The 67,578-nt window shown below is 34.6% G+C and overlaps 1 protein-coding gene across 1 annotated transcript; it reads left to right on the top strand.

Annotated features, from left to right (window-relative positions):
• The first annotated feature begins 13,505 nt into the window (after positions 1-13,505).
• On the top strand, positions 13,506-22,226 carry LOC123523910 (uncharacterized). Its single transcript, XM_053542884.1, has 4 exons — positions 13,506-13,743; positions 14,236-14,904; positions 16,825-17,015; positions 19,192-22,226. The coding sequence occupies exons 2-4, from the start codon at positions 14,268-14,270 to the stop codon at positions 19,321-19,323; spliced, it is 960 nt and encodes a 319-aa protein (XP_053398859.1). The 5' UTR covers positions 13,506-13,743; positions 14,236-14,267; the 3' UTR covers positions 19,324-22,226.
• Positions 22,227-67,578: the final 45,352 nt, after the last annotated feature.

Below are 67,578 nucleotides of genomic sequence, written 5' to 3'. Positions count from 1 at the left end.
ACAACTGTGTCGTTCTATCAATATATCTGTAACGAAATTTGAATTATAGCCAAGAGTTTTCACCCCAGGGCGCTTGCTGGTGCCTTGACCGAAGCAGTTCCAAGAGAGGGAGAGTTGACGCAACTCGTAGCCATAGTGTAGCCAAGGAAATGGCATATTTTGTTGCATTCGGGTAAGTTTTTGTAAACGCTAATCCACTTTTTGTATAGAGTTAGTATGTTTTTGTAAAGACTAATGATATTTTTGCGCGAATAGTCACAAAAAATGTTAAATCCCGTTAAGTTATATAGTGTAAAAAATCGAGTTTTTGTTGCATTCGGGTAAGTTTTTGTCAATGTCGATCGATTTTTTGTATTAATCGAGTCAGTTTTTGTAAACTCTCAGGAAGTTTTCGTTAAAGTTTATGGCATATTTTGTTGCATTTGGGTAAGTTTTTGTAAACGCTAATCAACTTTTTGTATAACCTAAGTAAGTTTTTGTAAAGACTAATGATGTTTTTGCGAGAACAGACTCAAAAAATGTTAAATCCCGTTAAATTATATAGTGTAAAAAATCAAGTTTTTGTTGCATTCGGGTAAGTTTTTGTCAATGTCGATCGATTTTTTGTATTAACCGAGTCAGTTTTTGTAAACTCTCAGGAAGTTTTTGTTAAAGGTAATGGCATATTTTGTTTCATTCGGGTAAGTTTTTGTAAACGCTAATCAACTTTTTGTATAACCTAAGTAAGTTTTTGTAAGTACTAATGATGTTTTTGCGCGAACAGCTTCAAAAAATGTTAAATCCCGTTAAATTATATAGTGTAAAAGATCGAGTTTTTGTTGCATTCGGGTAAGTTTTTGTCAATGTCAATCGATTTTTTGTATTAATCGAGTCAGTTTTTGTAAACTCTCAGGAAGTTTTTGTTAAAGGTAATGGCATATTTTGTTTCATTCGGGTAAGTTTTTGTAAACGCTAATCAACTTTTTGTTTATTCTAAGTAAGTTTTTGTAAGTACTAATGATGTTTTTGCGCGAACAGCTTCAAAAAATGTTAAATCCCGTTAAATTATATAGTGTAAAAAATCGAGTTTTTGTTGCATTCGGGTAAGTTTTTGTCAATGTCGATCGATTTTTTGTATTAATCGAGTCAGTTTTTGTAAACTCTCAGGAAGTTTTTGTTAAAGGTAATGGCATATTTTGTTGCATTCGGGTAAGTTTTTGTAAATGCTAATCAACTTTTTGTATAACCTAAGTAAGTTTTTGTAAAGACTAATGATATTTTTGCGTGAACAGCCTCAAAAAATGTTAAATCCCGTTAAATTATATAGTGTAAAAAATCGAGTTTTTGTTGCATTCTGGTAAGTGTTTGTCAATGTCGATCGATTTTTTGTATTAATCGAGTCAGTTTTTGTAAACTCTCAGGAAGTTTTTGTTAAAGGTAATGGCCTATTTTGTTGCATTCGGGTAAGTTTTTGTAAGCGCTAATCAACTTTTTGTATAGAGTTAGTAAGTTTTTGTAAAGACTAATGCCATTTTTGCGTGAACAGCCTCAAAAAATGTTAAATCCCGTTAAATTATATAGTGTAAAAAATCGAGTTTTTGTTGCATTCGGGTAAGTTTTTGTCAATGTCGATCGATTTTTTGTATTAATCGAGTCAGTTTTTGTAAACTCTCAGGAAGTTTTTGTTAAAGGTAATGGCATATTTTGATGCATCCGGGTAAGTTTTTGTGAACGCGAATCAACTTTTTTTTTTTTATAGAGTTAGTAAGTTTTTGTAACGACTAATGATGTTTTTGCGCGAATAGTCACAAAAATGTTAAATCCCGTTAAATTATATAGTGTAAAAAATCGAGTTTTTGTTGCATTCTGGTAAGTTTTTGTCAATGTCGATCGATTTTTTGTATTAATCGAGTCAGTTTTTGTAAACTCTCAGGAAGTTTTTGTTAAAGGTAATGGCATATTTTGATGCATCCGGGTAAGTTTTTGTAAACGCTAATCAACTTTTTGTATAACCTAAGTAAGTTTTTGTAAAGACTAATGATATTAATGATACTAATGATAGAGCCACAAAAAGAAGTTTTTTGTTAAAGGTAATGGCATATTTTGTTGCACTCAGCTAAGTTTTTTTTTTCTTTTTTGCTAAACGCCTTCCAGATTTTGAAAGATAGCCACGGCGCCAATGATAATCTATTCAAGCGAAAACGAAAGTGGTAGAGGGTTTTCAGCTATAGCAATACTAATATCCAAATAAAAATGTATAAAGACATGGGGATAGAAAATGAAGTGTTGGCTTATTTAAGGCATTTAAATATTTCTTTTAGCGTCGAATGTTTCTCAACAGCTCATTGTTTTATACACTCATGTTTTTGTTTCATGAAAAGACGAGACAAACTTAAATCAAACATCGTACAACTTGTCATAGAATTCGGAGACCAGACTAGCAAGTACGGATTCTCATGAAAATACGCAGGAAAAAACTAGGGATCACCAGTGAATGTTTTATTGTTTGTCTTTCTACTTATTTTTCTATCTCGTATGCGGTAATTGCTATGCCATACGTGATCACCCGTTTGTTTAATTCGCGAAATCGGAAATTGTAAAGAACTATTTATCTCTGACATGTTAAATGTAACTATGAAACAACACTGATATATTCAATATTCATGTATTTTTAAAGATGATTACGCTCATCTGGATTCGTGTTTCAAGTGACCACACAGTCATTGCACAGCAATCCTCAGACTGGAAAGGACCAGATTAACCGCGTTTTGATAATAGAAATAAGCTAACAATAAGATATCTAACATTATTAAAGTTATAAATTTGAATTTTGTACTTAACTTACTTCTTAGAAATATTGGAAAACATGTCCACGTTGCCCGTTAAGCTAACAATACAGTCCTTCCGATGCTATGTACGATTTTATTAATGTATTTATTAACTGATTATTTGAAGCGCACTGTGTAATGTAAATGCATTGAGCCATTCACTACCTACTATTGTGTTATTCTAGGTTTCGTTTAAAGGAAGTATCTTAATTTCATTTAAACAGAAATAGCTTTTTGCTGATTTGTGTTCATCAAATACACGCAATTTGTATGAAAACAGGCCGAAGAGGCAGTTTTATAAATGATGGATGTGTTAGCATTGGATCTATGTGGAAAAATATTTTCTGACTGTGTTGAAAGACCATACATACCGTTATATTACGTGTTGGACTACGAGCCGTATAAACTGGCTCTTGGCAAAATAACGCCACAAACATTTTCCCACGGAAGCATAAAACAGTGGCTTAAGAAAAAGAGCACTTTTATATCTTTTAAAGACACTTTGATCGATATGATTCGTTTTCATAAGATGAATTTGAATATTGAGGCAATCAGTGAAAGTGACTGGATGACTTATATTCCTGAGAATGAGGAAATAGCGCTTTATGTCAAAGATGTGATACGAGGTGGTGGCCAAGAACTTCAATATAATTGGTTTCCAGTCTTAGAGAAGGATAATAAACAAAATCTTATTCTGCTTACGAAAACTGTAGATATCGTTGATGCAATTCTTCATTTAGAACTGTTAGAGACGCTTATTGAAAAGCATGATATCAATTTGTAAAACGATGCTGAAGAAATAAAATACGATAAAGGAATACGATTATTTTATTTGTGTACACCAATACGTCAACCAAAGATTCATCGTTCTCTGTCAAAACAAATTCAAATTTATGGGTTTTATAACACAAAGGTATATTAATGTTCTTTAAATAACAAGAAAGATCTTCTCCGACTGAAATAAATAAAAAAAAAAGTAATTTCAACGCTTTTGATTAAAACCATTCAAACTTTTACAGATATGTATCAATATAGAATTAGCTTGCGCATTTTGTCAACCATGAATGTCCAGTTAAAGAAATACGGTTCATTAAAATATTACAGAAAGCTGTTTAGCGATCCTAAATTCAAACTATTTACTTGTTTCTTATATAAATTTTGCATGAAAAGAAAATAAGTTGAAAATACTTTTAACATTAACGACCCAAAATATATCGCTACATTAGAACGAACAGGTTCTATATAGATCTATCTGATATTTAGACCGACGCTATTTTTTACTACACATGCATATGTAACTCTATAAAACTCTTGGCTATAATTCAAATTTCGTTACAGATATATTGATAGAACGACACAGTTGTATCTTCATGTTTAAGTAAATGCGTTTATATGGAAACTGTAAATGATGTATATGAACGAAGGTAAAAGACCATATTGGATAAAAAGTTCCTTGTTGGAGGAATCTGCCCTGAATTGTTAGGTAAAAGGTTCTACTTGATAGATCTCTTCTTCCTCCGTGTGGTGATCACTCTTTCTACTTTTAAACTGAAGTTTCTCCGTCATTTTTGCCAGTGAGAAAAAAAATGTCTACGTGTTAGTTTATTTACGTATTCGTCTATTTTAAGCCTGCGTGCTGCGTTAGAACGCTTCTGGCTACCCTCAAAACGCTTCTCCTCCAGGCGGGATTGATTGTTTTTCATGCGAGATTCTCGATAGTCTTTACATTTCACTTGTAACATGAACATGTCTATAATGCTCGTGCATACATGTCCAAAACCTTTCATTTCCGTATCCCAGGCAAACAACAGCTTTTCAGTTTCCAAGTACAATTACATGGTTCTATAAATGACAATCTTCGTTTTTAAACTTCGTAGATGGGTTGATCAATTTTTCTACTTTTAAACTGAAGTTCCTCCGTCATTTTCGCCAGTGAGGAAAGAAAATTGTCAACGTGTTAGTTAATTTACGTGTTCGTTTATTTTTAGCATGCGTGCTGCGTTAGAATGCTTCTGGCTGCCCTCAAAACGTTTCTCCTCCAGGCGGGATTGTTTTTCATGCGAGATTCTCGATAGTCTTTACATTTCACTTGTAAACAACAGCTTTTCGTCGTCAATACCGTCTATGATATCGCCATAATAAGTAAACAGCTTACTTACTCTCTTCTGAGTACAAATTTTGTTATCGATATAAGCGTCTTTGGCTTGCACGCTCGGTTTATTATTCAAACAAGTATGATCCCTTTGTGACAGCCAACCTTTGCTACACCCGAGACAAGTGTGATGAAATGCGACAGATTCTAGCGTATCTACGACGTACCTAGCATACTTTAATTGTAAAGAGAACTCGAGTATACACACACTTTGGTGTTGTCGAGACAAAACATTTGCTTCGTCCATTATAATATACGTTCGTATTTTAAATTAAGAGATAAATAGTTATTTATATACTACAATTGATAGAGTACGATAACGCATTTATTGATTGGTACACTCATACGTATTCACCTTTGAATTGGTTCAGTACGTTTAGCGCTTTGATTTTTTAACGCATAACATTTCTAGCCTTTAGTGTGACTATCGCAAACCACGCTTTCACCGTATTTTTTACCTAAAATATTGAATAGACAGACAGCGGAGTATTTTACATATCCTTTTTAGAGCCTATATTTGACTAGTCTTTCTTCAGACCAAATGTCTTTTTGTTTGTTTGTTGTTTTATTTTTATAGGAGATCACTCCTGAGGCAATTTATATTTTTGTATTCTTATGACCCTTCTCAAAACATAATAAAACCAAAGACGGATGTGGTCAGAATAATATGAGAAACTATTTTCAAAAAAACGACTAACAAATTGACTTTTCATCAAGGTTTCTTCCCTTAGTGAATAATTTCCATCACTTTTCGACTTTATTTTGACTATTTTCATTACCTGTTTTATACGCGTTAGAAGGGCACCGAGTTGCTAATAATGATCTTCCCTTAAATAACGAGGAATGTGTTCTCCGACTGAAATATAAAGTACTTTTCAACGCTTTTATACTAAACTTTTCCACTTTATAAATGATTAATTAAATTAACCTGTTTCACCTTTAAATTACTTCAGTACGTTTAGCGCTTTGATTTTTTAACGTATAACAAGTCAGTCTTTAGTGACTATTGCAAACCACGCTTTTACCGTATTCTTTACCTAAATTATTAAATTTGAATGGATAGACAGCGGAGTATTTTACATATCCTTTTTACAGCCTATATTTGACAAGTCTTTCTTTAGACTCAATGTTTTTATTCCTTTTTTTATAGGAGATCACTCCTTGGGTTATTTATATTTTTGTATACTTATGACCCTTTTCAAAACAAATAAAAAAACTGTTAAAAATAATTGAAATACGTACATATATGTAAATAATTTTCAGTATCGTTGTAATTACTTGTGATGAATATAACTAATCGGATAATAACTACTCCCCTGACTCACCCAAAAATACCGGATTAACACTATTAAAAATTGGTACTTTAGTGATAGAAAACAATTGAAAGATATTGGTCTCGATATGTATTCTTATATTGACAGGCCTATGTCTAAAGTGTTACTTGTTAAGTCAGTTGAACAGTGTTTGTTAGACCAATTTAAAAATGAATGGTTGTTGAAAATCATTTCTGTTCTGGTCACTCGCGTAGGGGAGGTAATAAGCTTAGAACATATTGTACCTTTAAAGAAGAGTATGGTGTGAGAAAATATTGTACTATGCTTTTGCCATTAAAACATCGTTCAACCTTTTGTAAATTTAGATGTGGTGTGGCACCAATCAGGCTTGAGACCGGAAGATATGAAGATCTACATGTAGATCAGCGCTTGTGTCCATTTTGTCAGATTTTAGATGATGAAAGACATGTTATTCTAGAATGTTCACTATATGAAGACGCATAACATTTCTAGCCTTTAGTGTGACTATCGCAAACCACGCTTTCACCGTATTTTTTACCTAAAATATTGAATAGACAGACAGCGGAGTATTTTACATATCCTTTTTAGAGCCTATATTTGACTAGTCTTTCTTCAGACCCAATGTCTTTTTGTTTGTTTGTTGTTTTATTTTTTATAGGAGATCACTCCTGAGGCAATTTATATTTTTGTATTCTTATGACCCTTCTCAAAACATAATAAAACCAAAGACGGATGTGGTCAGAATAATATGAGAAACTATTTTCAAAAAAACGACTAACAAATTGACTTTTCATCAAGGTTTCTTCCCTTAGTGAATAATTTCCATCACTTTTCGACTTTATTTTGACTATTTTCATTACCTGTTTTATACGCGTTAGAAGGGCACCGAGTTGCTAATAATGATCTTCCCTTAAATAACGAGGAATGTGTTCTCCGACTGAAATAATAAAGTACTTTCAACGCTTTTATACTAAACTTTCCACTTTATAAATGATTAATTAAATTAATCTGTTTCACCTTTAAATTACTTAAGTACGTTTAGCGCTTTGAGTTTTTAACGTATAACATTTTCAGTCTTTAGTGACTATTGCAAACCACGCTTTTACCGTATTCTTTACCTAAATTATTAAATTGAATGGATAGAAAAGCGGAGTATTTACATATCCTTTTTACAGCCTATATTTGACAAGTCTTTCTTTAGACCAATGTTTTTATTCCTGTTTTTTATAGGAGATCACTCCTTGGGTTATTTATATTTTTGTTACTTATGACCCTTTTCAAACATAATAAAAACTGTTAGAAAATAATTGAAATACGTACATAATATGAAAAAAATTTTCAGTATCGTTGTAATTACTTGTGATGAATATTAACTAATCGGATAATAACTACTCCCCTGACTCACCCAAAAATACCGGATTAACACTATTAAAAATTGGTACTTTAGTGATAGAAAACAATTGAAAGATATTGGTCTCGATATGTATTCTTATATTGACAGGCCTATGTCTAAAGTGTTACTTGTTAAGTCAGTTGAACAGTGTTTGTTAGACCAATTTAAAAATGAATGGTTGTTGAAAATCATTTCTGTTACTGGTCACTCGCGTAGGGGAGGTAATAAGCTTAGAACATATTGTACCTTTAAAGAAGAGTATGGTGTAGAGAAATATTGTACTATGCTTTTGCCATTAAAACATCGTTCAACCTTTTGTAAATTTAGATGTGGTGTGGCACCAATCAGGCTTGAGACCGGAAGATATGAAGATCTACCTGTAGATCAGCGCTTGTGTCCATTTTGTCAGATTTTAGATGATGAAAGACATGTTATTCTAGAATGTTCACTATATGAAGACTTAAGATTGATTATGTTTGAAAAAGCAAATGAAGTAGTCCTAGGTTTTCAAGCTATGCAGTTTGAAGAAAAACTAGTTGCTTTCAACGCTTTGATTACAACCAGCCAACGTTTTAGTTTTACAATTTTAAGAACATTAATTTTAACGTACCTTTAAATTACTTCAGTACGTTTAACGCTTTAGTTTTTTAGCGTATAACATTTTCAGTTAATTTAGTACCCTTCAACGCTTTTATTATTAAAAATTTTCGCTTTGTTTTATTATAATACTAATACATAATTTCGTTTTGTTTTTCTACAATAGAGATTAGTTTTCGTTACTACGTTGGCACTTTTTACTTTAATCCCAATTGTCAACGAGTGCGCATTGAAGCGGATTAAGTATCTTAGAATAAAAGCAAATAAAACAAAAATCTGTGTATAAGTAAAATTGAATATAAAAACAAAACATTAATTGTTTGACTCTCTATTTGTTTCCGTACTATTGTACGGATCTGAGATATTAGGTATCTTTAATCATAAAGATGTTGTTAAACTACATTTAAGATTTTGTAAATATGTATAAGGGGACCGGAAATATATAGATATTTGTAAAACCGGCTGAGGGTGTTATGTTTTAGGTAAGCTTTCTAAACACTGAAAATATCGTACGTAATTACCTTGAACAACGTAATATAAAATGTTTTCGTCTTCTAATGTTACAGATTGTTGTTAATTATTTCATTTTGACTGCTATTGTTTGTACTATATTATGCAGTAAATGACTTTGTAATTTTGTGTTAGATTTTATAAGTTCTTAGACAGGAAAACCAAAAAGAAAAGAAATCGCAGACGGCCCGTCGGAGGTAAGTTCTTTTCAGTCACTTAAAATAATGGGAAATAAATAAGATAATGATAAACGTGTAAATAATAATCAAACTTGTCATAGAATTCGGGGACCAGACTAGCAAGTACGGATTCTCATGACAGTTGTTAAGATGTAGTAAAACTCAGAAGTTTGACATAAAACATTTAACCATATATTGCACTTATTCGCCCATATATGTTGGTGTTATTCTTTACGATTAATGTTACAATAGAGGTAGTGTATCATCCTATAATAGAATGCCACTTACTGTTTTTCTACAATAGAGATTAGTTTTCGGTACTAATTCGGTGGCGTTTTTTAATCTAAGATTTTGCAAATATGCATGAGGGGACCGGAAACAAACGCCGACTTGTGCAGTTTATGGTGAATTAGGAAGATTTCCGTTGTCTACTATAGCCATAGAAAGATCAATAAAGTGTCGGTTGAAAATAATGAAAAATATGTACATGGAAAGTCAAATGTTTACTTTTCTGATGAAGCAGCCAAAGACTTGAATGTTATTTACAAAGTGGAAAATATTAGTGAATTTATTGTTTGTGATTACCGCCCTTTATCGCTATAACTAAAAAGCTCATGTGTGATATTGAAGGTAAAGATTTTCTGTTTGTGTAATTATGTATAACATCTAAACAGACATTTGCTTTATCTGATTTTTAAACATTTAACTTTCAAATTAATTTTTTTAAATGCTCCGGTTGACTGGATATTGTTGAAGACTAAGCGCATATGTTTGTGCTCTGTATCATAGTCATAAAATGAAAAGAAAAAGATATAATCGTTGCATTTGTAAAACCGGCTGCGGGTGTTATTTTCAGTCACTTAAAATAATGGGAAATAAATAAGATAATGATAAACGTGCAAATAATAATAAAGTAAAATGCGCTTATCGCTTTCGTTTATATTATACAGAATATTCCGTTTTGTATTTTTTTTTTCTAATTTTTAAACAATTTTTAAGACCGCGCTTGTCTTCACACAAATCAGAACTGAAAATGAAATTAAGAACGGTCGTAGATAATTTTAATATCCCTAAAATGAATCATAGTGGATAACATTACTTTGTTAGCATTATATAAGGTGACGTATAACTTTATTATAATGGAACAAAGGGTCGCAGCACCTTAGGTTGTAGTTTAGACAATTTTGCCAGAATTAAACATATCCTATATCATTGCTATATAGATCTTGAATTCGGACCACACTCCACAACGATAACGCATTGAAGGGGATTAAGCCGGATTAGGGATTATGTCGGTTTAGGGATTAAGTCGGATTAAAATGCCCCGCTGCCCCGCTGCCCCGCTGCACCGCTGCCCCAACTCTCCGAAACGCCTCGTTATATACTACTCCAGACGCAGACTGGTTTGAAACTTAGTTTGGAAACAACGTCTTAAAGGTTGGTCTCCCTTTGTAACATTGAGTAATTGATCACGATTAGAACTGTGTGCTTACTGTTACAAATGAACATGCATTTGTCCTGACTGAGTGTCCTTTCTATTTCTGTTGTTCTAATGATTAATTAATTATTAATCAGTGAATACTTTTTTCATGTCGGCTATTGATAAAAAATACTGAACACTTTATAGGAATTGTAAATTCTGATTCATAATGGATTATTAAAAAAGGTACCAGCTGATACATCTTAAATGTTTTAGATTTAAAAAGAACTTTACAAAGAAAAAAAGTCACTGCTGGAAAATTTACAATTAAATATTATCGTTAAGTTTCCTTAATTGAAAAAAAATGGTAACAATTCAGAAGTCTAACCTCATATGTAAGACATGACAACACTGGAATCAATAAAATGGTAAATTAATGAAAAAATACTTAATCAATCCATCTAAAATAAATTTCAAAAGTCGAACGATGGAAATGAATGTATTTGCATCCCGAAATGTTTTCTGCATGCGAGCCAAAGCTTGATACGAATTTGCGCTTATTTATGCAAATATTGCGGAGGCGCAAATTTTACACTAGGTTTTAAAAATATTTCCTGACGTGAAAGCGACACTAGTTTTTAAATGTTTTCTGTATGCAAAACATCATAGTGAACAAAATTAATGCTAAGAACCAGTGAACAGCTCCCAACACTGTTAATTTGTTTACAAGTATGCAATTGCGGCGTAAGTTTACTTACATTATTTCCGTAATACAGTTATGAAACTCTTCAATTATTTTTGTTGTTATTATTGACAAGCGTAATTATTGCCATATGTCACCAGTGATGTCATTTTGCGTGGCGCCACCATGCGGTTCCGTAAACAAATAGAAACCATTATATCCAACTATCTCCCATTCGACTACTTTGATACCGAGTTAATCCCCTCTACCACCTATCGGGTATATTTGTCTCCCCTGCGTTACAGAAGCTGTGAAAGTCACACAGACTTCGGGCAATTAAAACACCTCGGACAATGGACGATCCCTTTATATCCGCGCAAATACCCTTACAAGCACGCAATGGAATATATATTTTGATCTTGAAATACTTGACTTACAAGTGTATTATTTGTCAGGAGTTTCTTATTCAGATATATAGAGGCAGTATAAAACTGCAGCAAAGTCAAAATGAATCTTCTTTTCAAAAACAATATATGAATAAATGAATAAGAAACTGTCTTAAAACAGATATCCGAATCACTATTTCCAAACAAACAAAAAATAGTCTTATTTTATAGACATTGTTCCAAACTTTTAAATAAGGATTGATATACATGTAAAGGTGACCCTTAATTTTGAATATTAATTTATATGAATTGTTTTTGAATATGCAAAACGGGAAACCCAGCTGGGAAGCACGTCGTTTTCAAAGTTGAACTCGAACCCAAAGCATCCAATAAAACTAATTGTAGTGTGTGAGGTCGAAGTCCGCTTGAACCCACACTTCCCGAGTAAGAAGTCACGCGGCCCGTTCCATTACTGCGATACTAGTGCGCCTTGAACTGTTTAGCATATCAAAGGTACACTTCTAGTTGTCGCGTGCCGATAACAGTTAATTAATATACTAATTCATATACCAGGTATATTGATCTCTATCACTTACGTACATATGCAATTAAACCTCAATAAAATCTTAATAAACACTTCTAATTAGTACCGTGTTTAGATTATAACGTTAATAATTGAAGAATTTACGGCGATCACGTTACTAGCCGAGCTGCTATCAAGATATGGCGAGATACCGTTAGGCCATGTGGTCAGTAACGCTTAACTTTTAATTTCTGTTAATGTATTTATGAGAGGGATCAAAGTGACCGCCCGGCAGCGTCACCATGTTTTAATTGGTCTTTGACTGATACTGGAATAAAGATGAAAGAGCATTTGGAATTAATTGTAGACTAAACTGCATGTCCGACAAATTGAGCCGCATCTGTTATGTATCTAACATTTACGGTTTACATTCACGTACATATTCTATTTATTATTAATTAAAAATACCTGCTCCTTGAAATTATAGGGATCACATAATCAGCCTGCTATCATCATAATAAGTCAGTTTATCTTTAATTTATGTGCAGTGTCATGATGGAATATATCAATTGGTTTTCAGATAAGAATCGAATTCTGAACAAGTCCACCATTTGGGCAAGTATAAAAATAATGTCATTCAACTTTCATTCCACCCAGTTGCCCTGCCGAGAGTGCGTAGTGTCGAAACATGGACAACCTTGACTTTTTATGACCCGCGACACCACACATGGAAATAAATCTGAAATAAACAATAAACATGGTGTAATACGATCACCACATCTTTACACTTACGGGTAAAATGTTACAACTGCACCACACATGTTTCACAGACAATATTCCATAATTGAATTCATATAATATTTTAACATGATGTTCTATCCAGGCGCCATCGGTAAATGAAAATATGATTATAATAAACAAGTATGAAGAACTCTGATCATGTCTAAATTACAAAATAAATAAAGCAGCCTGTTTTTATAATCATATTGTATTTTGACTCATTAATTAAAGTACACACAGAAGCTCCATATTTATAGTTATTCTAATAATATTATTTAAAAAAATATTTTTCTCATTCATTTTTCGTGTAAAAATGAATCAATTGTTTCCTTTTAATCTTTCAGTTACAATAAAAATAGTTCCGTTGGCCAAGTTTTTGTATCGGTTATAAATTTTATGACTTCAATGTGTACTATGACTGGTTGAGAACTAGTCATAAATATATACTATACGAGAAAGGAGGACTTGATTAAATACAAAGAAACGTAACGGTTAACGTAACCACTGTTACGTCTTGGCTGCATCTGCAACCCAAGTTTATTTCAGCAAATCTAAGATTCACGACATCATTTGTTCTACTGAGTCACCGCCGTGGGAATCGAACCAGTAAGCTCCGCCTCTTCAATGCTCATGAATATTAATGCACTGTCAATACAAATCTGCGACATCAATCACTAGCGTGTTTACAAACATTGCACGCGCTAAAGTTCCAGCGGCGGTTATTGGCAGAAGTGTTAGCCCCGCCTCACTGTTTAAATAAGTAAATGTTTTCACGGATAATCATTTCTTACGCACAACTGTGATAGTAAACTGTCTAGACTTGATAACAAATACACTTAAACAGGAGAGTAAAACAGATAGCAATCTTTAAATACTTTATTTAAGATTGTAACATGATCTGTGAACTATTGGGAGATTATTAACAGTGAAAATACTGGATTATAGGTGTAAGTTGCGAAATACTGGGAATATATTGAAAAGAATTGGCGAAACGGACTAGTTTTACTGATAAATAAAATGTAAGTATTGGTGTATTTTATTTAGCACTAATTTATTATTAAACGCTACAAATGATGAGGATAAAACAGTTGTTGTATTTATACAGAGAGGCAGTTAAAAGGATATTTTCTACACATTTTGTCATACAAATTAATAGTAAAAATTTGTGATTTTATTTAACATCCAAAGAAAATGTTCTGATGAAAGTCGCACTGTTAATTAACGTTCTAAATTTTAAGGGGTTTGAACTATGTTTTCATTTAAATATTGAGTGGAAACGACTATATCTTCTTCAGAATCACTTACGTTTTACAAGTGTTTCCTCACCGTGTTCGTACTATATTGTCAACGTCGACATTTTGCACGTTCATTAGAATACTTAAGCATATCATACAAGCTAGTGTACCCGTAGGTGAGCGATCTTAAGACATTTGAATAATGTTTGTCTATTGTACGATTGATTTTACAGAAGTATTGAAAGAATTACAAATGTTTCATACGTTTTCTTACAGCTAACCTTCCTGAATGGACAGTTAATAAAACTATGCAACAAATGTTGACGTCAAAAGATCACAAAGACGCTCGCACATATCCGTCAGCGTTCCAGCCCGTCGGCGTCCTGGCAAAATCGTCGGCGGATGCTGGGAAAAAGAGAGATAGTGGGTATGGCTCAGATGTTTCTCCGGCAGGTCTCAAAACTCAGTCTCGAAGATTTACATTTGATGAGGATGACGTGGATTCGGAGTTATGTCAAGCGCTGGATGAAATAGATATAAGCGCTGATGAAGATGTGTTTGTCGATCATTTTGAACCTCTGATTCAAGTGATAAACGAATGTGATGAAAGTGATGAAACAGACAAAGAAGTTGAGGAATTGTTTGATGAATATCATTCGGAAAATACAGTGTCGGAAAATGTACAAATACGTCGGCCACCGGCGCCGTTACCGACACCGGATGTAAATAACGGAAGTGATATCACACATTCTGCCGACGGCTCCAGGGATCTTTGTTTGATAGCCTCACCTTTCTATCATACAAATTGGAATACAAATGACAGACATATATGCAAAAATCCATTCCGTCCTATTGTAAGCCGCAGTGTGGGGACTCAGACCCCAAACCCACATTGCCAACTCGTCCAGGATGCTCTGCGCTCAAAAAAGGTCACACTGAGAAGGGGTAAGTTTGATGCTGAGTTTTTAAAATCTGTAGATGTAAAATAAAACTTTAAAATGTAAAATAAAGGTGTGTCCAGTTATCTTCGTTTCCGACATCTGTTGAGACTACAAATGTAATGTATATTAACCACATCACTGCAGGCATTTCTATAAAACATAAAAAATCTTTCTAATTGTGCTTCCTTTATTGTGATTTCATTTCTTCTTACTTAAACGCACTTTGGTATAGATCCGTTTGTATTAAACACAGTTCAGAACGCCTTAATAGAGCACATGACGTATTCATTTACATACATAATTATTAGCTCATGTCGGTCACATTTTCATACCGGTGTAGTATATTTCTGGCATTCTATGAAAATCAGTATCCGTAGGTTCTGATGAATACCTAGCCTTACTTATTTCGCTTATCGGGATGACTTATTTTATAATGTGTTATTTCATAGTTATCATCCCTCTGTGTCGGGATAGCGACAGTCAAAAGTTATCACGCTGTCCCAAAACGTCCTATTATTTGGACTAATTAATACCCTTTTCTACACATATATTTGAGATATGTTCTTATGCTAATCACATTTTTGCTACCATGCCGCTATTCTGTACCAGTGGCAGAGTGGATTGTAACCTTAGTCCGAAGACAGCGAATACTTTTAGAAGGGGTAAAATACCCACTCTGATGCAATCTTCACCTCGTTGCTTTTTCTTAAAAACAACAATTCCAAACACACAATTTTTTTTCTGTAGTAAATTGCTCTTTTCATTAAAAAAATCTACACAGGGAGTTTCTAATATAGATTATGTATATTGCTCATTTGAATATCAAAATGACAAATAGTATACTGTTAGATTCCACATCAAAGCCACTCAAACGATAGGTCGTAAAACCTGGTTTTATAATTCATTAATACAGGCGTGTCGAGTGGTTTATGCACTAAAAGACCTGCAGTTTTTTTGAGAACAGTACAGTGGTTTTTAAGTACGTTACTTAAGCGGATAGAGGCAATATTTTCATTAGATAATTTGCAGGAGAAAATTAATACGTCTTCTCAAAACTGTGATCATTATTATGCTTAATCAAGACATTCTCCTTCACGTAAACTTTGAAATTGCATCCAGTCTATTAAATTTAATATGTCGGTGAATTATTATCTCGAAATAAAACGAAATTATATGCAACGGTTTGTAGCAGTCGAGATCCGAAGCCTGTTACGAGTTTTTCTCTCTTTATCCCCTCCCTCCTTTCTCTCTCCGCCCCCCCCCCCCCCCCCCCCCACACACATACACAAACAAGTCTTATTACGTCACATCATCGCAATTGTAGGTCATATGACGACTTTCCAGCTTTTGGTAAGGGAGGAAGGTACGTGCGGGCACCTGGGTAAAACCACCGGTAAAACCACCGGCCGCGGCGTAAACCATAGGCATTCGGCGCATTTGTTTGGTCAATAATGATGTACTATGTAGGATATAAAACATCAATAGACAGTCCAGGGGTGTGTTTCATAAAGAATCTTAAAAATCTATCCTATATAGTATCATCATTGACCAAACAAATGCGCCGAATGCCTATGGCGTAAACCAGCTGTATTGTTTGAGAAAGACATCAGGAAATAAATAAATTTGTTTAAACATAACATTCAGACGCATTGAAGAATGTTGAGAGTAAATAGTATCACTGCCAAATATAACAGAAATCGTATCTGTTTCGAAAAGCTTAATTTTCTTCGCGGTACACACACGTGCTTCAAATTACGCCATTTATTCCAGACGAGATTTCAAAATGTCAAATTATCGAACTAATCGTATAAATATTTACATTTTATCGCTGATATGTTTACGCAACATAAAAATCAAGTCGTGTGTCAGTTGTCAAAAGATGACATTTAAATTTCTACAAACGTTTTTTTTTTTTATTCAACAGGTCGTCTGCGTCTGCAATCAGACAGTGAACAAGTCTTCTATCCTTTACCGGATGTAGTGCCAATATCACGTGATCGTTCCATCTCCCTACCGGATGTGCCGTCATTCCACGAGCATGAGCAGCACGTAGGCCGGGAGCTCAGAAGAATTAGTGATGACTTTCATTCCGTCTACCTCCGACGACATAGAAGGGTAAGAAAAACTAAAGAAATCAAAATTCCGACCCAATTTTATATTCAAAAATAGATCTATGTTTACGAATTCTGATTCTTTGAAATATGTATTATGAGTTCGAGTTATCTAGTTTATTCTTTTATGTGGTCCATATCTGCACTAGAACTAATATATGCGAGTTTCCGCCATTGTACAAGAGGGCTGTCGTTTCAGCCGAATTCTAACCCAAACCTTGAACCGTTAAAGGCAATGTTAGCACTGCTTTAAGAATCCAGACTGGTGACGGAAGCCTGTTAAATTCTCTGTAAATCCTAATACGCTTATCAAAACACATATAAAAGTAATTGCGTATGCCTCCCATTTGGCAATCGGCCATCTGCTTTTCAGCTTATTTTCTTGTTTATTTTTATCAAATTCATGGAAACATTTAATTAAGAGATACTATGATAGTTTGAATTCTATATTTTAGAACAGTAAAATATATATGTGACCACACTGTTAAACATATTTAAAGGTCCATTACTAAGGGAAAGTGAGTTGGCAATTTTTTTCATAGCCAGTGCATACACTTCTGCAAGACACTAAATAATGAAGATTGGCAGGTCAAAATTTACAGAAGGTCTTTGGAACTCAAAGAAATGTATGTGTATTATGTTGAAATTTCAATGAATCGACAGAATGACCCCCCCCCCCCCCCCCCCAGGTCTTTTTAACTTTCTTCATACTTCATAGAAAAATAATTGTACATATACTGCGATTTATTTCGAATTTCTACATACCAACTTTCATTTTCCAATAAAATGAAATAGTTTCTGTGCTTTTTAAAAGAAATTAAAATGTTCACTTTCCTTAGTATTGTACCTTTAAAGAGCGAACCCGATATATTGTAATCTATTTGTTACTGCAAACATCAATTGTTTTGATTTTGTTTCCGATACCACCACAAACCCATGTGTCTGCTGATAGGTTGCCAACTGTTTATGGGCGTTTCTGATGCCATTTAAAGACCCACTAAATAGACAGCCACGAGGGGCTTCTATCAGATACACCCGTTAGAAGTACAATCTATCGATCGTGACAGATAATAGAAGTACTGAACCCTTTAATGACAATAAACAGATCTTCACTTAATGAGGCGAAAACCGTGACGACATCACAAATCCCGCACAGATGTAATCTGTGGGAAGTTATTACATTAATTTCTCTAAATGGGCCATAATTTTCTCCTAATAGAACTAGCATGGCACTATTCCAAAGTGTTTTCTGACCTTTTGTTAACGCTTGTTTTGATGACTAAATAAGAGAGAAAATCCAATCTCCCAGGTCGACTTTCTAACGCAGTTCTCATTGTATTTAATGTTAACTGCGTACTAATGTCATGTATCGGTTATTGCAAAACAAAATCAAGTAGTTAAATGAAGTAATGTTCTTTTAATAAACCTCAATAGTTTTTATTTGATTTTATCAGATTTATTAAGGTTATCGGATAATCACGTCATGTGGCCGGAATAATGTAGAATTTTGCTGGACTTGTTTGCAATGTATAGCAACCAGTATTCAGAATAATGTCAGTATAAACAAATACCTCAGTGAATTGCAAAATGAAGAAACACTTTATATTTTACACATTTTAAAGATAGCTATTCTTAAAGAATCATGAAAACGAAATACGAAATAAGGCAAAACCTCAAAATGAGCTGGAGAAAATCAGACGGTACATTTTCTTTTGTCAAAAATCGTTACATCGAAACTATTCACAGCGCAAAAGAAAGCGAAAACCGCGCGAAACATACAAGTGTTTAAAAAAAATGTTGAATTAAGTGGCATCATACTTTTTACATCGAACATGATGCTATGCAAATCTACCGGTACACCGATGTCTACTGGGGATTTTTTAATTGCCATAATTTTGAGTAATCGATTCCGTTCTTTCTTCACTGCGGAGAAACGAATTCCTAAACCGCTAGATGGACTTGGTGATGTCAAATCCAGCATGTTATTATACACCTTACGCTTGCTTACACAACTTGGAGAAACGTGTCCCAAGTGCATTCATATCTGTTGAATATATACATATTCGCACTAAAATATATCTAACTACATGGACTGTGTTAAATACGTAACAATTCCGCCTCCTTGAGCACACTAGATATAAACTGGTGTTAGATATTCACACTCTTCTATTTGATTTCAGCAAAGGACAAGGTCGGAAGAGCCTTCAACGTCGTCCAGATTTTCTGTCGATCTTCCAGGCTACTGGAACAGTCTGCGCAGGTTCGTGTCTAGTAGTCCAATCTTCCAGGCATGGTCCAGAGAGAACCACTGACCAGTGGTCCAATCTTCCAGGCATGGTCCAGAGAGAACCACTGACCAGTGGTCCAATCTTTAGGGACTTAAACCATGCTCCATATTAATCATCAGGGGTCCTAAATAACGCCCTAACCAAGTCTTTTAGGTCATTTCAAGAGGTGGGGTTGAGACTTGGTCTGGGAAACATGACACCGTCCTGTGCATTGAAAGAAAGAAACGTTCGGGTGCATGAATGTGTCATTGGTCGCTCTAATCAGCTGACTAGAGAAAACACTGGTATGGAAGATTCAGGGAACACATAGGAAAGTGCAACCAAAGCCTCTTGTGACTTTGAGTCTGGAAAAATGTTCAGACTTGGCTCAGACTTGTTTACGGAGAACTCATGGAAATATTGTCGGACTTTTACCAGAGTTAAACAGGCGAACAGTTTTCGTACTGGTGTTTATTAGAATTGGCCAAACTTTTGGACAGTATCATTAACTAGTGTTTTGAATATATATATCTTTGTTTCTGTAGTAACAGTCTAAATTGCAAATTGGAGGCTCAGCAGACATGAAAACTGCGACTTAAGTTGTGCAATTAATACTGAAAAATATACTGTGCTTATTTCATCAGTCACTTAAATAAATGTAATATCTACTGCGGAAAACAATTGTACAACACATTTTATAGATGTATACTCTATTATTTTCTTACACCTGTTACATCAGTCTGTTCACATGTCCTAGTCATGACACGAGCATAACGCCTCACATTTTACGTTTTACAAGGTGACTGTTCGCAATTTTCAAATTATTTCTTTTTTTTTTCTTTTTGTAAATATGTGTTAGGAACTATTGTTCACAAATGTAGAGGTTTTCAAATGATCTCAGCGGCTGTTGATTCCTTTTTTAGAATGTAAAAGGAAAAGGATGTATAATATTGTTTGTATAAAAAGGCGATATATTAGTATTGTATTTTAATTTATTATTCCCTTATTTTCCACTAACTGTCTCGCGTACAAACTTTGAATTTTTAAAACGTCATGAACTCGCTTAATTAATGGGGATTATATAAGCACATTATGTTATTTTATTTCTAGCATGCTTTTCGTACATATTTGTTTCCCAAATTTCGTATTTTATTTTATTATATTTCCAACTTTAATTCAGTGCAATTCCAGATTTTATTGCTTCCACGTTTTTTTGCCATTTTTTGATGGTTATTACACTTATTTGTGTAAATACATTTACCAAACGACGTCTGCTTTGACTAATGCTCAAGTTTGCTTAAGAATATAAGAATTTTTAATTGGTTGAAGGTACGGATGGAAATATCTGGCTCGAGGATAACTGTAGAGGCGATAACGAGGCTCTGCCGATTTACAGCAGAACAGTTACCCAAGAGCCAGATATTTCCATCCGCACCTTCAACTAGTGATAGATTCTTTTTCTTACCGTATTCTTCAGTTAATAGAAGAAATAAACTAAAACGAATGCTTTTCTTTTAAGCCTTTTTTTAGTAGCATATGAATTTATGCATTCATTCATAAATTAAAGCATGTGATTTATCTTACACCCCGGTGTGTATGACCAATTTTTCTAGCATCGGCAAAAGCACGAGAATATCCGGTTTGGCTTGCAAGAAAGCGCTGCCCTTTTCAGTACTTTAAAATATGAGCCGTGCCATGAGAAAACCAACATAGTGGGTTTGCGACCAGCATGGATCCAGACCAGCCTGCGCATCCGCGCAGTCTGGTCAGGATCCATGCTGTTCGCTAACGGTTTCTCTAATTGCAATAGACTTTGAAAGAATGCGCAGGCTGGTCTGGATCCTTGCTGGTCGCAAAGCCACTATGTTGGTTTTCTCATGGCGCGGCATTATATTGAAAGATTTCAGTTTGATTTGGGTTTTTTTTTTCTCAAGAAATATTTTAGTGTTGAAAAAAAAACAACAACAGAATTTCAAGAGATTATCTTTTACATGTTTATATTGCAGCTGTTCCAAGTCCTGGCCAGTGCGGTCGGTCTGTAACTTCTAAAACTAATGTTTTTTGTATCGGCATTATTTGGTGCAGTTTTTAGTTTAATTCATCATCTTTTACATGCAAAATGTTAAATATGTATACATTTATATACTGCTAATGCTTTCCGTTACCTTTGTAAAAAAAAATATGGGTCTTTGTCTTTTCCAAATATAGATGTTAGTTTATTATGGTGTATTTGGTTTATCCATTTGTCATTTCTGCTAATATCAGATCATGTACAAACAAAGATATCTGGTAAAGCATAATAACTGAGCCGCATCATGACAAAACCAACATAGTGCATATGCAATCAGCATGGATCCAGACTTCTCTAATTGCAATAGGGTTTGAAAGCGGATGCACAGGCTGTTCTGGATGCATGCTGGTCGCAAATGCACTGTGTTGGTTTTCTCATGGCGCGGCAGAAATAAACGTCATAAAAAGCGCGGGAAATTCGGGTTTCTCGGTTACATTATGAAAAAACATTCATATTTAAAAATGAAAAACAAAAATTTGATCATCCTATGCTCTAACAACATCTCTAGAGTGCAAAAGCATGTTTGTTCTTTCTTTCTGTATAAACGTACACTGTATTGATAAATTAACCTGACCAGATCAACAACTTCTGTACCACCAAAAAAAATCTTTCTTATCTAAGAAAACAAATGAATATAAAGGGCTTAGAAATTTACCAGACAGCTTTGCCAGTGCAAGATCATACTTTCATGAAATTTTCGTGTATCATGTATGTTATAAAAATGAATTTGAAAAATGTGAAAGTTGTTATATCAGCAGTATTTGCGTCAATGAACAATCAAGGAAAACTGCGATTGTCTATCCATGATGATAAATCTCTGGGAATTATTGTCATTTATTGTAGATGGTTGAAAAATAAAAAAAAACTGATGAATTTGCTCAGTGAGTTGTGTTTTATTTGTCTCTTGAGAAATGATATAATGAAGTTTCAATAGACGACAAACAGCTACAGCTGCCACAGCCGGTAGACAATAAATCAACATATAGAATTAATACTAAAGTGTATTTTTATGTTCGCGGTGAAGTTAAGGTACATTTTATAACATGAGCTATCCATTAGATCAAAATATCTTGCAAGCTGTAATTCATAAAAAATAACAACGATTGATCTAAAAGGCGGTCTCAGTTAAAAATCGAATACGATTCATTTATCCGGTAACCACGCCCAGGCCCCGCCTCTCCCGCCTTTGAAATATGCAAAGGTGATTCTACAAAACACAATAGAAATATAGTGTTGATAGCAAGTTTTCAACAGACCATGCCTGTTGTGACCACTCACCGTCCGTCGTCGTCCGACTTCTTGGAATGGAAGTTCCTTGGATAGTTCTATAATGGTTCTGCTTGTCCGTCTGTACGAGATCTTCAAATGACACCTCCACCAAATCCGCTGTTCAAATAATTTAATTCCTCAGAAACATTGCCGCTATATAAAGGATTGGGGATTGCCGCTTGTCTGACAGCAGTTTTCCCTGTATGTCTTAAGAAATCGTTTCTTAATCTGCATGCCAGCTTTCAAAGCAGTCTGCAGAAACATTGTACCACAAGCACTATTTATTATGAGGTGAGAGATATAAGGCCATCGTTGCTCTCGTGTTATTTGAAATCACTTATTTATAAACGCACATGTAATAACAGCTCTATAGTAATATGTATTAGCACAAACATCAAAACATTTTACTTTTTCAAAAATGAAATAACTTTTGTTATTGGAATGCACGCATTGCACGAACAGAAAAGGGAAACCCATGGAAAATGCTGTTGTTAGGGAAATACACGGCATAGTTTGACAAGATCTTTAAATAACCACACTCCTTTAAGTCGTATTACAAGGCAGTATGAAGTCGATTTTCGTGGGCAAGAATAAAGAAATTTCATTATTTTTATTATCATTGTTTATTCTGAAAGCTACCGATGAACATGTAATACATGTACTTTCTTTCCGTTTTGTTCGTATGTATTTTCACTACAATGCAACACATTCTCTGCATTTTGTTCTGAAACTACTTCCTATTCTCGGACACGGATTTGGTATCTTTTGTATTTGCTTTAGAAATGCGTATGAAACAGCGTTTAGCGTGAAAAAGAGGGACAGAACGCCAAAACGGCAAACTGTCTGTTGCTACGGAGAAAATGTGTATATGATTTATTCAGACGCAAAACAATCTTTTCCTCGTCTGATGTAAATTGTATTGAACGGACAGACCGTCTTGATTTGAGCCGCGCCATGAGAAAACCAACATAGTGCGTTTGCGCAGTCTGGTCAGGATCTATGCTGTTCGCTTTCAATGCCTATTGCAATTAGAGAAACTGTTAGCGAACAGCATGGATCCTGACCAGACTGCGCGGATTAGCAGGCTGGTCTGGATACATGCTGGTCGCAAACGCACTATGTTGATTTTCTCATGGCGCGGCTCATTTCATCTACCTTTCAGGTTTGATTCAGACAGTACCGTTCATATTTTGGATTTTTCCAAAGAACTCCAATGACGGTAATAGGAAAGTCTTAATGTTTCAAATATGTTGATAAGTTTTGAATTGATCGTCTTTAAACGATTTTGAGAGGGTGAAAAATGTGAACTTTGCGATTTGGTCACAAGAAGGCTTTTTGAAAATTGAAATTTTGGTTTTATACATTGATGTCTTGCTAACAAATCTTAAAAGGTATCTTAATTAGCATAAAAGGAGCATTTCGTACAATGTCGATAACAGAAAAAGAAATGAAATATTTGACATAATTTTATAATGAAAATATTTTTTGGCATTCTGAAGTCACGGAGGCTGCATTCCGTGTTATTCTCATTTCATTGTTTTACCTTTATTTTATTTTTTGTTAGGAATTCTTTACTTAGATAACAATGTATACATTTTAGAAACACTCTGTAAATTAGCGAAACTACATCTATAGTCTAAAATGTACAGGGGTCATAATTTGCCTTGCATTATCAGCACCAGTGTCATTCCATAACTGAAAGTACAATGGACCGTGTTGTTAATAAGAAGATAGGACAATATTCATTGAAGTTAAAGGCACTGACCTCAAGATTTTTGCTTCAAATTATCTTTCCTTAAAATCGAATTGTAGTCATATATTGAACACTATAACATGAGTTTTTGTTTCAAAATTATTTTTAAAAAGCCAAAGAAAAAGACCCCCCCCCCCACCCAAAAAACAAAAACAACAACAACAAAAAGACTTTTTCCTGCGGTTTTGACCAATACAGCACAGAGGAATACGTACCTAACGGTACCCTGTTACAAACGTTGGCCAATTTTGAATGGAAAAATAGTAAAAACCAACTAATTTTTATGTGTTTCCATCAATTATAATCTGTCAGTAACTAAGTTTCAAAGCCTTCTGAAGAAATAAAGCAATAAATTTCTGACATCTAAAAAAAATCTTCTTTTTTTTTTGTTGTCGCACGATCTGGAAAGCCTGTGCATTTAAAAAAAAAAGAAAAGAAACATGTTTATTATATTTTGGTGCGTAGAAGTAAAGCACATCCTGACATCTTGTTTAATCGAAAATACAATTTGACCTTGCAAGGATTACTTTATTGATATCAAAATATCATAAAGTAATTTACGTTGTGAAATCTGCTTCGGAAATACGCAGTTAGAATGTAAAATCTGATATAGTCAATATATAACTGCGTTTTCTTTTCGCCGATTTTTTTTTTCTTTCTGCTTTGGTAATTTTGACATGTTTTAGTCTTATTTCTTTTCTGTCTGGGGAACAGATGTCAGACTATTAAAAGAAAGTATATGTATTTGTCACGACTGAAATGCATTTATACATCTTTGTATTGCACGGAAAACAAAACTCACAACTATAAAAAGTCGGTCACGTGCCCCGTCTGGGCAAACACTTCCACTGACGTGTCAACGTCGAATGCCAGAAACAAGGTGATTACTTGTATATAATAGCTAATTGCAATTGTGTCTGCGAGTCATGACTTTTGTTATAATTTAATTACATTTCTTTTCTGATTCATCTATTATGCATAGATGTATAGATAAGAATAGAAACAAAACGCTATTCCGGAATTTATCTCCAGTTTGTCTCCCCGTGAAATATTCTTACATTCTTGTATTATATTTTAGTAAAATTATTTCTGTTAAAATAATAAAAGAACAACTTCATATATCAGAATAGGAGAATTATCTCTGAAACTTATCAAAAACGCATTTTTTAAAAAGAATATACAAGGCTGATGAAACGACAGAGCTTGTCCATTATTGTTCCCGGGCAGCAAAGAACCAGAGCTTAACTTTGAACTCAAAATGTATTATCTGACTGACTGACTGATTCAGTCCAGCATTTCGCTAAATTTTTACAATGACCGAAGACAAAATAACATATTAAGCTTGTGGTAATTTAACGTCTACTTTTATAACCTGAAAAAAAAAAAAAAACCACTTGATAAAAACCATCATTTAAACACAAACACATTTTATACCATATGCTGATAATATCGAGAACAGCAATACATCACAATGTAGAAATAATGTATTATTTGATTTAATGTATTATTTGATTACAATTTTTTTCTGAAATACCAACTACTGACACGCTGAAAACGGTTGTCAAGGTATTCCTTATCTAGGTTAAAAAAGTAATTACCGTGACAAAAAGAAATGAGCCGCGCCATGAGAAAACCAACATAGTGTGTTTGCGACCAGCATGGATCCAGACCAGACTGCGCGTCTGGTCAGGATCCATGGTGTTCGCTTTCAAAGCCTATTACAATTAGAGAAACCGTTAGCGAACAGCAGGGATCCTGACCAGACTGAGCGGATGCGCAGGCTAGTCTGGATACATGCTGGTCGCAAAGGCATTATGTTGCTTTTCTCATGGTGCGGCTCAAATATCTATCAACCTGTAAATCAATAGGAATTTCGAGTCTGATCTTCAAAATAAAATCTGTTCACACTGAAACACATTAGTCATGATACGCAAAACTAGGTCTGAAATATCGGTAGTTCAAATGTTTTGCTTAGCTATAGATTTGTAAAATTATCATGGTTCCTGATAAGCCAATAACTGATCCAGACTGCCTGTCTGTCGCAGACATTTGAAATAACACTTTCATGGCTAATTTCCCGAGGTAGCGAGGTTGTTACCACAACTCGAGCATGTCTCACACGACAAGTATGTAAATACCTGTATAAACCCCGTTCTACGTGTTTTATCGATCTTTGTCTGCACGGCGCCGATCTAACGCCGTGATATTCCCAAAACACCCCGCTGATCCGACACCTATATTTTCTGACACTATGTGGTGCCCGCCCTGTGTACCTGTGAAAATATGATTGTAACGAGATAATGTAAATATACAAAGACCACTGAGTCACGAGGAAGAACGAAAATAAAAAACATTTTCGTTTTATTATTTTTTAGCATTTTTGCCAATAACTTGAGTGCAACGATATGACATTGCACCTTAGCTTTTAACCAGAGTTGGCGAATGCTGTTTGGGCGGATGGATGGGCGTTCGGCACGGCGGGTGGTGTCTGCTCAATAACTTTTATCTTATCAATGTCAAGGTCACTGTTATTAAAGCAGAAAAAACTGTTACCCCATAATAACTGATGTTTTAAGTAAAGAACATGGAAAAATCTATGGAAATCTTATGTCAATATCAACGTGACCATTGAGATTAAGGTCAAGGTCACTCTCTGCTTAATAATGAATTTAAATGAAACTCAGCTCATGACGTCAGACGTAAAACCAAGGTTGGGATGTATAGTGTCAGCTCAATCAAGGTCTCTGTTACTAAATTAGAGAGGCTAAACTACTTGCCACAGCTTGTATCGATTCCAAGGTCGAGTCGAATGAAAAACTAAAAACAAAGGTTATTAATCATAGTTTGACTGTATTGGGGCAGTGGTGTCAACTTAATTTTATATGAAATAGAAAAAAGTGTCAAATTAATACCTCAAGTATTGATTAACCAAATAAAATTAAACTTAAAACTATAGCAAGTAGAAAGTTTATAGTTGTACAAAGGTCTTGTTGGTCGGCCAATGTAAGATCACTGTTACTAAAAGAGAAAGAAGAAAAACAATGTCTGTTAAATATCTCGAATAGCTATATATAAAGGAAACTCGTTCAATTGTGTTAAGGTTGGAATTTGGAAACACCTCGTTGGAGATTGTGAATCAAGAAGATATTTACCTATTGTGTAATCAACTCCCACAAAGCTTATTGGAGAGGTCTATCAAGACCTCTCCATAGTGTTGGCTTTCAAACTAGGAGGATTTAGACTAATCTACTAATTTTACGGCGTTAGATTTCATTTTCTAGCACGACTTACGGTGAGCCAGTCTAAAATGGCCCAATGCGCTTGCGCACAAGTAAGTTTTGAAATCCTCTAAGACGAAAACAGTTGTTCGTTTATAAAGAAATATAGCGTAATACTATTGTTACAAATGTTGGAAACGGTTCAGTTATTAACAAAAAAAAATAGGGTATATATCAAATATTCTTTGTTCGCAGTAGTCAAAGATATGCATATGAATTGAATCAGGTTAAAATGCATTTCGTTGAGTTAAATGAATTTATTGTTTAACTGGCGGGTTCGTTTGCCATGTTCAGAAGCCTTTCGGAAGCCTATTTTGTGACGAATGGACAATGTTATATCAAAGAGAGTCATGATGGAACTAAGTCGCTCATCCGACCTTGACCTTTTGACATTGAAGATATTACGGCCCTAGATTCAGTCAAGCAGGGCTATTGGAACACACGTGAGTGAGATCAATGCAACACTAACTTTAACATACATAAAAAGATATTGAAGGAACTTGACACAACCTTTCACTACAAATATTTGATGCATCGTTCGCATGACCCTGGGACAGTTCCTAAACTGTTCTTAAATGATGTTTAGTAAGTGATACGCAAAATTTGTTGCATTAATAACTTAAAAATTACACCCCATGCACAGCAACGTCATACTGCTTTCTTGACGTTCTTAACGTCACGTCTCAAAATGTCTTCGGTGACGGACTTAAAATCATTGTAACTCTTGAAAAAGTGAAGATAATTACTTAAAATTTTCATATTTGAAAGGGAAAAGAAATATTTTATTGTCTCAATTTGGATTTTTGGTCACTATTACAGGTTTTCTCATCGAACGCCCCAGTTATTTAATTTAACACGTATACTCCATACCTTTGCGTTTGTATCTATCTCCTAAATATTGTCGCATACCAGAGGTATACCTAGCTGACGAATATCTAATGGACGAGAATCTCTCTTAAAGGACTGATGCCTCTTTTGCTTAGTACTGTAGTGTACATCAATATTAAAGTTTGGTGTAATAATTAATATATGTGGCAATTTCAAGACAAAATAGATTGTATTGAAGGAATTGACTGGCTTTTTCTTCAAACATTAAATTTATATAATCTCAGTTGAAAATTTCATCCAATTGAAGTTTTCAAATTTGGACACTTTGTGCTTTTTTTTCCTGTTAGAGTAAGCAGATTTATTTTCTAGGCAAGGATTTTATACGAGAACAAAGTCTGGTTCAGGTCCAGTTTGCAAGATGATGGCGGATGCTGTATTGATATGTTGACTCTGCGGGTGCATGAAAGAGCCCAAAATGTTATTACGTTGAATTACATTACTGGTGTCCAAAGTATATCAAGCTTATGATCGCTCTAGTAGGGATAAAGTGAATGAAATCGAAACAAAGACTAGGATAGCAAATAATGGAGGAAAAAAATATTTGCTAAATAAAAACCTTTAGCAAAGATCTTAATTATCGGAATGTTCTGAGGTTTGAAAGATCTAATTTTCGTTGAATTTCCGCGTCTCCTGTTACTACATTACATAGTATTACATGATATTATTACAAGGAATGAGTAGGAAGCTCTAAGCATTTTTCAGAAATCCTCTTCCTATACATAATTTAATTTCAGCGGTAAAGCATAATAAATAATCCAATGTAGCAGTTTCTTCGTTTATCAATATTCTATATGACAAAAATTTGTCAAACTGTAGTTATTATTTGATATATTCTAAGGATGCGTGATATCTGCGAACAATTAAAATCGGATACTTGCAGTTTGGTTTTAATTTACTTAGCTGATTTTCGTCGTTATTGCTATTGAGTAATCCTGTAGATATGAATTTATAAATCACTTTCTTTGGATCACTTTCTTTGGTGTAAGCAATGAGTCTTTAACTAAATATATTTCAAATTGCTTAGTCACAATGCATGTACATGTAAATATCTTTTCCATAGAAGTAATTGAGTAATAATAGTTACACATGATTTTGTTGTTTATTGTCGGAAGGCTTATAATTTGTTGTTTATCTTAGAGTGACGAAGCAAATTTGTACACTTTAAATTTATTTATTTCAATTATAACGTTTTCATCACTGTAAGGTATACAGTGTGTCAGGGTTTTTTTTGTTTACACGTGCAATAACGAGTATCACACATCAATGTGAATAAATTATGAGTTTATGTTGCTAGGTTATACGCAAAACATGTAAAACTCGGATATTTTGGTATTTTGTCGTTGTATTGAGTTACCGGTAGCAAAAAGGCAAAACTCCAAATAAAAACTACATGCTAATAGCATTACAAATGTCGAGTTCAGCTGAAAACTCTAGGTTGGAATATAGGCTCTCACATTAATATTATTACTCCCATATTTGACTGGTCATCTGCACCACCAGGAACCAGCCACACGTATACACAGAGATTTCAGCTCTTCTGTGTGGATGGTGTGATTAGCAGTTACTAGCTATCACCAGACGCTAAAAAGTGGTAAAATATCTTCAAACACTACCTTATGTGCCACTCTCATTTCTGCACTTTCAAAATTACGAGCAGCCCCATGTGACTTTCTTTTGACTGGAACATAAAGTTGCTGTCATTTGACCAGTTCTGCGACAAAAACTGTCGGCAGTCTTTAGGGCATGACAATGCAATAAATCCTAATGCATAGAGATTTATTTTCCTCTTATAAATTAGTTTAGATGACAAATCACTTTTAGAACAAAACCAAGCAGCAAATAAGCGAGCAAAAAGAAAACTTTTATCAAATGTTGTTGTTTTTTTATTAATCATGCTCTTAGCTTTATTTCATCTTTTGCTTCATTTAAATACTTTCAGTTGTAAGGTCATCTGATGCTTGTCTTTTCTCTTTGTATCATGAGGCAGTGTAATGGAGTTTAAAATGACTCAGACGTAACGTCAGATCAAGGAGCTAACATGCGTAACGTAAAAAAACTTTGCTTAAATAATTAGAAATTAGTCGGATAGATTTCAGTTAAAACTGCAATGTGTTTCTAACAAAATTAGCGCCGAGACGATTATAGTAAACAAAATTATATTTTGACTCATGCCGTATTCGTGAAATATTCAGCGAGTATACATCTTTTCTCTCCCCAAGAAATAGACACACTGTCAGCAATTTCATAAGACCGGATTATGCATAATTTACAAGTAAGTATTGTCTACGATTCGCAGTAAACAATATAAAAGATATTTGGATATCTTTAAAGTTATATCGTGTTTAGATACAGATTACATCGGTTGCTGCAGATATCTACATTTGTAGCCAACAGTTCTAACCAAATACTGACAATCATCACTAACATGAATAGTAGCAGTAGCAGCGGCAGCAGCAGTAGTAGAAGAAGCAGCCACAACATCAGCAGCAGCAGTAGTAGCACTAGCAGCAAGATCATCATCGTCATCATCATCAGCAGCAGCAACAGTAGTAGTGGTGGTAGCAGCAGCAATAGTAGCAGCAGGAGCAGCAGCAGCTGTAGTAGTAGTAGAAGCATCAACAACACCAGCAGTAGCAGTAGTAGCACCAGCAGCAAGATCATCATCGTCATCATCATCAGCAGCAGCAACAGTTGTAGTGGTGGTAGCAGCAGCAATAGTAGCAGAGAGCAGCAGCAGCTGTAGTAGTAGTAGAAGCATCAACAACACCAGCAGTAGCAGTAGTAGCACCAGCAGCAAGATCAACATCGTCATCATCATCAGCAGCAGCAACAGTAGTAGTGGTGGTAGCAGCAGCAATAGCAGCAGCAGGAGCAGCAGCAGCAGCAGTAGTAGTAGTAGTAGTAGAAGCATCAACAACACCAGCAGCAGCAGTAGTAGCACCTGCAGCAAGATCATCATCATCAGCAGCAGCAACAACAGTAGTGGTGGTGGTAGCAGCAGCAACAGCAGAAGCAGCAGTAATAGAAGCAGTACTATTATTATAAGTAGAAGTAGTAGCATTAGCAGCAAAAGCAGCATTAATATCTGTAGAAGTAAGAACAGCCGCAGCAGCATAAGCAGCAGTAGTAGTAGAAGTAGCAACAACAACAGTAGCAGTGTAGTTGTAGAAGAAGTAGCAACAGCAACAGAGGCAGCAGAAGCAGCAGCAGCAGTAGTAGGACTGGTTGTAGCTTAAGCAGCAGAAGAAGTTGTAATAATAGTATTAACAAAACAGCAGTAGAAGTAGAAGCAGCAGCAGCAGCAGCAGCAGCAGTAGCGGTAGTAGTAGTAGTAGCAGCAGTAGCAGCACAGTAGCACTAGCGGAAGCGGTAGCATTAGCGGTAGCAAAAGCAGTAGCAGTAGCAGTAGCAGTAGCAGTAACAGTAGCAGTAGCAGTAGTAGTAGGAGTAGTAGAAGTAGCAGCAGTAGTAGTAGTATTACTAGTAGTAGTAGTATGAGAAGTAGTAGAAGTAGCAACAACAACAGTAGAAGTGTAGTTGTAGAAGTAGAACAACAGCAACAGAGGCAGCGGAATTACCAGCAGTAGTAGTAGAAGTGGTTGTAGCTTTAGTAGTAGAAAAAGTTGTTGCAATAGTAGCAACAAAAAACCGCAGTAGAAATAGCAGCTGCAGCAGCAGTAGTAGTAGTAGCAGTAGTAGTAGCAGCAGCAGCAGCAGCAGTAGCAGTAGCAGAAGCAGCAGAGTAGCGGTAGCGGTAACAGTAGCAGTAGCAGTAGAAGTAGCAGCAGCAGTAGTAGTAATAATATTAGTAGTGGTGGTAGTAGTAATAGCAGCAGCAACAGCAGAAGCAATAATAATAGTAGTCATAGTAAGCAATATCACCAACAGCAGTAGTGGTCGTAGTAGCAACAGCGGCAATAGCAGCAGTCACAGCTGCAGTAGCAATAACAAAAGCAGCAGCAGTAATAGCAATTGATGTAGTCGAAGTAGTAGTAGTAGTGGTAGTACCAACAACAGCAGTTGTAGAAGCGGCAGCAGTATTGGCATAAGTAGAAGTAGTTTAAGCAGCAGCAGTAGTAGGTATATTTAATACTTACATAATAATTCTCATATAATGATTACAACAGATACGAAAAATATGCATGAATGTGACAGTTACAATTTCAATGGTGCCTTCAATAAAATGGGCAAACGAGTCAATTCATTCTTCGACAGACATTGAACAAGAAAATAGACAGCTTTAAAACTATTTTAGAATTTGACAACGATCATTTATCATTCGACAACAAGCATTAACTATTTGACAGCATATGTCATGTAGGATTAAGTATACTATATGGCATAGATCAAACTGCTGACATTGCGAAAAGGCGAGATTTGTCAAACACAATAACAACAACTGTCGGTCTAAAACAACATTTGTTTAGATTTTAGATATGTGACCGATTTGATCCATTAGAACTTTATACAAGGTATCTAACATTAAACATGCTTTTGAGAAGTGTTTGATTACTTTCTGTCTTCTGTTACACACTCAGTCGAATGAATTGAAAATCTTGAGGAAAATGCCAAAATGAATGCTATATAGGAGTTTTTTTAACATAATTTTTTTTCGTCCTTCACCCAGTACATGAATAAGGGCGCAAAAAATTTAAAGTGCATATTTCTAATTTATTAAATCGAAATATATGCTAGAATTGAAATTTCAGTGGTAAGAATCAAATTATAGTTATTGAGTAAAAATTTGTTTAGTCGCCTTGACCTTGAAATTATGACGTAGTGATTTGCAGATACGAATACATGCTTTTGTTTTGCTAATTCCTATTAAAACAGTTGCACAGTTGCTTTGCTATAGTTATGCTTAATTGTGTTTAATGCTAAATACCGAATGATCTATGCCATATACCTAATCCTACATGACATATGCTGTCAAATAATTAATTAAATGACTGTTGTCAAATTCTAAAAGTTTTAAGACAGATAAATGTAACATTCAATTAAATGAAAATGTATAATGTTCTAAGAGCCTGATTTAAAGCAAAAGCATGTTCTACTGGTCATGTGAACATGCTTCCCTTAAACGTTTATAAAATACTATAGGAGAGACAAAAGGATTCATCCAGACAAAAATAAAAGTTTTTATTTTATTTGCAATAACACTTCCACCTCAAAAAACCTGTATTTCGAGCAATCCGAACATTAGTATTAACGTGACAATATGATGCGAAGACGCGATGATACCATTCGATAGCGTGATAATACAATGCGGAAACGCGAACAACACGATGCGATAGCGTGATAATTCGATGCGTAGTCGCGATAATGCGACGAGGACATGCGAAAACATGATGCGAACTTTGCAAGACGACACAGCGAAGGGACTGAAGAAAGATGAACCTAATGAAACTTCGTAGCTATACACAATGCAGTTGAACTTCTCGCTACTTCGCGAATGGAAAGTTTTTCCAGGACATAGCTTCAGGCAGTAAAAATCAACATTTTAACATGTTCTTAAAGCCCGAAGCATAAAAATATGAATGGTACATTTGCATTATCTACATTTATGTCGTTTTTATTGAGTCGGCTAAAGGCTGAAAGCCTTTTGACGAGTCCTTGCTGTTCAGCGATTCTCTAAATGGACCGAATAACACGTGAAGGGATGTAGTTCCATTAGATTTCTCAAACTTCAAACAGTTCACTGCATGAATGAAGTTAAGTTGTGTCAATTCCCTTTGCTATGACCAATATACGATGTAATCTGTCATATTTATGACTTGTAATTGTGCAATACTTGAATGTTACTCATTAAGCATAAATGTGCATTTTAAGAATTGCGCAGGCTTACAAAGCTTGGGTAACATCCAGCGAAAGACAAAAAATAGTTCCACAGGGCTCCAGATAAGATGCGTATTAGCATAAATTACGTATAGAAATAATGCAAATACGCATGTCTAATAATTTCTAAGCGTATAAAAACGTATATAAAATTACAGAAACGCACACAATGCTTTTTTAAAAACAAAATCTGAATCGTCTGGATGCGTTAGGTAACATAGCCGATCAGCCTTAATTCTCCCACATTGAACGTAAACACGCATCGTATGATTTCTATAAACTTTGCGTGGGTTGAATTTTGCAGTCAGTAAACGGATAAATTATCGGAAGAAGAAGCTCTTACTGGTTTGTTTAGTTACTACTGATATTAAAAATGATTTTAATTCTTATTTTTCGAGAAATAAACAAATCGGCGAAACATTAAATTGTATTTTCTTGTAGTTTTTGAAATCGAAAGTAGATCGTCTATGTTTGGCTGCTTTGACGAAACGAAACAACTTTTTTATGAAAAGATTTAAATAAGAGGTAATTTAACCGTAAACTTCAATGTCAGATACTGCCAATTGCTGCTAAATGTCTTCGTATCATCACAATTTGTAAACTATATTGTTGAAACTGGAGAAAAGTGTAATTGTATCCGGATGTAATATTTTGGGTAAATATCGAGCTGTGTTATGAAATTTTAAGAAAAAAACTAAAATCAAACTGAAACTGGTAGACTATACTGTCAGTACATCAATCATTAGCCGACTCAGGCCCTTCAGGCCTTTGATTTTCCTTTTAGTTTTAGTGTTCAGTATTTTTACACCAGACTGAAATTTCTAAACTTCTAAGCTTCCCAAAATGGAAATTAAGGACTACAGATTGTCCTTTTTTTATATCATTACGTAAAACGTTTAGACTTGAACCGCTCTAAATATAGCAACATTGGCTTCTAAGGAAAGCGAATTATTCCCTCGCAGAATGACATCAAGACTAGGGTTGCAATACTGTGAAATAGTATTTAGTAGTTCTATTCTGTAGTCTGTATACCTCCGACAAATGAAAAAATAATGATATGAATTTTCTACCCCTCCGCATACACAAGAGGGGGAATCAATTATGTTTTTATCATATAAATCGGAAGACAAAGAGCTGCAGTGGGTGCGGAGTCTTGTATGAAGTATTTGCAATTTGCGATCCCCTGAAAAGAAAAAAGCAGGGACCGTTGGTATATCACTGTTTAACAGACGTTTAAAGGATGTGAGCGTGTCAGTGTTTTGAATGTGATCAGGGAGGGCGTTATAATTCCTAATAACTGATGGAAAAAATGATTTATAATAATTATCTGTATGAGTAAATATGTTCTGTATGTCATTTGCGTTCCTAAGTGGATACATATGCTCGCTACCAATAGTTGAAGGGACTAGATTTGAGAGGTAATCAGGAGTAAGATTATTTCTCATTTTATAAAAGAGTATAAGTTTATGTTTATAGCGCCTGTTCTCCAAAGACTCCAATCCAACTTCTTCCATAAGTTCGTTAACTGATACAAGTTTCGTGGTCCCTGTTACAATTCTTGCAGCTTCATGGTGGATTTGTTCTAACTCCTGTTTTTCAAATTGTGTACAGTTGTCAAATAGAATATCACCATACTCTAAAATTGGTCGTATGAATGATGTGTATATGATTTCGAATGACTTTCGATCGAGTTGAAATTTTAGTTTGTTCATGATATTTATTCTTTCCCATGCTCTACATTTTATATGTTCTATGTGGGTAGACCGGCGAAGATCGTGTGATAGAATGATACCTAGATGTTTGTGGTGACTGACTTCATTTATATGTTGGTCTTGCATTTTAATTGGAGGATGAACATTACACCGATGATACTTACGAGATATAAGGAGAAATTCTATTTTAGACGGATTAAATTTCACAAGCCTTTTATCTGCCCATGAGCTAATTCTTTGGAGGTCTGAATTTAAGATACAAGATGCCGTTACTGGATCCTATATCACAGTAAAAAGATTGGTATCGTTAGCGAAGAGTCTAATATTAGCTTGGATGTCTAAAACAATATCGTTGATATATATGAGAAAGAGAAGAGGGCCGAGGATAGACCCTTGTGGGACACCGGCGGTTATAAAGTCATCACTAGATTTACAGCCAGGAAGAACACCTCTTTGCTTTCTGTTCTGCAAAAACGACGAGAACCAAGATAACATGCGCCCAGAAATGCCTATATACTGTAATTGAAAAGAAGCCCTTTGTACCAAACACGATCAAATGCCTTACTTATGTTATAAAAACAGCTCTTACTTCTTTACCAGAGTCCACAGCTTTTGCGAATGTGTCATGAATATATGTAAGTTGGTTAACGGTTGAGTCTCCCGGGACAAAGCCGGATTGTAGAGGAGTAAGAATGTTGTTATCATGAAGGTGATTGAATGTAAATTTAAACACAATGCGTTCGAGTACTTTATTTACGGTTCTAATTAAAGATATTGGCCGATAGTTATTGACCAAAGAAGGATCGCCAGATTTGAATAGAGGAGTAACATTTGCTTCTTTCCAGCTGTCAGGTATTTGGGATGTACGAATTGAATAACTGAAAAGAGAACAAAGAGGACTACGGAGTTCAGAAGGAAGTTCGCCCAGAATGCATTTGTTGATTCCATCTGGACCAGCGGCTTTTCCTAAAGGAAGGGACTTAAGTATAGACAGTACTTCGTCAGGACAGATGACAATATCTTGCAATGGAAGGTACGCAAGGTTTGGCAAGTCATGCAGCCGTGTGGCTAGACTTTCGTCAATTTTTGCTTGATTCAAAAAGAACTCATTCAAGAGATTTGCCTTACCAATGTCATCTGTTATGATATCGTTTCCTGAAACAAGCGGAGGTATAGAACGTGAAGAAAAGGGTTTGATGAATGATTTAAGGCATGTCCACCAGCTCTTAGAGGATTGGCTTCCGGACTTTATATGTTCTGCTAAGTTATCAGTGTGTTGTTGTTTCGTCTCCCGAAGTTTGGGTGTGACCTGGTTTCTGACGGTACAAAATCGTTCCCAGTGATGTTGAAAATTTGTTCGCTTCGCTTTTCGATAAAGTCGTCTTCGTTTTCTAATAAGTTGTCTTATTTCATTTTTAAGCCAAGGTGGTTCGTTCTCTCTAATTAAAACTTTTCTATTTGGGATGCACTTTTTAGAAATTTCTATGATTTTATCAGTAACATTTTTGGCATAGGCATTTATATCATATCTTTTCAAAGATTCCCAGTCGCAGTCCGAGGCCATTTGTCTGAGCAGATCATATTTTCCTTTATCAAAAATCCAAATATGGCGATAAAAACATGCTCGCTTTGGCTTTTTTAAATTAAGAAGACCGTAAATGGGACAGTGATATCTAACGTCCTGTTGGAGAAAGGGAACACCAACTCCACTTGAATAAATAAGATTTCTATTGGAAGTGAATATCAGATGAATTATTGAAGAAGATGTTTCGGTATAATTTGTAGGAGAATCAATTATTTGGTGCAAGGAAATCTGGGTACATATCATGTGAATTTTTCTGAAAGAAACGGTATCAGATACGTTTAAATTGAAATCGCCAGTAATTATGATGTTGAAATTCGACCAATTGTGTAAGAGAAGTTGCTAAATTTTACAAATAAAGCGCCATAACTCAAGTGAAAAACACTGAACCGGAATATGACCATGATTATGCAAAACTAAGCTTGGTAATAATCACTTTTATGAAGTTTAATGCAATACTTCCCATTGGTATCGGAGCGGTTGCACGGACTAGATATAACAATGGCCGTAACTCCACTGATAATAAATCACTGAACCAAAACAAGCCGACACATGCCGACAATATGCACATACAGGCTTCACACGAAACATTCCTGTAAGATCTGGTGGAAATCCGTCCAGTAATATAAGAAAAGTAGTTAAATCGACGAATCAAGGGTCATCACTCCACTGAGAACCAATGAACAGGGACATGTCGACGATATGCACAACTATGCTTGGCAATGATCACTTTTGTGAAGCTTGGTGTAAATGCCTTATGGTGTCAGAGGACTCTGTATGGACAAACTTTGTGATATACAGACAGAGTAACAGAGTGACAGACCGCACTGAAACAATACATCTCCACCACCAGGTAATAGACATAACTCTATTTACTCTGAATTAAATGTAACGCGTCAGTCAAGTAGTGGTATTAACACATTATGTCAAGTAATGTTGAATACAATCTATTTGAATGCAATTCCAATATTTATGATATTTATTTCAGGTTTCGCCTACAGATTCTTGCGCATTGGCTGTCTGAAATCGTATTTTCATAGCGTATCCATACACTGATTCGACTCAAGCCTCCTGACAATACACAAACTTGACCTGCTATTATACTGTCATACCGCATTTGATAAAATTTATTTTGAAACAGTTGCACTTTTTTATAGTTATGCTAAACGCCAAATACTTAATTGTGATTAATGTTAAATACCAAATGATCTATGCCATATACTTAATCCCACATGGCAAACTCTGTCAAATAGTTAATGCTTGTTGTTAAATGATAAATGATCGTTGTCAAATTCCTTATGAGTTTTAAAATCAATAAATACTACTTTCAATTAAATAAAAAATGTATAATGTTTTATCAGTCATTTAAAGTAATAGCATGTTCTCCCAGTTATGTGAACATACTTCTCTTAAACGTTTAGAAAATATTTTAGAAGAGACAAAGTTAGGTAATTAAAGGATGCATCCATCCAATGATAAATAAGTTTTATTTTTATTTGATAATTCTGTATTTTGAGCCTTCCGACCCTTCCTAGTCAGTCCTGTCCGCTCATAGCTTTTTTTCAGATCAATGCCTCAAACACAAAATTCTTTTTGCCTAACCAATAAAACATTTGGTATTTATTTTCTAAAAGTTATCAGTTACCCTTTGACTGACGACTGTCGATATCTGAAATTGAGCATTCGGCATTTAGGGGCAGTAACCCGTTTTCAGATAGTCGCGTACTCGACACAAAAGCCTGGAACCATACGCTTAAAATATATATATTGCAATACTAACATAACTGTATGTGTCTCATTACAAACCATCAGCAATACGTTTCCAGTTAAAAAAAGACAACCCGAAATTTGTGCTCTCGCGAACTCTAATGAAGCAAACATCTGTATTTGACAATTTTTAATTCCAACAAACTGCTACACGTTTTATTTTTCTCCGGTAACACTGTAAAATCTGAAATAAGCTCAAATATATGTGCCATCCTTACAGTCTTTTTTACTATTTCAACTTGCATTATATACTCTTGTCAAAAAGACGGCATGTGTTCGCTTCTGCAAGTCTCTACGTTACAATTTCAAGGTCAAGACGACTAAACCAATTCTTACTGAAACTTCATTTTTAGTATGTACATTATATTGTTATATGCAAATAAATCCATGCATTGGCTCTTATATGTAAATCTAACATGGGCCATTCAATACTAACAGTTGAGTGTCATCTTACTTTTTTCGGCATTAGCAGCGCTGCAAATTTGCTGGAGTTATGACCACTTTTCACTTAGAATATACTAGAAAATAAACTGTAAACATAACTATGGCAATATGCATCTTGTGTTAGCCATACAATATTTCCCGATTGGAAAACTTTGTAAACATACAATCACTGAGAAATTTATAAATATAATGAAGACATAGAAATTTCTCTAGAACCATTTTTCCATATAAGTTCCAATAACATAGACATTGTGGCCGCAGGTTGACAAAACCAAAATCATTCATTAACACCGTGATACTGATATAGGATTTTATGACGTATATATACATGACATTTTTCCTAGAAAATACGATATCTATATTATATATATATCATAACAAGTTGTAATAGGCAACATGTGGTGTCTTTCATTTAAAAAACACGATGACAATTATTTTTTACTTTATAACTGATGTTGTTTTGTAAAACTATTCTCATGTTTAAGAATTACTTCTTAATGAGCTTTATTTATAAATACGAAGAATGCGGTGTGCTGTCACATCTGCGAGCTTTTTTAACAATTGATCTGAAACGGGTATTAACCCTTAGCCTGCTGTAGTCATGTGATTCTGCCTTTGCGACCAGTGCAGACTAAGATCAGCCTGCGCATCCGTGCAGTCTGATCATGGTCTGCACTGTTTGCCATTCAGCCTGTATCTTTTTGATAAGCACCCCTTTTAACAGTTAATGGTACTGTCCAACTTGAAAGATAGACAAGTTCATTATAGAAATTTAGCGGGATAAGTGTTAATGGGAACAATATCACGAGGCTTTATTTCAAACCTGAATTACAGAATGATGTTTCGAATTTCGCATGTGATTTTTAAGTTACCAAAAAAAATTAGATAAACTAACATACGCGTTAGTTTTATTAGAAAAAAAGTTTCATTAAACGCATAAGCAGTTTCTTAAAGCATTCGTACGTTAACGAAATTGCAGATATATAAAGACTAAAGACAGGTTTCGAAAATATGACATTGTCGTCGAGATGGGTATAAATACCAAGAAATTCGTGCAAGACGAATAAGGCACATTTTTACTGATTCAGCAATTAAATTTCGGCGGTAATTAAAACATACAAATGTGTTCTACAGACACGATGTCAGAGATATGTTTGTTATAATTCTAAGGATCTTTCTAAGCTTTATATGCATCAAACTGATATATAAATAAATTGTATAGCAATGCAAGGAAAAGAAAAATCAGTCTGTATTATTCATTCGATAGGTTTACGTTTTCTCTAAAAGATTTAGGAAGTCTCCATTCCAGGAATACTTTAGTTTATTTTATGAGTAATAAAAATGAATAAACAGAAATCAGATTAATGATTAAGGCAGTATTGAGTAAAATCAGTACGGCAGATATATTAAACAGGCTGATGTACAAAGGTAAATATGACATTTTTTACATACCACACATATTTATCGGTTTTCAGCTTTGGGTATTGCATGTTAATTATATGTTTTTCTCTGTTTGGATCAATAGGTATGAATGTTTCACGTGTACTAAGAATTCAAGGGAAATTCCCTCAATGCGAAGCAAAATGCGGTTTATATATGTAAGAAATGCTAAAGAAATGATCAATAGACATGTTGATATTGGTATTTTGCATTGTCTATTAAGGGGAAATGGGACAGTTGCCTATATGTATATAGGCAAAAATTTTCCTACGAACAGAATTTATCTAAACTTTGTGTACTGACTGAGAATCAAGTTTAAAATGGAAATATTAATTAAAAAGCATAGGTACCCAGGCTTGATCTTGAATTATCTGCCCTTGAAAGTCAGAAAATACAAAAGAATCCAATTTTCAAGGGCAGATAATTCAAGATCAAGGCAAGAGAACTGTGTATTTTAAATTTTATGTCTGTTTCAGACTTCATTTGGAGTCAGTATACAAAGTTTAAACAAACTTCGGCCCAAGGGAAAGACTAGGACTTTGTGGTATCATTTTGTCATGTTCATAGTTAATGACATTTGCAACGGTCTCTATATTGGCATGGGGCAAAAATTTTCTTACAGAGGGAATGTCTTGTTTAAAGATTTTTTACTGACAGAGAATCAAATCAAAAACAGAAATATGAAAAAAAAAAAAAAAAAACGAACCATAGGAACCAAGCCTTGGTCATGAATTAATCTGCCCTTGAAAGTCGGAAAATACTGAAAAAAATCTACTTTCAAGGGCAGATCATTCAAGATCAAGCCTGGGTACCTATGATTTTGATATATCTTTCTGTTTTAAACATGTTTCCCAGTCAATACACAAAGTTTAAAGAAATTCCGTTCGTAGGAAATGTTTTGCCCTATATACATATAGGCAACTATGGCATTTCCCCCTTAACACCCCTATAGTTGGTTGCGCCATTTTAGATGTATCGAGTCGATTTCGAGCTTAGTTATTACAGTCGATGCATCAAACTACTGCGTACGGTGCACACTTAACAATGTCACAAAAGTGTTGTTTGGTCTGGTACAGCGTAACATCTACTTATTTCATAAGACGCAAAGAGGTTATATTGCGTACCATTTACGAAGTTAATGTCAAGGCACGAGCGTACTGTTTATGTAATAATTGTTGAAGTACATGGTGACTTATTTATTTGTGTGTTTTGGGTTTAACGCCGTTTTTCAACAGTATTTCAGTCATGAAACGGCGGGCAGTTAACCTAACCAGTGTTCCTGGATTCTGTACCAGTACGTACCTGTTCTCTGCAAAGTAACTGCCAACTTCCCCACATGAATCGAAGATGGACGACGAATGATTTCAGACACAATGTCTTTTATCAAGTCGTCACGGAGAACATACGCCCTGCCCGAGGATCGACAAATCACGACCGCCGGGCGTTCTTTAACACGACGCTCTCCATTGAGCTAAGGGGCGGGTTCATGGTGACATATATCTGGTAAGTACCGCTCTTTAGTGCTGTTGTCTTTCAACACGACAGCTCGGCATAGCAGAAATCAGCCACCGTAGAAGTAAGAGGTGCATTATTAAAGTAATTATTGTTTTAGTAATGTGCACTAATTCTGTGCAGCATACTGGCTACAATATGGTATACTTTTTTAAAACATCGTAATGGCTGAAGTTTGGCGCATTACTTACTGATTATTAGTAACAGTAATGTAGCAAGGTGTTTGTCAGCATGACTTGTATTGATTTATATATTATTCATCACAGGGATGTCTTGCATCTAGGTATATGTCATGATCTCTGGTCTTGAATGTAGTTCAAACACTGTCTGGGTGTAGGAATATTCTGACAAGTTTACCCAGCATGCCTAATAATTCCCCCATCAATCTGACCCTCCCGGAGCATTCCTCAGACACAAGCATAAGAATAAGAACGCTCTTTGTCCAAGCTATAATGGACATGTACCTAGCAATTAATGCTGTCATTGAATATACTCTGTATACTTATAAAATGGTGATGTTATTAAGAAATCTATATTATTGATTTTAGTAATCTGTGATGCCGACTGTTGTTACATTCAAACGCAACAGTTACTGATTGATATGACCAGGTGCAATTTGTTTTTATTATAATTGTTAACTTCTCCCTTATAAAAAGAACGAATCAACGTGGTGTTTTGAAACTTATTCAAGATTAGAACCCTCAACGTGGTCATTAATTAAGACGTTACGGTTGTAGTAAAGTACATTATGCTCTGTTTTATATTGCATACTGATAATAGTAATGTGACCTGTTTATGAAATACAGTGTCGTATTTTGTGAGCAAACTGCATTTTTCCTGAACATGTTTTCTTTAAAACATTTTGTTGCAAAGAGTACCTCAAACACCGAGGCTGTTTGACTTCATAACTAACTGAGCAGATGTGTACACGCATATTTGTAGAATGCCTGATTTGTCTATATTTCTTACGTTTTTCATGTAAAAATTGTCCTACTTTTTATAAACCTGGGTCAATGAAGTAAAGACTTTTTTTGTAAATATTTCAATCAAATTTCGTAATGCGTTTACTTTTGTAATACATTGTATATCTTTCTTTGTTAATTTTAGAACATTTTTGTCTCGTAACCTCATTGTTCAGGCGTCGCATTAAGAAATGATAAATCATACATATTTTCATGAAAACGATATCTAGCCTGAGTTTTGTTCATTGATTTAAAGACTAAGCGAATTGTATTTGCTTTGTGGCGGAAGAGTCAACATTGTCACTTATTTTCCCCAGACACCTATAATAACTACTTGTGAGTACTTTTGCTTACCAGTTTAATTTGAATTTGCCTTAAAGTGTACCATAATGTCTTGCAAAATATCAAAACCTGAACCCTGACCCTACCTGTACTACTATTACTCCGACTAGTTGGTTGTAGTTTTCAATTTGATTTGCTCAAACGTTTGCCTGAAATGGACTTAACATTTGCCATATTGTGTTGTAGAGTTTCAAAATTTCTCAGGGACACTCGAATCCCACCCCTAACTGTACTACAATTATGCAGACGAATAGTGTGTACAGTTCAATCTGACTTTGTTTCAATGCCTTTTAATTTTACAGTATTTTATTATGTGGAATTGCAATAATTGTCGTCAAGGACGAACACTTTACCTTGTCACAACTCGTGCTTGTCTTAGAAAATCTGTGTAAGTTCAAAGGAATGAAAAAACAACCACCTTGTGCACGCCTCATCCCTGTCCACAGCAAAAAAGCTTGCCTATGTGTTTTCTAGAGGTGGTTACGGCAGTGAAGTAATGGAGTATGTGTTTTTTTCTTGCCGTATGAAGTTGAGCAAAACTGTAGCGACTGGTAGATGAGCTGTCAAAAATATTTTATATATAATAGAATGGTTAAAGGTGGTCAGTTACTTTTAAGCAACATTTTATGACATTCTTCAGTTTTCGCATATTTTGCTAGAGACTTATTCAAGAAACAAAAAGGCCAGATACCCTTATTTTCGAGATACTGTAAAACAATTGAGACATAGCCTCAGATGTTAGATTTTGTTTTTGAAATGTCAAATCGCACGGGTGATAGGATAGAGTTCCTCGTCACGATGGGTGCAGGGATAAATGAAAATTTGTTCACATCTTCCCCGGTGTTGCTTTGTTGGCTATTGTTAGCGTCTCAAGAAGCCTTGTGTGTTACCGGAATCAATGACTGGTGCACTCGAGTTAAACAATACACTGGTGAATTATTTTAAAGAATACTAACACCGTGTTGCAGATCATGTTTGTGCTGAATAAGTATTCACTCTAGCCTACGTATTGTAATCATTCGTATCACTACCAGTCTCTGGAATAAAGTAATCCAATACGGCTGCTTTGACCTTTTTAAGCTATTGCAAATATTGGTTCTGATAAGGATCTCACACTGACGACGCTTCTTTAATTAACGGCAGCTCAGTATACATATGGTGCCTTGACCTCTCCGGTTACATACATGTAATAGGAATCCAACAGATCTAGCGCCTGGTTGATGTGACTTCACAGAGGCCCGTCGTTGCCACGGTGCACACCATGATATTTGACACATGTAAATTTTAATTGTTGTCATATACACAGTAGTTGGCCTCGTTATTCTGTATTTTGAAAGAAGTTTAAATGTGGAAGGTCATTAAAAGTCATTTGTCACATTTCAAACGTCGAAATTTCTTCTTTAAGTGTGGTTGCATCAATGACTAAACTATTGTTTTGTAAGGAGCTAAAAGAGTCTAGGGTTATTAATGAACACCGAAATAGAAGTGGGCTCGGGATAGTGTCTTTCGGGGCCAATGAGATGACATCGGCCTCACTTGATATTAACTTGTTGTTTCCAGTCTAGTCAGCTAGTAACTATTTATCTAGCTCAAGACACAACTTTTGATTCAGTAAAATATCAAAAATACATCTACTTGTTTTCCTTGCTTGTCATTGTTCTTGAATATTGGAAGGATATTTGCTATTTATCAATACTTTACTTTACCTCAAGGAGGTCTTGTATATATAAATTAAGTCACAGTCTTGATTCTTGATTTTTCGTTCACAAGTGGTGCCGGAATGAAATCTGGACAAGCGGTTGAAGGTCCAAACCGGGTGATGCAACTATAATGTTTTGCACAGAGGTATGTTGACTAGGGACCCTTTAGGTAAACTTTAGCTAATGTATGCAGTCTTTGCCTTGAATCGACTTGGGTAGGTGGATGGATGCCATGATCATTAGTCAGCAATATACATTGTTGAAGGTGTTACTCAGTTAAAGCGGTCATTCTGGGTATCTATGATTTGTATTACTAGAATGTACGAGGATGCACAATAAAATGTTGGGAAGAATCTACGTAGTTGACTTTACCCTTTATGAACGTAAATAAACATGGCCGCCATAAAATATTCCGTGCTTTTATTGATTGTTACATTAAGGTCAATATTTTAATAAGATTATAACGTACTGCATAATTAATCAAAACGTATATAATGCCATCTTATCAATATTATGGCGGCCCTTTTCAAGTATTATATAGTAATTGAACTATTAAATTAATGTTAATTGGCATCGATTGATCTTTGTTCCAGTACGTAAATCTTTGCTATTAGTGCTGTTGGAATAATTACGCTATTTAAATTCAACTTAAGGTTAATAGGTGTTTTTCTCCCATTTAATGCTTTTATAGTGATTAATAATCTGGATTTTAATTCATACAACCAGATTTCAACAGTAGAAGTTAAAAGTATGTACAAGTGGTTATAAAGACAATGTTTTTTGCAGTCTGTGCACTAAAACCATAAAGTCTGTTTATAGCTGTTTAGCAAAAACTGTTCTCTGCTTATTAAACATATTAAAACAGATGAAAAATCACTTTTAGGGTGAACTCAAAGAGCAAATCAGAGAATAAAAGGAAAATTTGATAAAGTTTTGTTTGATGAATCGTTTGATCTTTCACTGAATACTTGCTGTAGCATTACTACCTGCAGTATGGGAATGCTCTTTTCTCGGTGTATTATGAGACAATGTAATATAATTCATAATGAATAAACATTTAGAGATTTTTCAGACAGATTTACAGCTTACTGTTGCAATTTTTATATTATTTGTGATTCTACCAAAATTAGCACCGAGACGTTTGTGATTTACGATAAAAACACCACTTGTAATTCTGACTCATTACATATTCGAGAAATATTCCGCACGTTACAGTGTTTCAAAGAAGCAGACTGAAGCAGACTGACTGTCAGCAATTTAGATCAGGTTATACATAATTTAAGATATGGTCTACTTTCAGTGTAAAATAAGGAAAACGATATATGTATTTCCTTATCCGGACATTCTTATATACGTGAAGATATGGTCTACATTCTGTGCAAAACAAGAAAAAAAAATATGGATTTTCTTATCCGGACATTCCTATATAATGAAGCTACAATATTTCTGCTGCAAAGCTCATTTCACTAGATAACAAATATGACATTGTGATCAAAATATTTTCATATCGAAATCAAACCCGTAGATATTTACCAAACCTAGTTGTTTGCACATGGTAGTGGAAACTGGTAACATCCGGGGAGTCATTTAAAACAGCATCTTTCTCAGTCGATAGATCAAATAACTTGAACGCTTGTCTACACGAGTTTCGGAAACAAATAGCTTCCTAACAGGGGATATTCAAAATAATGATCACACTTTTCTACGGAAATTTTATATTAATATGATATTTGTGAATAATAATAATAATAATAATAATAATATATAATAGACGGTCAAAACAAATATGAAACGTTACATTTGTATAATTTTCAATGGTGCCGTCTGTAAACTCAGTATAATTTCATATAGATATGAGTCAATTAAATTGTAAGCATCAAAACTACAGTTACTCTTACCAGACATTGACATGATAGTAAAATGTGAAATAAAACAAAAATATAACATATGTTAGAAAAAGTAGAGGTCTATGAAGAACATTTGTTTATCTGATGCAGACAAAACTGGTCAATAAAAATAGACTATAGTGTATAAATATCTACAAAATATAACATCTCTATTCAACCGAATTGAAAAAGCAAGAGGGTCACTCGATACATATTGCAACATTGTTTTAAAGTCACTGACCTCCATATCGTACGCTCACTCGGGGCGTTGAATCCTTCATGTAAGGAAGCCACCCAGCTGGCTTTCAGAAGGTCGGTGGTTCTACCCATGTGCCCGCTCATGATGAAATATTGCACGGAAGGGAACCTGGGGTCTTCCTTTACCATAAAAAGCTGGAAAGTCGCCATATGACCTATAATTGTGTCGGTGCGATGTAAAACCCAACAGAATAAATAAATGCATATCGTAGGACAACAAAAAGGAAAAGAAAAAATTAAGATATCAGAAAATTATTGTTACATTTCCTAAGAAGGCTTTGGAATTTAGTTACTGACAGATTATATGTTGTAGAAACACATATGAATTAGTTGATTTTACTACTATTTCCATTCAAAATTGAAAAGAGTTCGGATGTAAACTGCTTTAATTATAAAGCTTTATATTTAACGTTGAACACGTATTAAATATACTAAAGATTTTTTGTGGATAAAGGTTGCATGTCTACCTTGCAGGCAGGAAAATTTGTATTGTTGCAGCGTCCCAGGTTCAATACCCGACTTGGGCGTGTTTAGTTTTCTTGATTTGGCATTTTAAAAATGGTTCAGAAACAAAACCTGCTGTTCAAGGGTGCATAACATGACCAAACATCAATTTTAAAGAAAGATAATTTCTAGCCTAAATCAAAAGGGAAGTGCCTTTAATTATTCATAGCATGACCGTGACAGCTTTCCTAGCGCGTCCATTTTGTTACTGCACATGTTGTTCTCTTTAAACCTTACTTCTTCCTCACCTTAGCTGTTTGATGGTGTGCCAATGACTTCAACCGTACACCGGCCTCGTTTACACAAATATCGTAAAATGGATTTTTATATTCTCAGCAAGGCCGAAAATTTCATAAGGAGTAAATATTATACATTTGATGCATGTACTTCCTTTTGAAAATATGTTTGAGCTAAAATATATGTATGGTATGCATGTTTTACAAAGACTGTGTCGTTGATAGTTTCTTTGAAGTCAATAAAACCTTTTTATGTGGGAAAGGGCACAAGGAAAATATCACTTTTAAACAGTATTGACTTACAAGATTATAAAGTAAACATTGACGTAGAAAAAAATAGATTAAATGAAAACGTTTTACTTAATTGGCAAGGTAACAACATATGGTGCATACTTTCCAGAAAGAGTCAAATAACAAGCTTTTATATTGCAATGTACTTCAAAAATCAAAGGTTTGAGATTTGAGTATCCAATATTTACATAAAAAATAAGAAACAAGAACGGCGAAAAAAGAGAAATTATGAACAAAACAGTTTTTTTTCTATAAAAATGTGTTATATCCAAGAAATGTGTCATTTAATTTAAATACCAAAATGGCAGGTTCACAAGCGTACCTACCACTGTATTTCTAAGAAAAATTGTTTGGAATTAGAAAACTTTCTTCACATTAAGAACTAAATGAATAACTATTAACAGAACTAAAACATGAAGCCATTGTTGGTATTTTCCAAACACATTGATTTTTATTATTTTTAATAATACATAAACAACTGAATGATTCCATTCAGTGCATGCCAGACTATCTGTGACACCATTGAGCAAAATGTCAATAATCAACCTCATTTGACATGTAACAGTGAAAACAATATCCTACTGAGGCAATTATCCCTTGAACTATAACAATCATATTATCTATTGACACGGGCAAAAATTTGTAGAAGCAATGACGCATGTTTTAATCTCTTCCAACGGATTGATATTCTGCTTCCATTAGATTCTTATTTTCATTCAAATTACATAATCAGGATAACTTTAAGTCAATAAAGACGAGGCTTATCTGTATAATGCATGATATAATACAATGTCATTAGTTGCAACAGTGAATCCAAATGGGCAAAATTTCTTGGATGCAGTCACTTGTCTTCAAGAAATGTCTGGACATAAGTTAATTGAATATGGTAGCCATCTTCAAGCCTGTCATAACGCCGAAAAAATTTTTAAAATCGGACTAGTATTGAAAAAGATATGGCAGTTTGAAATTTAAGAAAATGGCTGATCATGGAGGCAGTCATTTTAGTATGTTTGTGACGTCATTTTCACACTGCTGAATTCTTTATTTAGCAAATTACCTTTTAAATAGATTAATTTCAAAAGTTTCTTGAGTGTCAGGTGTAAAGAATGGTAATTTCTTTCAAATAATAGATGTGAGAAAATTGTGGCCATTGCATGTTTATAATGTTTTTCTCTATTTGGATCAATAGATATAAATGTATCACGTGATGTGTGAATTCAAGGTATCCCCTCCGTTAAAAACAGAAAGCGGTTAAGATATACTAAATGCATCGAATTGATTCAAATATGTACACGATATATGTCGTAATCAATTCGTTATATTTAGTTTTCATTTGGAACATTGTAACATTTATGTAGTAATGTAAGATTTAATACGATGCATAATTTACGAGTTTAATAGCATTAATCCTATTTTGTAACCTCTTATTTGTGGAAGTTGTAAGTATTTCTAGACAATTATACCTTCCTGTGTCGGGTATTTTGCTAAAAGTTTGACATCAAGGACCGCACAAAATGATCTGGTATAACCATGGCTTCCTTTTGCCCTGCATATATAACTTTGGAAAAAAAAATCAAGAACATTGTAAATAAGATGTTATTTAATTCTATTTACTACATTTTTTACGTTTACATAATAGAACAGGGACCCTTCACTACATTTACGTCACACTAACCTGAATGCCATAAGAATAGTAAATTGAGAGTAAAACCCATACTGAAATTTTATTAGGCATAACGATAACAGAACTATTCCTTATTTATTAAAAATATATGTACAGTATAGTCATACCTGAACTAGTCTATTCATCTGGGACCCTTGCGAGATGAGGTCATATAAAATGTATTAAAATATTATTATTTTCTATTATTGAGACAGATAAGCAGTTTTGATCAACGATAAGCAAGTAAGAAATACCAGCCCAATTTCTTATGAGGTAGTCCCATAGAATATACATTGACTGATTTGCATGAATTTTAGTTGGGACGTGTTGACATTTAGTGGTCAAACGACATAATATTTATGACGTTTAGCAGTTTAGGAACAAGTAAACCAAAATACTCATGGAGAAATGGTTGTCGTAAATTATGTTATCAATATGGTAATGGCTGCAGCAAAATGTAATTTATATGTAGAAAATGTTACAGTAAGGAGCATTATCTATATTGTAATAACGTTGTCATAATTGTAATTAACTGCACTATTTTATTTATGTAGTTTATTTACATCTCATCAACACAATACAAATAGGTCGTACATAAAACATATATAAAATAAATGTGTTGCCACTCATAAATTTGAGTTATAAGAGATGGTTCACTTCTAATTTTAACTCAAATATTCTAACATACTGTATGAAGGCATAGATACCCAGATGTCAGATATTATTGATTTACCCTATGAAAAAGATGCTAATCAGGTCACTTTCAAATCTGATTTGAGTGATATTCTGTTCTTAACTATGGCACCTTTGCCCCATATTCTTTGTCAACTTGTAACTAATTTCATCTTTTTGAGCAGTTTAAACCAAATTTGGTAAGATTAGCATGTTTCTCATAGATTTTATGTTGTAAATTATCCTTCTTACTTGTAGCTTATTTACTTTTGTTAACATACACTTGTTATATAGTCGGTTAAAAAGCTCTTCAGAGCTTATGTTATTTGTAAATGTCTTGCCGACTCAAAATAAATCTTATCTGATCTTATCTTATCTTATCCCAATTACAGTATACAGATATTAAAGTATAATAAGAGCTGCCCATAAGACAGCGGGCTGCTTGACTCTGAATTAGAACTTTGCCAATAAAAAAAATTAAGTCAGAAAGGGGGAATTACTCTGTCAAAATTCAAATCAAAGCACTATGTATGTAGTAATAGCGTGCACTAGATAAATAAAACTGGTTGTGTTTAGGTGCACTGTTTATGTGGTAGTTATTACAGAATCATTTACCGGTTCGCTTACAGTAATAATAAAGTTTCACTGTGTTAATCTTCTGGTGCTATCGAAATGATCACGCAATAATCACGCAATAACATGATGTAAATTAAATTGAATTATAGGTTAATAAGTATGATTATCTGTCCTTTAATTATTTTGTTTTAATTGCTTTTTCTGAAGTAAGAGTTTAGTTTAAGAATGATAGTCAGTCAGTGTTTACATTTAATGAAGGGTCCCTTAAGAATGATAGAATTATATTGTATACTATTATTTCTATTTGTGCTGTGTTACCTCAAACGTTAATGGCAAAACTTTTAATGTGGTACTTAATTCTGAATAGTCCCACATGATATATATACTGACTCGAAACGCACCCAATTATGGTATTCAGTATGTTGGCCAAACTGGGCGATCTTTAAAAAATCGTTTCCGTGAGCATTCATACAAAATGCGTAGTCTGAACAAGTTTACTACATTTTTATACAAACATTTTATTAAATCTGGCCATACATTTGATTAGGTAACAATGCAGCCAGTAGAGCAAATCGTATATGATATAAATTCCACATCTAGTTTTAAAATTAAAGCCAGACTTGTAGCAGAATTCAAATGGATTAAAAATGTACGGTCACCGTTTCCGTTGGGCTTAACTGATTAATCTCTAAAAAAAACCTGATATATATATCTTTTCTATTTAAGATATTAGGAAACTTAAATCCAGTCTCATGGAATTAGACGCAATGGAAATATTAAGCGCAAATCAAAAGTAAACATATCTGTTGCATACCTTAATTCAATTCTTTGTAACTCTGATAGACATTCAATGCTTTCTCTTTCATATCTTTGTCTGTTCAGTCTGTTAAAAAGCAAGACGAGGAAGCGGACCAGTACGTTATTCAAACAGACCCGTTTTACACTTTATCATATCTTATTCAAAGTTACTTACAACACGTACTCCGTCCCCATATTGACACTCACTCTGACCATAAGAGACCTTTTCTTAAATTTTATTTCATGAGTAAAGGTATTGACTTCACTGATGTACCCAGTATATTTCGTGATAGACATGTCACTGATTTTATGCCTAAATATTTCAGAAACTCCGAAGTTCCTATTATTTGTCATAAAAATAAAACACCAGCATTTCATAACCGAAATATGGAAAATCCTTTTATTCAAACTATTCTTCTCAGGGTTCATGCACAATCTTTCAAAAAGTCTATCATATTTTGTTGGATTCCTAGTCATGTTGGTATTCATGGAAACGAGGATGCTGATACTGCAGCAAAGAAATCCCTTTCATTATCACAATCAAAGTTGAAATTACCATGAACTGATTATAGTCCAAATATAAACAAATACATTTTATCTAAATGGCAATCGTTATGGAACAACGCTTTATTCAATAAACTTCATGATAGTAAACCTACTCTAGGGGAATGGCACCAAGGCAACAGACCTGTACGCAGGGAGAAAGTTGTTCTTTCTCGTTGTCGAATAGGCCATACCCTTTTGACTCATTCTTATCTTCTAAACAAAGATGATCAACCCGAATGTATACCATGTCAAAAACCGCTTACTATTAAACTGTGTGGACTTACTATGACGTTAAGTCTTTGAAAGAGTTATTTGAAAAAGTTTCGGTTGGAAATATTTTATCTTTTGTAAAGCAGACAGGCATTTATCAAATGCATGTTTTACAATATTAATATGTCTGCAACCGATATTTTTAACATTATATATTTATATACTTTTTAGGTATGCTTTACAATTAACGTTTTCAATATATCTTTTTCTCGGCGATATATGTCCTTTTTGTGTTAATTCGCCGTAAAACCCAACTCACTCACTGCCTGTAAGCAATGTTATATTTAATTACAATAAAATTGTTTCCAACCTAGATGTTGAAACAAATACCCATTCTTACTGCGAATGTAAAATCTTAAAATTTCTCTATTCAGATGCCGGTCATGTCATCACTGGTAACTTTGATATTATTAAAGACAAGTGTATTCGTAATTTATTCTATAAAGGACCGAAATACAGAATTCCTTTAACAATTGATTTTGATGCTTGTCGTGGTCAGATTGCGGAATCTATAGAAACTTTTTTAAGTTAAATGGTGTCGTCAAGAGAATGCTGATCCCAATGCATTAACGTCTTGGAAACGAAATATTTTTAACATTGTCGATAGTTCCAACAGACAAATGCGGCCAACAATATTATCATCAGCTGACGACTACATTTTATTAATGTTTTAAAAGAACGAACTAAATAGCACTAAAGCTTTCATATTGAGTCCTTCTGTTGAAAACAATTCTCTGATCACATTACTGAAGTTTCTAATTTGAAAGTTCGTATAGATGATCAACAAATTAAACTTCCAACCATGTACTGGATTCCTACGTTGCATAAACAACCATATAAAGCTGGCATCTTCGCTAATTCAAACTCTTGTACCACTACAAATATTTCAGAACTATTAACATCACGTCTAACTGCTGTAGATAAAGTATACAAAAACTCTGGTAAACACTTATTTTGGTCTATTAAAAATTCTGGCGAAATGCTGGATAAGTTAAAAATTAATAATTACAAGGTATCTAGCATCAGTACATACGATTTTTCTACTTTGTATACCACTTTACCACATAATTTGATAAATGACAATCTAATGCCCTAATTCAAAAGACTTTTGCCAGGGAGAATGCTATATTTCTCGCTTGCAATTTTAATAAAGCTTTATTTACTAGCAGCATCATTAAATATTATACAATGTGGACCTGTGGCGAAGTTTGTAAAGCACTTTCCTTTTTATTGAACAACATTCACATCAGTTATCGGAATGCAGTTTTCAGACAAGTAATTGGTTTTCCCATGGGAACAAATTGTGCACCCCTTGTCGCAGATTTGTTTTTATATTGTCATGAAAGAGACTTCATGTTAAGCCATTCTTCGGATACGCAGGCAGACATTATAACTGCATTTAATAATACATCACGCTATCTGGATGATATTCTTAATATGGATAATCCGTTTTTTTTTTGGTCAATTGGTGGATACTCTTTATCCTGGTGAGCTTCAGTTAAATAAAACTAACAATTCGGATACTGATGCTTCATTTTTAGATTTACATCTCTCTATTTATGACAATATTGTACATACCGAAATTTATGACAAGAGGGGTGATTTCAATTTTAGTATTGCTAATTTCCCCATCTGGATGGGGATGCACCTCACGCTACATTTTATGTATTCTCAATTAATTCGAATTGCCAGAGCGTGTAGTCATGTCGAGGAGTTCAATGAATGTAAACAATTAATTACAAGCCAACTTCTTCAGCAAGGCTACCGTTATTACAAATTGCGTAAATATTTTGCTGAATTTTACTATCGTAATTCTGACTTTTAGACACTTCTGCGAGAAGGTATTTCAAAATCAGTTATTATGGGGATGTGGTTTATAAACTTCTTAATCTTAGGTCATGGTAATTTTCCAACTGCATTTAGTAAAATTATAAAACGTTTTATTAAAAGAGGTTAGGACCCAACTGTTTTGAGACATACCGCATGTTAAGTGTTCAACCCGTTTATAGTTGGACACTACGTTTCCCTCTTTGATTGTGTCTGACGGAAGAGGGGAAGAACTCTGTGATAAGCAGGACTGAACTGTTATGATTTCTGTCTTCTTGCCTGTTTCCTCGGGCCCTTAAGGGTGTTTCGCTTGGTGCTCTGTCTTCTGCAAGGCATTGAGTACATACGTGTTTAGTTCTTAAATTTTGCTTTTTATATAATTATACAGGAGCATTTTTGTGTTTAACATGTCACGCCTTTGTTTCTATTGCGTGTGTTAAACATTCACCTGGCGGGGATTACTTTTATTTACTCTGTCCCGTGTTTTTGGAACATGTTGGGGGTAAGAGTGAGGTTGGGTGCGCACCATAAACCGGTTTAAGCTCCCCAATGGTGTTTTTGTCACTGACCGTTCTAAGGCGGTGTCCCACTGTGTTCCTTTATTTGTTCGTTTTGTCCTCTGTGTTTGCTGTGTGTGTGTGGGTGTGTGTGTGTGTGCGTGTGTGTGTGCGTGCGTGCGTACGTCTGCGTGCTGTGGGTTTCATGTCAGGGAGGCTGCGTTTTTGGAACATGTCATTCCCAGTTTGATATTTGTCCTTGCTTTTTAAATTTCTACAATCAATTTGATTTCAACACTAGAAGCTGAAATTATGTACAAGTGGTTTTAGAGAAAATGTTTTTGGTAGTCCGAGCACTAAAACCGTAAAGCATGTTAATAGCTGTTTTGTAAAAACTGTTCTCATTTGCTTATTAAACACATAAATACGAATGAAAAATCACTTTTAAGACGAAATCAGAAAATAAAAACAAAATTTGATAAAATTTTGTTTGATGAATCGTTTGATCTTTCACTGAATACCTGCGGTAGCATTACTACCTGCAGTATGGGACTGCTCTTTTATCAGTGTATTATTGGACAATGTAATAGAATTTATAATGAATAAACATTTAGAGATTTCTCAAAGAGATTTACAGCTTAGTGCTGTAATGTCTATATTATCTGTGATTCTGCCAAAATTAGCACCGAAACATTTTTGATTTGCGATAAAAACACCACTTGTATTTCTGACTCATTATTTATTCGAGAAATGTTCCGCAAGTTAACAGTGTTTCAAAGAAGCAGACTGAAGCAGACTGACTGTCAGCAATTTAAATCAGGTTATACTTAATTTAAGACATGGTTTACCGTCCATGAACAGGCTCAATCAAATCGAGCATGCAACATTTTCGGTTTTGTCGTGTTGAGCTTTATCCGGACATTCTTATATACGTGAAGCATTACCATTTCTTCTATAAAAAACTCATTTCATTTCACTTAACAGCAAATATGTGATAAAAATATTTTTATATCGAAAGTAAACCTGTAGATATTTACCAAACCTAGTGGTTGGTACATGGTAGTGGAAACTGGTAAAACCCAGGGAGTCATATAAAACAGAATCTTTTTCAGTCGGTGGATCAAATCACTGGAACGCTTGTCTATACGAGCTTCGGGAACGAATAACTTCCGGACAGGTGGCATTCAAAACAAGTACAAATGTATCACACTTTTCTGTGGAAATTTTATATTAATAAAATATTGATAAAAAATGATAATATATTATAGACGGTTACAACAAATATGAAAAGTATACATCTGTGTTATTTCATGATTTTCAATGATGCCGTCTGTAAACTCAGTACAATTTCATATAGATATGTCAATGACATTGTGCGCATCGAAACTACAGTTTCTCTTGCAAGACATTGACATGATGGTGAAAAGGTGAAATAAAAAAACATGACATTATGTTAGAACAATTAGTATAGGAACAACATTTGTTTATCTGATGCAGACAAAACTAGTCAATAAAAATGACTGTAGTGCATAAATATCTACACAATATAACATCTGTGTTTAACCGATTAGAATAAGAAAGAGGGTCATTCCATAAATATTGCTACATTGTTTCAAAGTCACTGACCTCCATATCGTACGACAACAAAAAGGAAAAGAAAAAATTTAGATATCAGAAAATTATTTCTACATTGTCTAAGAAGGCTTTGGAACTTAGTTACTGACATATTATATGTTATGGAAACTCATATGAATTAATTGTTTCTACTAATTTTTCTATTAAAAATTGAAAAGCGTTTGTAACGGATACTGGATGTAAATTGCTTTAATTACAAAGCTTTATATTTAACGCTGAACACGTATTAAAAGGCAGGAAAAATTGTATTGTCTTAACGGCACGGGTTCGATACCGGGCTTGGGCATGTTTATTTTTCTTGATTTGACATTTTAAAGATAGTTTAGAAACAAAAACTTCTGTTCTAATGTTCATAATAGGACCAAACATTAATTTTAAAGAAAGATCATTTATAGCGGAAATCTAAAGGTCAGTGCCTTTGATGATTCATAACATGATCACGGTTCCTCACCTTAGCTGTTTAATTGTGTTCCAATGATTCAAACTGGACACCCCGTTTACGCAAATATCGTAAAACGGATACTTCCTAACTGAATTTAATGATTTTGAAAAAGGCTAAACAATTCATGAGGAGTGAATATTGCACATTTAATATATCTGCTTCCCTGTGGAAATATTTTGAGTGAATAATTATGTGTATGGTATGAATGTTTTACAAAGACTGTGTCGTTGATAGTTTCTTTGTAGTCAATATCAGCTTAAATATTTGAGAAAGAACACAAGGAAAATATTAACTTTAAACATTATTGACTTAAAATATTATAAAGAAGACATTTGACCAAGAAAAAAGGATATTAAATGAAAACGTTTTCTTAATTAGTAAGACAACAACATATGGCACTCTTTCCAGAAATATTACAATAACAATCTTTCATATTACAATGGGTTTTTTTTGCTGGGTTTAACGTCGCACGGACACAATTATAAGTCATATGCGATTTTCCAGCTTTGATGGTGTGGAAAGACATCAGGAGCCCCTTCGTGCATTATTTCATCACGAGCGGGCACCTGGGTAGAACGACCGACGTTCCGTAAGCCAGCTGGTTGACTTCCTCACATGAAGAATTCAACGCCCCGAAAGAGGCTCGGACCCACATCAATGAGGGGCAAGTGATTTGAAGTCAGCGACCTTAACCACTCGGCCACGGAGGCCCCCTATAGTACAATGTACTTTAAAAATCAAAGGTCTGATATTTGAGTATCCAATATTTACAAAAATAGAACGGCGGTTCATATTTTTTTCCTCTGACTTTGGTGGATTTAGCCCACTTTGTAATTTCAAAATAAAATTAAGTACATGGGCAATTCTTCTATAAAAATATGATAATTCCGAGAAATTGGTCGGTTAATTCAAATACCAAACAGGTTCATAAGTCGATTTTGTAGTGTATTTTCAAGTAAGAATTATTGGATGACAGAAAACAATTACACCCAAGGAATAACTATTAACAAAACTAAAACATGAAGCCATTATTGGTATTTTCCGAACACATTGGTTTTTTTTTGTTATTTATAACAAAACATAAACGACTGAATTACACCATTCAGCGCATCTGTGACACCATTCAGCAAAACGTCAATAATCAACCTAATTTGACATGTAACAGTGAAAACAATATCCCATTGAGGCAATTATTCATTCAACTGTAACACTCATATTATCTATTGGCGTTTTATTATTAGTACAGGCAAACGTTTGAAGAAGCAATGACGCATGCTTTAATCTCTTCCAACGGATTGATATTCTGTTTCCATTAGATTCCTATATCCAATAAAATCCCAGGTTTATGTACATAATCAGAATAACTCTATAAAGATGAGGCTAATCTATATAATGCATGATATAATTCGGCATGAATACAATATCATTTGGTGCAAAGAGAGAATCCAAATGGGAATAACATACTAGTATTATGTTTATTTCTTGAATAAAGTCAGTACTTGTCTTAAACAGACATTCCTCGAGACTTCAGTACGAGTAGCCGGCATAATGATTAGCTATGTCGAGTGAGGGTGTGCATGTTGATTGAGCTAGGGATAAAAAGATATATTGCGGCAAGCCACCGGGGACACGTCTTTCAAAAAACCATGTGAATTATGTTGCACTGTGTATGTTAAAAACAATAGAGACGGTGTATTTCGTAACATAAACAAGTTTAACTATTGTCTTACATCGGCACGACAAAATTGTTGCATTTTTAGGCTAAGACAGTTGTGAAATATATGGCAATAATTTTGTTGTCTGAGTACAGATCAATTGTAACATTGCAGAATAAGGTACACTTTTATTGATTTCGCAAATTAATTACATGTAATTTTAATCATAATCGTCAGATTAGATATCATCATGTTAGTGAAAAATATTTAGTGAGGCTGATCAATACCTAAATTGTAGAAATACCAGGTGAGATATCTTTCTGTATTATTCATTCGTAAAGTTTACGTTTTCTCTAAAAGATTTAAGAAGTCTCAATTCCAGGAATACTTTAGTTTATTTTATGAGTAATAAAAATATTTATACAGAAATCAGATAAATGAGTAAGGCACTATATGTATTGAGAAAAGTCAGAGATATTAAACAGGCTGGTGTACAAAGTAAATACGACATTCGTTACATACCATACATATTTATCGGCTTTCAGCTGTAGCCATTGCATGTTGATAGTGTGTTTTTCTCTATTTGGATCAATAGGTATAAATGTTTCACGTGATGTGTGAATTCAAGGTAAAATCCCCTCGGTTAAAAATAGAAAGCGGTTAATATATGCTAAATGCTCCAAAAACTGCTAACAACAATATTAAATTAGGTACGTTACAACAAATCTAGTGCTCAGGTGCTGTATTGAATTAAATATGGTGTTCCATTGTAACCACATTAATTCTAGTATGTACACGATATATGTCGTAATAAATTCGTAATATTTAGTTTTCATTTGGAACATTGTAACATTTATGTAGTAATGGAGTTTAAACGTCGTACGATTTATGCAGTTATATAAGATTTAATACGATGCAGCATGCATCAATCCCTTTTTGTCACCTCTTATTTGTGGAAGTTCTCAGATTTTCTAGACAAGTCGGGTACTTTGCTAAAACTATAACAAGGGCCAAACAAAATGAATCTGGTATAACCATGGCTTCCATTTAGCCTGCTTATATAAATTTGGAACAAAAATCAGGGACATTTCTAAGTAAATAAGATGTTATCTAAATTATATTTACTGCATTTTGAAGTTTGGACAGGTACCCCTTTCTACATTTAGGTCACACTAACCTAAATGCCATAAGAATAGTAGACTGTTAGTAAAAGCCCTTACTTAAATTTGATTGGACATAACGATTACAGAAGTATTCCTTAATCATTAAAAATATCAGTACAATATATAGTCATTCAGCTGGGACCCTCGCGAGATTGAGGTTGAGGTCATATAAAAGGTATTAAAATATTATTATTTTCTATAAGCAATTTTGATCAACGGCAAGTATGCCCACTTTCTTATTATATAGTCCTATGGAAAGAAATTGCATGAATTTAAGTAGGAACGTTTTGACATTTAGTGGTTTTACTACATATGTATGACGTAAAATTTAGCAGTTTAGGAACAAGTTAACCAACATATTCGTGGAGTAATGGTTGTCGTAATTTATACTATCTATATAGTAATGGCTGCAACAAGATATAATTTATATGCAGAAAATCTTGCAGTAAGAAGCATATTGTAATAACGTTGTAATAATTGTAATTAACTGTACTATGTATGTAGTAATAGTGTGCACTAGTTAAGTAAAACTGGTTGTGTTTAGGTGCACTGTTTATGTAGTAATTATTACAGAATTTATCTATCATTTACCAGTTCGCTTACAGTAGTAATAAAGTTTCAGTGTGTTAATATAATCACGCAATAACATGACACAAATTAAATTGAATTTGAGGTTAATAAGTATGCTTATCTCTCCTTTAATTATTTTGTTTTAATTGCTTTTTCTGAAGTAGGTTTTAGTTTAAGAAGGATAGTCAGTCAGTGTTTAAGTTTAATTAAGGGTTAAGAATGATATAATTGTATTGTATACTATTATTTCTATTTGCGTCGTATACGTGAAAAAAACAACCTATGAATAACATTTAAACCACCGATGGAAAACAAACATACCTTTTTCCTTTTCTATTTGCAGTTTTCATCATTCATATATTTGTTCAAAAATAAAGGCAAGCTATTTATTCTGGAAAGGAAAAAAATCCATAGATATTAAAATCTAATTGTTGGTATAAGTATTGCTACGAATGATTACATAAAACGACCTCCAACCGACAAATCAACATGTAACATAGATTTCTCAATTCTGTCTTTCAAAAAAAGTTAATTTAAGAAATTTTTTGCGCATTAGTCAAAGTAACAACTCAAAGCATAAGACATGTTTGGTAACTACAAAACAAAAACATCAATTGCGGTTACAGGTAGCAAACTAAAAGCCATTTAGGTAAGGGTAACAAAAGTAATTTAAGCAGAATCTGCTGGGTTAAAGCAATCAAAAGGTTTTCAGGCAAAACAAGATTAATCGCAGTAAGGAAACTCTGACACACACATAAAATAGAGAAAAGTGGAAGCTTCACAGGTCGCCCAACACGACAAAAACGAAAATGTTGCAGGCTCGGTTTGATTGAGCCTGTTCATGGACGGTAGTGGAAATGCATGCTACCGTCCACGCCCTCTAGCCCCGGGTTTAGCAGAAATCAACATTTACACATGCTAAATGTACAAAAATCAATTTAGAGACATCCGCAGATGTATTCAAACGGCGGTGAACATGGACCCTTCCAAATCTGGATTTGACATTATAACTGCATTTAATAATACATCATGCTATCTGGATGGTATTCTTAATATGAATAATCCGCTTTTTGGTCAGTTGGTGGATACTATTTATCCTAGTTAGCTTCAGTTAAATAAAACTAACAATTCGGATACTAATGCTTCATTTTTAGATTTACATCTGTCTATTTATGACAATATCATACATACCAACACTTATGACAAGAGGGATGATTTTAATTTTAGAACTGGTAATTTCTCCCATTTGGATGGGGATGTACCTCAGGCTACATCTTATGGGGTATATATTTCTCAATTAATTCGGATTGCCAGAGCGTCTAGTCATGTCGAGGATTTCAATGAACGTAATCAATATATTACAAGCAAACTTTTTCAGCAAGGCTACCGTTATTATAAATTGCGTAAATATTTTGCTGAATTTTACTATCGTAATTCTGATTTGTTTTAAAAATTCAGCAGTAATGTAAAGACTCTTCTGCGAGAAGGTATTTCAAAGCCAGTTTTTATGGGGATGTGGTTTATAAACTTCTTAAGATCTTGGGGCATGGTAATCTTCCAACTGTATTTGGTAAAAGTATAAAACGTTTCATTAAAAGAGGTTACAACCTAACTGTTTTGAGACATACTGCATGCTTAGTGTTCAACCCGTTTACAGTTGGACACTACGCTTCTCTCTTTGATTGTGCCTGACGGAAGAGGGGGATGACTCTGTGATAAGCAGTTTTAAAAACCCATCAGGACTGAACTGTTTGAATTTCTGTCTTCTGACCTGTTTCGTCGGGCCCTGCTCTGTATTTGGAACATGGCATTTCCTGTTTGATATTTGTCCTTGATTTTTAAATTTCTACAATCAGATTGATTTCAACAGTAGAAGCTAAAAGTATGTACAAGTGGTTATAGAGAAAATGTCTTTTTGTAGTCCGCGCGCTAAAACCGTAAAGCCTGCTAATAGCTGTTTTGCAAAAAACTGTTCTCATTTGCTTATTAAACACATAAATACGGATGAAAAATCACTTTTAAGACGAAATCAGAGAATAAAAGGAAAATTTGATAAAGTTTTGTTTGATGAATCGTTTGATCTTTCACTGAATACTTGCGGTAGCATTACTACCTGCAGTATGGGACTGCTTTTTTTCTCGGTGTATTATGAGACAATGTAATAGAATTCATAAATATTTAGAGATTTCTCAGAGAGATTTACAGCTTAGTGTTGCAATTTCTATATTATCTATGATTCTTCCAAAATTAGCACCGAGACGTTTGTGATTTGCGATAAAAACACCACTTGTAATTCTGACTCATTACATATTCGAGAAATGTTCCGCACGTTTACAGTGTTTCAGACAAGCAGACTGAAGCAGACTGACTGTCAGCAATTTAGATCAGGTTATACATAATTCAAGATATGGTCTACTTTCTGTGCAAAACAAGGAAAATAAGATATATGGATTTCCTTATCCGGACATTCTTTTATACGTGAATCTATAACATTTCTGCTGCATAGCTCATTTCACTAGACAACAAATAAGTGATAAAAACTATTTTTTTATATCAAAATCAAAGCCGTAGATATTTACCAAACCTAGTTGTTGTACATGGTAATAGAAACTGGTAACACCCCGGGAGTCATTTAAAACAGCATCTTTCTCAGTCGGTGGACCGAATCACTGGAACGCTTATCTATACGAGTTTCGGAAACGAATAACTTTCGACATTCAAATCAATTATCACATTTTTCTATGGAAATTTTATATCAAGGTAATATTTATAAAAAATGATAATATATTACAGACAGTGTTATTTCATAATTTATAATGGTGCCGTCAGTAAACTCAGTACAATTTCACGTAGACATGAGTCAATGACATTTTGCGCATCCAAACTACAGTAACACTTGCCAGATTTTGACATGAGGGTGAAAAAGTGAAATAAAAAAATATATGACATATGTTAGAACAATTAGCCTAGGAACAACATTCATTTATCTGATGCAGACAAAGCTGGTCAATGAAAAAGACTATAGTATATAAATATCTACAGAATATTGTCAGAATAATTTGTATATTTAATATATTGATAACGTAACGCATGAGCACAGATAGTGCTTGACTCCTTTTCCACTTTTCCATGCTTTCATTGCTATAATTATTATTGAATTGCTGTTAATAATAGAGTTTGGGTCATGGTTGATCTGGGTTCATTATGTGGATAGCTGGGTCCCAGCTTCGCACGTTATGTCATATACAAAGGTTGGAGGGAACCAGATATTTGATAGGGCAAGTGGTCGTTGTAGAACGTTATGTTTAAATTTGGACCAATCAGAAACAAGTTCTAAAAATAGCACGTCTGCTGGGGTATAAATAGGTAGATGGATGACAGAGAGCTCATTCGGTATCCAGCGGTTGAAGAAGACACATCGAGGATTCAACTAATAATTTATCCCAGTACCTTGATAAGGAGACTATTGCAGTTACCCTGTCAGGGCGGATAAATTATTAAAAAGAAGATTTTTGAAGTTCATAGACTAAAGAAGAGTTGCAGAATTTCAATAAGGTTTCGAGCTATAGGGCCAGCGCATAGGAGTTTAACCTTAAAAGTAATTGAATGCTATAGACGATAGCATATATAGGCTGAGCATTGGGAAGCTGAGACAGAGACCCAGTGTTTGGTAATCTACTGAGATAGTAGGAGAGTTCCAGCTTATAGACGGTTCTGCATTATTGGCGAAATACAGCCAAGGCATCGGGGATAATACCTATATGATAGTTGAACGCTACATATGATAGCATATAGGCGCTGAGCATCCAGGAGTCAGAGCAGTCTTATAGAGTTTGAGAGGACAGAGGCCGAGCATCTATGCGATAGGACTCGTATGTTGTTGATTCAAAGACGTTGTCTGACAGGAACTTCAACAAAAAGACCAGTCAAGTATAGAGTCTCCAGCCTATAGGAGTTTGAGCTAATTGAAAATTGTTAGTTTGAAACATTTAGTGATTTGCCAGATCCCTGAAATTGTCTAGCTCATAATTAAAATCATTTTCGAATCATTGGTACACGAATCATTTAGGCAAGGTAGCCAGAGCAAAATTCTATATCTGAGATATTTGGTCTCACCAGCTTTACGTTTTTAACAAAGGACATTCTACATCGTTTGTCAGCTAGTCTAAGACATAGTCACCTTAGCGATTGGACCCAAACCATTGTTAAAGATACTTAAGGCGTAGGCACTTCCCTGGGTCATATAACCAGTATCCTGACAATTTGGGGGCTCGTCCGGGATCTATATACAAGGAGGTACAGAGACTAGTGGTTTTGACGTTCTGTTGGTGTTCCAGAAGGCGCTGTGACTGAAGGTAGTCTGAGTCACATATAGTTGAATTTTAGAGTTAGTTCCAGCCTAAAGCTTACAGATGAACTACGATAAATGGGTTTCGATGGGAGAACGTATGGGTCTCTCAGGTTCAGAGCTCATACAGTTTGTGGATAGGAAAGAGAAGGAATACACTGAACGTGAGGAACGTATGTTGAGACGTGAAGAAGAGAGACAGCAGCGAGATGAAGACAGGCGGAGGTTTGAGGCTCAAGAAGCTGAGAAGAAACGTCTGTTTGAGCTTGAGCAGGCCGAGAAGTTACGGCATTATGAGGAAGAACAGGCTGAGAAGAAAAGATTATTTGAGATAGAACGTTTGAGGGAAGAACGAGCTTTGAAGGAACAGGAGTTGGAGATGCTTAAAATAAAGGCTGATGCCGGAGCTTTGGGAGCGGATAAAGGTGCTGAGCACTTAAGCAGTAGAACATTGCGGCCAAGGCTGCCGAAATTCGAAGAAAGTAAAGATGATATGGATGCATACCTCGAACGATTTGAGCGTTTTGCAAAAAGCCAGGGATGGAAAGAAGAGACATGGGCTGTAAGCCTCAGCTCACTACTTACAGGAAAAGGCCTGGACGTATATACAAGCATGCCTCCAGACCACGCCAATGACTATACGGCATTGAAGAAAGCAGTTCTGAAGCGTTACCAGTTAACAGAAGAAGGTTTTAGATTGAAGTTCAGGGAATGCAAGCCAGAGCGTGGTGAAACTGTTTTTCAGTTTATGGCGAGGCTGGACAGGTATTTCAGTCCATGGACAGAAATGGCAGAAGTTGACAATACGTTTGAAATGCTGAAAGACCTTATGATCAGAGAACAGTTCATCCAAACATGTTCCACAGAACTTGCTTTGTTCTTAAAGGGAAGAGTTGCAAAATCGAGAGATGAGATCACGCAGTTAGCAGAACAGTACATTGAAGCGAATGGTAGTACTATAACCTCGAACAGGGTTTTGAAATATAATTCCTCATCCAATAGGCCACCACAACGTCTAAGTATGACACCTTCATCTCAGCCCCAACAAAGAGAAAGGCCAGGTTTTAAAAAGCCTGTATGTTTTATATGCAACAAGGAAGGTCATATAGCTAGAGAATGCAGAGACCTATCCAAGAGAAAAATAAGCGGTGCTGCTTTAGCTAGTAGGGGATCCTATGAGGAAAGACAGAGAAATAGGCATGGAACGCAAGATTCTACACCTAAAGATTGGAGAAAGGAAGGCCAAGCGCAGAAAGACAGACAGTCGGATGACAGAAAAGTTGCAGCCTCAGTTATAGCAATATCATTAGATGACGAACGGCTAAAAGACTGCATAGAAGACGGACGACTTATGTTAGCACATGGAAATCGATTTCGGTCATAGCAAGCACCTGTACCATTGATTCAACAAACGGTGAAAGGAACTTGATATTGAAGAAAGGATATATAGGTGATAAAAAAGATCAGGTGTTGAGAGATACAGGGTGTGAGCTGGCGGCTGTCAGGAAAGATTTTGTATCAGAGAATCAAATGTTAGATAAGAAGTATCTTATGGTTGCAATTGATGGGCGTACAAGGATAGTTCCTTCAGCAAGGATACAGGTTGATACACCCTATTTTACAGGAGAAGTTGAAGCCATGGTTCTGACGACTTTGATCTGCGACTTAGTTATAGGAAATATAAAAGGGGTTTCTGATAGACCAGACATTAACTGGAGTAGTGACGGCAAACAGTCTTCATCAAAAGAAAATATTGTTGCAGCTGTTGTAACAAGAGCACAGGCTGAGAAAGAGAAACAGTTAATAAAGCCATTGAAGGTTTCGGAAACCAAACAGGATGAACTTAATATTGAACGTTTAAGAAAAGCTCAGAAGGAGGACAATACCTTAGGAAAGCTGTGGACGTGT

Source organism: Mercenaria mercenaria, chromosome 1 (assembly GCF_021730395.1).
Source record: "Mercenaria mercenaria strain notata chromosome 1, MADL_Memer_1, whole genome shotgun sequence".
Lineage (NCBI taxonomy): Eukaryota > Metazoa > Mollusca > Bivalvia > Venerida > Veneridae > Mercenaria > Mercenaria mercenaria.
This window is presented reverse-complemented; position numbering and strand designations above follow the sequence as displayed.

Excerpts from the sequence above, each read along its gene's own strand:
- LOC123523910 (XM_053542884.1), top strand. The coding sequence starts at position 14,268 with ATGCAACAAATGTTGACGTCAAAAGATCACAAAGACGCTCGCACATAT. Across the intron at positions 14,905-16,824 it reads AAAGGTCACACTGAGAAGGG|GTCGTCTGCGTCTGCAATCA; the intron begins GTAAGTTTGATG and ends TTTATTCAACAG. Across the intron at positions 17,016-19,191 it reads ACCTCCGACGACATAGAAGG|CAAAGGACAAGGTCGGAAGA; the intron begins GTAAGAAAAACT and ends ATTTGATTTCAG.